Source organism: Nicotiana sylvestris, chromosome 2 (assembly GCF_000393655.2).
Source record: "Nicotiana sylvestris chromosome 2, ASM39365v2, whole genome shotgun sequence".
In the NCBI taxonomy this organism is placed as follows: Eukaryota; Viridiplantae; Streptophyta; class Magnoliopsida; order Solanales; family Solanaceae; genus Nicotiana; species Nicotiana sylvestris.
The window spans coordinates 196,069,024-196,141,112 of NC_091058.1; the positions used below are offsets into that span (position 1 = coordinate 196,069,024).

Genomic DNA, 72,089 nt, shown 5'->3' on the forward strand with positions numbered 1-72,089 from the left:
AAAATCAATTCTAACTAAATGGCACATCCCTCAATAATAGCAGTTCAGAGTCAACAAATCCGACCTGATATAGAATACACATCCTCATTGGGCCTACCAATGGGCCCCTAAATCAATTCCGGTCATCTCCGAATGGACAAATAGCCCTCTAAAAATACACAACGACCTAACCGTAACACATACTATCATCTTTCTAGTTTTGGCCACATCTTTACAGTCCACAACCATGAAACAACTTACTTCTGAGAACTCCAGTCTCCAAATCCATAGAACACACAAATCACCATATATGATCCCAACTCCACCGCCTGAATGTCTAACACATCTCTCATACACAATCTTTCCACGAGGAATACTTATATAATTCTTCCGTGCCACATAGAAAAATCTAAATATCAGCAATCGATCAACAAGGCGAGTACCGCAATACCAATGAAGCATCTGTAAGCCAAAACACAATGCGCCTTCAGAGATGCGCACCCTTCTTTGGAAAAACCAAGCAGTTATAGCATTCATCTAAACATCGAAAATCGCCCATGCCATCTAAGAATTTATGACATTCCCTTCAAAACTAAATCGTGACCTTGCACACGCAAACCTTAATCCCACACAACATGTCACATCTATCATGCCATCATATGAAAAATACGAGAACCTCATAATCAACTCTGAGTAACAAGTAGAATACATATACGATTATTCAGAAACCCTCCATTTGATCCCATCTAGTAGGAAATCACAATACTCAATATGTTCCTCTCGCTAGTAGGAAATTTCTACCTCAAACCGTGATAGAAATCATCCAGAAATCTTTAGAAATCTATTTTGCATATAGCCAAGCTATCAGAATCGAGTCCCTCTAACTCAACCAAGCCATGTAGTCACCAAAACTCAAGAGTACTACCACAAAATACCTGTAGAGACTCACCACATCATAAGTACCCACAAAACCGATCATATCCATTACGGTGTTGATCTAACCTACTACTAAACTGTCCAATTTCTTCGAATTCCTTTCGAATTGCCTTCAAGTTGATACTTGTCCTCACCATAATACCACGACCCTCAACCAAAACTCACCACATGAGACCCTAACATAAAAACACATCGCCCTAAGGCCCATAAGTCGTTGTATTCCTTCTTAAGCACCCCAAAAGTACCATAACCGAGACACCTACTCTGAAGAGACCTTATGTGGATCTAAAGCCATTTTCTTCACCTTCCTGATAGTGAAATGTATACTCCATAATGATATAGAAATACCGCGAGTCTCGACACCATCTAATGTAACTCTCATACCCTAGCCATGTACAAATCCAGAAAAATTCTCAATTGCTACATATAAATCTTGAACCCATTAAACCTTCTTGAGAGTCCTCCACTCTGCTCAACACTCAATTGCACCACCCCAAACGGGTCAAACGTTCTGTACCCCATTAGCACGACAACACCCAAAGAAGTAATCCACACCTCTAAGAAACTGAGTGAATCCTACTCCATGCGCACTACATCCTTTACGAATAACAACTCAATCATTCATTGTTTCCCATATATCCATAAAGTGTAATGTATCATACATCTAGAAATTCCCTTGCTTAAGTCATCCTCAAAACCAACATCTGCAAGTCATAACCGATCCACAAGTATGCCGCAGACTAAATTGATAAAATACATAACTATGCAATAAAATCGTCGATAGAAAACTCCCCCACTTGGCCCAAAGCCATAGATCAAAACACCCAATAACTCACAATGTCCATACTCTATTACTGCCATAACACTGCTGTGAGGTTCAACTAATAAACCCATGAAACACAAACCATTTAATGCCTCAAATCATCTGTTATGCTTGCATTGATCCTCATGATTTTTAGGTAAAATTTCTAAATCAATCCAAACTCAGATCGCAATACCCATAACCCGCTAATAGAAAGAAACTCTTCACATGACATCATAAGGATCACACATCCGTAGATTACCTCATATGTGATAACCCACCTGGTTAGCCTCAAACTGAGATATCTCTATATCTTCTGCAGCCACAATTACTATGCCATTACTTAATCCTCCTAAGTATCGTCTCACAACAAGACATGAAAATCTAATTTGTCCGACAGTTAAACAACATGGAAGATCCTTCAATACACTCATAACTCGAGACTATAAGTTACGTCCAAAACAAAATCAAGCACCCAATAGTCCTTATCACATCCTAAGAAAATGCCTCCTATCACATTCAAACCATCTAAACACAACCCGCAGTCACATCATACTCATCATATAACTATCCAGCCACTCATCGAGCCATAAATTCCATTCACGGGGACACTACCTGACATATAAGTCCAAAAGCATATTCTTACATAATCAAAATCCCCGTTCCTAAGATACAATCAAAACCCGGCCTTAAGTCCTCCAAACTGGCCCATCATCAGCACATCAAAATCACATCTCGCACTTCATCCATTGAATCACAAGTTATCGATGCACATCTGATACCGAGCGCTCACATGTACGTACGAGTGAATGGAAGGAATTCAAAAGGTTATGCTTCAAGATGAATCAATGTAGCATGATAAGGAAAGAAAGATGGGAATTTTATCCTAAATGACCTATAGCCTCTCGAAGATGGGTATGGACGTCATCATACCGATCCGCAAAACTGTACGAGACACTTGCTCATGACTTGTAGAACCTATGAACCTAGAGCTCTGATACCGACTTGTCATGACTCAAAATCCAACTAGTTGTGATGGAACCTAACCCAACCCGCTAGGTAAGTCAATTAACAACAATCCAATTTAATGAGACTTATTAAGAGAAGATACTAAAACTGCTTAATATAAAAAAATTCCCAAGGAGTGGTACTACAAATCATGAGCTTCTAAGATTAGAATTTACGAAGCCGGTAAAAAATAAATACATTATCTATTCGAAATATACATAAACAGATTTTTATAGATCTAAGGCTGCCTAAACAAGAGGCAGCTACAACCGGAACATAGGCACGTCTTCAAATCTAGCTCACGTCGATCACAACAACATCAGCATCCAGTATCTGCACACAAGGTGCAGAATTGTAGTATGAGTACAACCAACCCCATATACCCAATAAGTAACAAACCTAACTTAGTTTGAAAGTAATGACGAGTTGGAACATAGGTCGGAGTCCAACTCCAATAGCCAACAACAGTTCATAACAACATAATGGAAGAAATAAAAGAAGTAACTCAGAGATAATAATGCCCAGCTCAATCACAGTTCCAGAAAAATAGGCCTGCTTTGCAAGTATATCAGTGAAAACCCAAATATTTTTCCAAAATCTCCAAAAATATGAGAAGTTTGAAACTGTGATTTTTCTAAAAACCTTTCAACAATCAGTAAGATGTTTCAATTTCAGATGGCATGAGGAAGATACATCTCTATGTCTGCATGTCAATTTGCAGGTGAAATCATGAATGTCTCCAAAACCGGAGTAGAAGAAAGAAATGCATCTCTATGCATATATCTCAAGTACACATGTCAAATGCAATGTATCTCAGTGATTAACTCATATACTCACACTCTCAGAGTACTCCATCTCACTGTCTCATATTTTCCACTCATCATGCTCAATCACTCGACACGTTTAATCGGTCAGTGAAATACATATATATCAACTGACAGTCAGTCACTCAGTACTATATAAGTCCAATCCATCCCTACAGAAGATCCTTCTACAAATATAAATGATTCGGGCAATATCCATGCCCAGGGAAGATCCATCCCTTATATATCAACTGCACTCACTGGGGGGTGTACAGACTCCGGAGGGGCTCCTTCAGCCCAAGCGCTATAATAAGCCAGATCCAGGAATAAATAAATAGAACATGTTATAGTGTGTAGCCAGATACCATAAATATCACTCACAATCAGGCCTCGGCCTCACTCACTCATCAATCTCTTCAGCCCCTCGGGCTCACAACGCTCATACTAAGCAGCCCTAATCAATGCTATGAGATGTCACAATGCACAATAACAGAGACTGAGATCTGATATGACATGATGAATAAGACCGAGTACATAACTGCAAGTTAACAAATAAGTCAACAGCAAGGAACAACCACTATGGGTCCCAACAGTACCAGTAAATAGCCTAAACATGATTCCTAGCATGAATGACACCTCAAGTGCTCTAACACTTAGAGTACAGTAAAAATGTTCCAATGATAGCTACATAGTTCCATGAAATCAACTAAATCACAATATCAACGGTGCACGCCCACACGCCCGACACCTAGCATGTATGTCGCCTCAACATCAATCACATAACACGTAATTCGGGGTTTTATACTCTCAGCATCAAATTTAGAAGTGTTACTTATCTCGAACAAGCCAAATTCAATACCAAGAAAGCCAAACGATGCTCCAAAGATGTCATCACACTAAAACTAGTCAAAATCAACTCAAATACATCAAATAATGCCAAAGGAAACAAACCCAATCGATAAAGGTCGAATCTTTGATCAAAATTCTAAAATCGACCAAAAAGTTAAACCCATGTCCGCACCTCGGAACCTGACAAAACTCACAAAAGCCGACAACTCATTCAATTACGAGTCCAACCATACTAGTTTCACCCAAATCCAACTCTGAATCGATGCTCAAAACTCAAAACTTCACTCTATGAAACTTTGGACAAAACCCCCCAATTTTCTCTTTAAAATTCACAATCCAGTTACCCAAAATGAAGATAGATTCACGAAATATAACTAAAACCGAGTAGAGAATACTTACCTCAATTCATATGGTAAAAATGGCCTCAAATATTACCCAAATCAGAGCTCCCAACTCAAAATATGACCAAATGAACAAACCCTCGATATTAAATATTTTTACCCAGCTGTTCTGCCTTGTTTCATATGCCAAATGATCCTGAAACTCATTTATAATGCTTCCAATAGATTCCTTGTGAAATTTCAGTCAACTTAGGCTTTTGAATCACTCTATTTGACCTTATAATGAAGGAGATACATTTATTTTAATATTTGATAATAGTGCAGATTTTAAATACGAATCAATGGCAATTTTGTAATTAATCTGAAAAATCTAGCAACCCAATTCTTAGTAAAATAATCATAAACTCCTCATACAATGTCCAAATTTGATGATTCTTTTTTGATATGGCTCTGTAATTATGATACAGATCTAATGCTTCAATAAAAACAGAAATTGGAGCTCATTTTCTTAATGTGGTACCATTTATGTTTGAAGAAACGACATCGAAACATAAAAAATGAGTGCAATACAATTCAAACCTATACGAAACTCACCCAAGCCCCTCGGTACCCTATCTGAACATACCAACAAGTCCCATAAAATAACAAAGACCTACTTGAGGCCTCAAATCACATATAACAACATCAAAACGACGAATCGCACCTCAAATCAAACGTAATAGACTTTTCCAAACCTTCAAATTCCAATTTTCGTTAATTAGTGTCGAATCCTTCTAGAAATATCCAATTGCAAATGCGAGCATATGGCCGAGTCAAAAATTACCATCATGGACCTAACAAAACCATCAAAACTTCAATCCGAAGTCAAATGCTAAAAAGTCTAATTTGGTCAACTCTTCCAACTTAAAGCTTCAATCATGAAGTTCATTTTTCCAAATCGGTTTCGAACAACCTGAAAAGTAAAATCGATGATTCACACAAGTCATAATACATCATGCGGAGATATTTGTGCCCTCAAACTACTAAGCAAAGTGCAAATGCTTAAAACGACCGGTCGGGTACTTATATTTTCCAAAAAGTTGAATGAGAATATTGATTAATCAACACCACCACTAATACCCACAACCTAACAAAACTACTTCTTGCTCCTCGCGATGCACCTTTTTGAAATACAGGGTTTGTCCTATATTTCATTGGCCTTATCTTTGCTAACCATATTTTTCACCTGCTTCTTCTTCCCATAGTGGTACAATAACGTTCCAAATCTGGTTCGAAAATGTTCAGAATTGAAGATGTTGTTTTCTGCAAGAATCTTCTTGCCTTCAATGATATACTCCGCAAATGAACAACAATATACATCACAATCACTACATCCCAAAACATATAAAAAAGAATATAAGATAACAATAAAATACAAAAAGCTGAAGAAGATTATATAAAATAACATAACAACTTACGCTTGTTGAGGCAAGTCATTTACTGGTAAAAGAGAAAATGGATTAGCCAGATTGCTTTTCCCAAATAATGAGAGAGGTCCCTTGCAATGTCATGTCTTTGCTCATAAAATGTTGTAGCAACCAACAACAATGGTATTAAGACAGTAAATGACTGCAACGCTTTACGAACAACTGCATCATGACTTGCAAGTTTGATAGATTCGTATATATAAATGTACTCATCATAGAAAGACAGGACGCCAATACCCAATGCCATGCAGTTTTCACATTAGTTGGCATAAGCACATCAACGTCAACCCATAGGGTATTACAAAAAATGTGATACCAAGCATATACTCTTTTAATTTTTTTTATCAAGTTGAGCATCTTGTTTCTTATATTTGTACTCCTTGAATTTGATTTAGCAAACACCTCTTGAATGCAACGACTGGAAAAATATCGTTGTCATCCTCACATTTCCATGTTTAGCTTTTTTCTGGAGGTAATAGAATATCACATCAATATACTACAAAAAAAAGATATTACTCTAATACATACACAAATATGTCAACTAAATAAAAATAGAAAATAACATCAGTTGACATATTGTAGAACTGATACCTATACCAGCATAGTGTAGTTCAAAAAACCACTTCCTCTGAGTTATGCATGCAATTTCAATCAAACTCTTGCTCAAGTATACCATCCTTCTTTTGGTACACCTTCTTCCTAAATATTTAATAAATATATAAATAAACTAGTCGAAAGTATCATTAAAAAATCACAATTAACCATAAGTAAAACTATAACATTACATGCGAGTTATAATTAATTTTCCTTCAACAAACTAACAAAACTCATGAGTAACTAGTAGAGGAACTTCTTCTGTAATTGAGGTTTTAAAAGGGTGACCCCCTTTTACAACAATACGGGGTACAACAGGTTCTCTCATTCTTGTTGCATCTTCTTGACTTGAGTCATCTGAAACCTCATGAGCTTAAACCTCTTCACCTGTTGACTGAATCGGCAAAGAAGACGTTGGAGCACCTTCAAGTGTAGAGCAATTTGGCATAAAACACATTACATGATCTACACCTAAGGATTGATTCACAATCTAAAATTTAGTTTATGAATCCGAGAATCTATCTGAGAATCGCTTATCTCAACCTCATAATTTGGAAATATTTCTGTTGTTTATTGTTTCCGAATACAACAGCTGGAACATCTTCATCACCTGACTATTTAGGCATTTGACAAGATGGAATATCTTCAGTTATTGTTTGGTTACCAAGCTCACATGTTAATTTATGAGCCTCCGAATCACACATTTCAAGCCACTTATCATCATCCACAACTCCAACATCAACTAATCCAAGTGTTGCATAAAAATGCATCAAGATGTAAGAAAGATAAACATAAAAAAATTAAATATAGAACTATAAAGTTAATTACCAGAAGTCCCTTCCTTGATCCCTTGTAAATTCACATTTTAATTCACATCTTTATTATTGCCATTACTTTCCTTGGTATCATGGACATCCTCTCCAAAGCCAGACATTAAAATATTTTTAAAATTCTTATTACACAGCTGGTAAAAAAATCGCAACTAACACAAAATAATTAGTATGTTGAAACCACAAAAATAGACCAACATATAATATAGTAGTATACTAGTATAACTTTTTTGGCTTTGTTTTCATCGACCTCATCCTGATTAGTATCACCATCACCATCCTTATATTTTTCGACATATCTGTTGTGTTGGTGCTCCATCAGAAATTTCAAAAAAGACTTATTAACTTTAGAACTACCAAAAAATATAAAAACAATACAACAAGAAATACTAGTATACCTCTAAATTGATCTCCTTAATTGAAATAATAGCATCAAATACCTCCACAATTTTTTGGGCAAGATAATTCTTTAAAATCGTTAGTTCATTATTATATTCCTTCTTCAATAACAATACTTCTTTCTTCAATTCCTCTTGGTCATCTGCCAAAATCTTAAACTGCACTTCCCAGTCATTACCTACGGGTAAGGCATTTTTAACTTTAGATTATTTTTTTATTTTTTCAGGTGGATGGTCGACATAGGCATTCCCTCAACTATGACGTTTGTCATAAATATTCTCTACCACCTCCTTCTCCAAGTCATCTATGACTTTGCTTAGCATTTTTTATGTTTGAGGTGAGGATCAACATGGTCATTATCTGCCGCCTTATTTTCCAATTCAATTGCAGTTTTCCCTGTTTTGCCCTGCCTTTTTGAGCTCTCAAGTGGATAATTAACAAAATCATCATCTGAACTAGGGTGTTTCTAATCAACATTATGTACCGCGTCATTATCTAAGTTGTCAAGAGACATATTCCTTAAATTCAACTACATAAACAAACATCTAATAAGTTAAAAAGAAAAATACGTATTTACTGATGGTATAGTATATTACCTAAGAAAAAGTCACAATTATACTAGTGACTTAGTATACCAGAAATGCAAATGAGTATATCACATGATATACCACTATTAACTGAAACAAACATTTATTAACTTAGTTAAAAAAGAAATATTTACTAATGGTATACTATTTTATATAAGAAAAAGTCACAGTTATACTAGTGACTTGGTATATTGAAATATAAATGAGTATATCACATATGACCAAAAAGGAGTCACAGTTATACAGTGACTTGATATACCAGAAATACAAATGAGCATATCACATACTATACCAATATTAACTGAAAATATATGGGGAAACAAGAAAGTAATTTACCTTGTCAGAAGAAAAATCATACACTTTCTCGTGTAATCCCTCGAGCTTTAGCTGCCTCGTGACCTTCCATCTAATAATTTCTGGAGATTTATTCCCACACCGAATAGCGACACCATTATGCACATATCCACAATATTCATGAACCATATCTGAATAGCCAAAAGAAACTCAAAAGTCCGATAATACTATCGTCGCCTATCTAAAATGCCAGACATTGATTCCAAGGTAGCCTTGTATACAACTCTTCCCCATGGATAACTAGTATAATCTCCTTCCTCAACCAAGTCAAAGTAATCCATATCAACCAATTTGGTATTCTTAATAGAAAAGAGGAATGAGTTTATCACAAATAACACTGCCACCTTCATAACATCTTCATCAAACTCAAATGTTTTATTAAGAAAACAATCCAAAAGGTATTTATTAGCAAGAGAAAGTTAATTTGCAGAGTACTTTTTAATCAAACAGTTCTTTTTTCCCTTAGGACGAGTAGGGAGTCATACATCACCAATACATTTTAATCCAGTCACACAAACAAACTCAGACAAACTAAAATGTAGCTTAACTCCATTAACAACAAACTGCATTTCGGCCACTTTTTGGACCTTTATTGTCAACAAAGAATATATTAATTGCGATTGCATTTATATTCTAGGCAATTCCAACAAATACCCAAAATAAGTTGACCTAAAAAGCCTAACTTGTGCTGTTGATAATTTTCTTCTCAAATAGCTAACAATATCAGAATTGAAATGAATACCAAGTTTCGTCTTATCGCTTACATTAAACTGCATTTAAATAGACACACATATATAAGTATGCCACAAAGTATATAGTTGAGGAACTAGCTCTTAATTAGTAAGCTATAACATACATAAAATGTCAAAACATTCCAAAATTTACCTTTGAAGGGGATTCAATATGTTTTTTATGAAGAATACCAGATTAAGTATGATCACCCAAAAGGTCATCACTTATTTTAGAAATGAATTCTGCATTCCAAAGCCTTAAAAACCTCTTTTAGCATCACCTCAATCTGCGTGCGTAGTCCAGGTGCGTAACCGGAAAGCCAATATGTACAAATTTGTGAAAATTGATGAATTTTGACTTTAAAATGAATTAAGTTGACTTCAGTCAATATTTTGGGTAAATAGACCCAGACCCGTGATTTGATGGTCCCGGAGGGTCCGTAGGAAAATATGGGACTTGGGCGTATGCCCAGAATTGAATTCCGAGGTCCTAAGCCCGAGAAATGAATTTTTAAAGAAAATTATTTTCTGGAATATTTATGAGTTTTTGAAAATAAAATGTGTTTAAAGTTTGGTGGTATCAAACCCGTATTTTGGTTCCGGAGCCTGGAACAGGTTTAATATGTGATTTAAAATGAGTATGTAAAATTTGGTAAGAAACGGACTTGAAACGACGTAAATCGGACCGTATTTGAGAAAGTTGGAAAATTTAAAGTTCTTAGAAAATTTCATGATTTTGATGCTAAATTCATAGTTGTTGATGTTATTTTGGTGGTTTGAATGCACGAGCGAGTCCATATGATGTTTTAGGTTGGTGTGCATGTTCGGTTTGGAGCCCCGAGGGATCGGGTGAGTTTTGGATAGGCCACGGAGTAGAATTAGACTTGGGGAAATTGCAGGTTTTCAGCTGGTATGGTCAGATCTGCAAGCTTCGCAAATGCGAAACCTGGCTCGCAAATGCGACAAACCTTCGCAAATGCGAAGAATGGACCTGGCATTTGGTCTCTCACAAATGCGATGATGACCGGAAAGCTGAGTGGATCGCAAATGCGGCATTTCTCTGAAAGGTTCGTAATTGCGAACCCTAGTCACAATTGCGACATCAGAGACCTGTAAATTCACACTTAGACGCATTTTCAACCATTTTTCATATCTTCTCAAAACATAAACTTCCTAGGGCGATTTTTCAAAGGCAACTTCTTCTCCAAATCGATTGTAAGAGATTTCTAACTAGTTTTCTTCAATCCTTAACATCTTTTCACATGATTTCAACTCAAAATCAATGATTTTCATGGGAAAAATTGGGTGTTTTGGGTAGAACCTAGGTTTTTCAAAAATTGGGGATTTAGACCTCGATTTGAGGTCCGATTTTAAAATAAATTATATATTTGGGTTCGTGGGGGAATGGGTAATTAGGTTTTGGTTCGAACCTCGGGTTTTGACCATGTGGGCCCCGGGGTAATTTTTGACTTTTTAGGTAAAACTTTGGAAAACTTATTTTTCATGCATTAGAATTGATTCATTTAGTGTTTATTGATATAATTAAGTAACTTGTGGCTAGATACGAGCGAGTTGGTGGTGGAATCAAGAGGTAAAGCGATAGTTGAGGCTTGAATTATATTCGTGGCATCGAGGTAAGTGTTTGGTGTCACACCTCCTTTATACTACACCCCGTAAAGGGTATAAATATAAGGGAGTTTTTCCAATTAAAGGACAATCGAAACGGGATTGTTTATTTATTAAAAATCAAAGTCGCCACTTGGGATAATTTATGGTGTCCCAAGTCACCGGTTTAAAATCCCGAATCGAGGAATGTTGACTCTATTGACGGTCTGCGAACACAGAAATCCGGGTAAGGAATTCTGTTAACCCGGGAAAAGGTGTTAGGCACTCCAGAGTTCCGTGGTTCTAGCACGGTCGCTTTTGATTATACTTGGCTTACTAAATTGTTTACCTACTCATTTTGAAACCTATGTGCTTTCACATCTTAACCGCTTTTAAAAATTATCTTGTAACGAGTCACGCGTACGTGTATCCATTTTTGGCGCGTAAAGATTATGTCACGCGTACCTGTCCACAATTAATAACGCTTATTATTATTAAGAAAGTTTAACCGAAGTTACGCGAACGTATAATCCGATTTTGTTTTTAGAAATCGTAATCGTGTCACGTGAACGTGTCCACAACCACGATAGTATTTTAAACGGCCCTAAAGATTTCTCTACGAATATTTGTCTTATTATCTAATTAAAACATGTGAGGGCCATATATTGGTTGATATTACACCACAAACCCATTGAGGGACGGTAATTAATTAACTCGGGCCACAACATTAAACATACCCTAAAATTGAAGTTCAGATTACTTTTATTAGCCAAAAATCTGAATGGGATAGAACAAGCATTCACATCGCCTGAGATGGTTTTGGGCTAACTATAGGCCCAATACCACTTGAAGCATTTGGAGTAAGGGGGAAAGCAATACAAATATGAAGGCCCTTTCCCAACAAGCTGACCCATGCGGTCCAAACCGGGCCCAATTCATTTAAGGAATTCCATAAAGATAGTCATACATGAACTAACATACATCCAGATTGCTAACTCAAATTCGCATCTGTTTACAAGCAAATATGAATCTGAGGTTACTCTCAGTTACATGCTAAATTTGCATCCACAATTTATTCTGATAATGATAAAGTCACACCGCTCCAGCAATTAACTAAGTTACTCAATTTGAATGACCTAACTATCAAGCTTCGACTACCAGTATTCACGCGATACCTATATCACTGACCTGGGATGTGAAAGAAAATGCAGAACTCAACTTCTAGTAATATTTTTCATGCATTGCTAAACCCATTTTTGCCATAAAATGAAACAATCATATTGGACCAAATGGAATAATGAAAATTCAAGTCCCAAACTACATCATCAACATATTGCATGGAACTCGAATCCTGACGGTATTTTACCAGATTTGGGACTCGTCGAACTGTAAATTCATGGTCTGAATCACAGTTCTTCGAGAGTACAAACACCTCGCTTGAATTCTAAAAATGTACTAGAAAATGTGATACAAAACTCAGACTTTGGAAGAAAACATAAGTTAAACGTAAATACCAACTTCAATCAGATCTAACAGTCTGTGAAATAAACAATCTTGAGTCAACAGTATCTAAACCAGTTCAACTACTGACCTTGAGACAAACGAATAGTAAAATGACTATATATAAAGAACTTATACTGAGATAGACATTTAGACTAGGCTACCATGTCGTACGACATTCAGAGGTTAAATGTTGATCCCATTGTTCATAGTTGAAAGGTAGTAAGTGGAATTTCCAGCAAAACAGAGTAGACAAGCATGCTATATTCTTAATTTAAACTCAAACTGAATACAACTCAAAGCTCCAGATTCCATTTTTGATTCCCACATCAAGCTTTACATTCGAATAGAGTGCGGAGATGTGTACCTGGGAATGAACAAAGACAAGAAATGAAAATCAACAGGAGCAACAACAAGAATCAGCACTGAAACAGCCAGCAAAACCAGTCCCAACCCAGAAATGATATGTAACAGCTCAATATAACAAACTCGAATAAACGGCAGCCCAACAAAACTTTAAACCCAACTTTTGACGACCAAGTTCAGTCCATTTCCCACTCGGATGAGTAAAAATAGTTTCAGAAGTTGAAAAGGAATCAACAATCACTGAAATTCAAATGAAACAGTAAAAATTCCTGCCATTTTTGTATTTTTCTAAGCTTTTCTTCTTTTTAGCTCTTGGGTTTGCCTTGAAAGGCAAGAAAAGATGCATTTATAGGCAAGCTATTAGGGCAGACTTAGTTTTGCACTTTGCACCCTTTTGAATTTTCATTATAGCTCAGATACCCTTATTAAAAAAACAGAAAATCAGAACCAACCCCTTCCCCAGCTTCCTATAAGCTTCCTAGTCTGTAATAGCAAGATTCCCTTAGACCAATTCCCTAGACTACCCCTCGAACCCTGATTATTTACTCTAGGAACCCAACCTAGTAGAACCCCTGTTGATACTAGACAGACCGAATGGGTCATGGGTCAATTTGGCCCAACTGTTCAACCCCAAATGAACCGGAATAGACCCAAAACCCAACCCTCAAGATCAAAGATTTATGCGGCCCAACTAGCAGTTATCTGATTACCAAATAACACAGAACAATTAAACTTTAGCCTAAATGGTTTACTAACTAAACTTAACCAAACTAACAATTTTAAAATCTAACCTAACAATACTGCAATTACTCATGCATGAATGAATAGATTCCGGAACAAATGAAGAATGATTCGAGAAGAGGAGAAGAAACAAAAAATTTAAAAACAAACGAAGGACAGATTAAACCAAAAGAAAGAAAGAAGAATACCTGAGAAAAGTTCGAAAAATAAGATGGGAGCCTTGGTCTTCAAATCCTCGGATTTTCCGGCCAAATCTGATGTTGATCGTGTGCTCTTACAAAGAACACACGAATAAAATCGCATTCTGCACGAAATTTCACCAAAACTTGACTTGGGATTTCTGGGGTTCATTTCTGATCTAAGATTTGAGGAATTGGGGCAATATTCAAGGGTAACAGAGTATGGATTTGGAAAGAAGGGAGTGAGGAGGCTATAGGGTGTGATTGTGGTGGCATTTGGAGGTGGCGCCGCCACTGGAGGCCGGGGATTTGGGGTCGGCTAGCTAGGGTTTCGGGGGTGTTTCTGATGAGGGTGGTGAGCATAAGGGGATTCTGAGGGGGGGAAGGGTTTTCGGACAATTAAATACCCCTGGGGATTCAGTTCTGAGTCGTTTGATCAAGGTGAGATCAACGGCTCAGATCAATACTTATCGAAATGATATCGTTTGGTTTGGGGGGGGAAACCGGACCGGGTTAGGGTGGTTTGGGCCGGGTATTGGGTAATTTTCGTTTGGGTTGGGAACAATTGAATGGGTTTTACCCAGATTTGGATTTTCTTTCATTTCTTTCTTTTTCTTTTTTCAATTTCAAAATTAAAATAAAACCTAAATTAATTAATAATAATTTTTTAAACTAAATTAACCTACCCAATTAGATTAATCACTCATCATGGTTTTTACAATAATTAATTAAATCCTAAATTTAAAGAAAAATTATTCAATTCAAAATTAAAAAGTAAAAATGCAAAATGAATTATTTTTGTGATTTTCATTTTTTATAAAACAAACTACTTTACTAATTAATCTAAAATATAAAATTAAATCCTAAATGCAGATGCAACATATTTTTGTATTTTTCATGAATTAAATAAAATAAACGTGCACAGACAAATGCAAATAATTAACAGAAAATGCCACGAAATCCAACAAAATTGCAAACACTGAAAAAAATTATTTTGTTTTGAATTTGTTGGAGTAATTTATATAGGGTAAATATCATGTGCTCACATTTGGTCTAACCTTAGCTTGAGGGATTAGGAGTCGTATCGTATTTGCTAAGTGTTAACTGTGGAGTACGACGTATAGGTATGGTGACAAGTATCTATACGTCGGTGTCAAGCATGCATGTGAGTCTTGAATTGTAATTGTTATGACACGTTGTGGTTTATTGCGCTTCATATGAGGATTATAATTATTGTTCACTTGCTGGGATGTTATTATCATTATTGTTCCTTTGCCGGAATGTTTGTTTTGATATTATTGTTCCTTTGCCGGGATGTTGTTGAAATATTATTGTTCCCTTGCCGGGATGTTGTTATATTGCTCTTGTTCCCTTGCCGAGATTCTTTTGTGATTGTTGTTGATTTGTAAATGGGATCGGGTGGCACGCCAACACGTAAATATATGAAATAGGATGCGGTTGCACGCCTGCAACAAGATATATGAAATGGGAGCGGGTTACACGCCTGCAACAAGATATATGAAATGGGAGTGGGGTTGCACGCCTGCAATGAGATATATGAAATGGGAGCGGGTTGCACGCCTGCAACAAGATATGAAATGAAAGTGAATTCTGCATTTGTTTTCCTTATCCTTGTTAGTAATTGGATTTTGGTTTCTTTATATTCCTCTTGATATTTTGTTGTTATCTGTTATTTCCTGAAGCATGTTTTCCCCCTCCCATCTATAACTATAATTATTTGCTTTATTTTTCCGTTGTATATGATTTAACTGCATAGGTTTATTTGGTAGTCTGGCCTTAGCCTCGTCACTACTTCGTCGAGGTTAAGCTAGGCATTTACCAGCACATGGGGTCGGTTGTGCTGATACTACACTCTGCACTGTGTGTAGATACTGGTACCGAAGCGTTTGGACCGTAGTGAGGTTGTTGCCTTCAGTCCAACAGGCGACCCGAGGTAGTTCTGCAGGCGTCCGTAGGCCTTGATGTCACCTCTTATCTTTCCTTTATCCTGTTTCCTTTACCTATTTCAGGAATAGTGTATCTTTTATCTTTCAAACTTTGTATATAGTATTCTTAGACCGTCTGTGAAACAGTGACACCAGTTCTGGGTAGTTGATGCTCAAGCAGTTGTATTGGATACATATTCTGATAGTTCATTGCTTTTTTCCGCTTATTGTAAATTTCGTTGTCTACACGTTATTGCTTTATAATTGTCAAAAAATATAAAATGGGTAAAAAGGTAATTTGTTCAAACAATCGGCTTGCCTAGTTCACATTAGTAGGTGCCATTACGACTCCGGAGGGCGGGAAATCCGGGTTATGACAAGTTGGTATCAAAGCTCTAGGTTACAAGGGTCTCATAGTTCACAAACAAGCTTAGTAGAGTCTGAGGGATCGGTACGGAGACGTCTCTATTTATCCCATAGAGGCTACAGAGTTAGGAAAAACTTCACATTTATTCCTTCCTGTCGGGCGGTTTGGTTTCTCAATGCTAACTGAATTTCTACTTTGTTCTTTCACAGATGGTAAGAACACGCGCTTACTCATCCATCGACCATCAGGCCGAGCCCCCAGTAGTAGCTCCCACGAAGGGCAGAAGCCGAGGCCGTGCTAGAGGCTGAGGTAGGGGCAGAGCTCAGCCTAGAGTAGCAGCACCAGCGGCGGAGCCTCAAGTTGACTTTGATGATGAGGTTCCAGCCCCGACAGTCCCGGTGGGCCCAGCTTAGGTCCCAGAGGAGTTTATTTCTAGACCAGTACTCCAGGATGCTCTGGTCCGTCTAGTAGGCCTTATGGAGAGCGTCGCCCAGGCAGGCTTACTTCCTGTAGCATCAGCCATCTCTCAGGCTAGAGGAGGAGCCCAGACTCTTGCTACTTGCACTCCGAAGCAGATGGTTCCCCAGTTTTAGACTCCAGCAGCTCAGCCAGTTGGAGTAGTTTATCCGGGTATGGTAGCTCAGATCGGTGATGGAGCAGCTATGTTTGTCGATGCTTTGTGGAGGTTGGACAGGTTCACCAAGCTCTTCACTACTACTTTTAGCGGTGCATCTTCTGAGGATCCCTAGGATTATCTAGACAGTTGTCATGAGGTTCTCAGGAACATGGGGATAGTGGACACCAATGGGATTGACTTTGCTACTTTTCGCTTATCTGGATCTGCCAAGACTTGGTGGAGAGACTATTGTTTGGCTAGACCAGCCGGATCACTAGCTTTGACTTGGGAGCAGTTTACTCAGCTATTTCTGAAGAAGTTTCTCCCCATCACTCAGAGAGAGATTTATCGGAGGCAGTTTGAGCATCTCTAGCAGGGTTCTATGACCGTTACTCAATATGAGACCAGATTCATCGACTTGGCTCGTCATGCTCTTATCATACATCCCACCGAGAGAGAGAGGGTGAGGAGGTTCATTGAGGGACTTATCCAGCCTATTCGACTTCAGATAGCCAAGGAGACAGGGAGTAAGATTTCCTTTCAAGAGACGGCCAATGTGGCTAGGAGAGTTGAGATGGTCCTATCGTAGGGAGGTGGTCAGGGGTCTAACAAGAGGCCTCGTCATTCAGGCAGATTTAATGATACCTCATCTGGAGGCAGGGATTCGTATGGTAGAGGCCATCCTCCTAGGACTTTTTAGTCAGCACTTCAGGATTCTTACGGTGCTTCAGGTGGCCGTGGTTCTCATATGCAATATTCTGATCAGCAGTCCTACAGTGCACCACCAGCTCCTATCAGTGCACCGCCGCTTCAAAGTTTCCAAGGTCATTAGCCCCAGCAGCCGAGGGCTTATTTTACTTGTGGTGACATGAGGCACGTTGCTAGATATTGCCCTTGAGTATCGAGCAGTTCTCAGCAATCTCGTGCTATGGTTCAGGCACCAGGTGTTCCACTGCCCGCTCAGCCAGCTAGGGGTGGGGTAGAGGTTCTAGAGGTAGAGGTATAGGTATTAGAGGTGGAGGTCAGGCAACTAAAGGTGGAGGCCAGCCAGTAGTAGGCTATCCCAGAGATGTAGTTCAGGGTGGTAAGGCCCAGCCCCGATGTTATGCTCTTCCAGCCAGGCCCGAGGCTAAGGCTTCCAATGCAGTTATCATAGGTATTGTTCTGGTTTGTAGCAGAGATGCTTCGGTTCTATTTGATCTAGGATCTACATACTCCTATGTGTCATCTTATTTTGCATCGTATCTGGTCATGCCTAGTGATTCTTTGAGTGCTCCTGTATATGTGTCTACACCGGTAGGTGATTCTATTGTGGTAGATCGAGTCCAATGTTCGTGTGTAGTTGTGATCAGGGGTCTTAAGACTCGTGTAGATTTGTTACTTCTGGACATGGTTGATTTTGATGTCATATTGGGGATGGACTAGATATCATCGTACCACGCTATCTTGTGTTGTCATGCCAAGACTGTGACCTTAACCTTGACGGTTTTGCCTCATTTAGAGTGGAGAGGGACTCCTGGTCATTCTACCCGTAGTGTTATCTCTTATATGAAGGCTCGGTGTATGGTCGAGAAGGGGTGTTTGGCCTATTTGGCCTATGTTCGTGATTCTACTTCTGAGGTTCCTTCTATTGATTCTGTGCCTGTTGTCTGTGAGTTTCCTGAGGTATTTCCTTCAGACATGCCGGGTATGCCACCCCGATAGGGATATTTACTTTTGCATTGATTTCGCTCCGAGCACTCAGCCCATTTCTATTCCACTGCATCGTATGGCCCTGCCTGAGTTCAAAGAGTTAGAGGAGCAGTTGCAAGACTTGCTTGAAAAAGGTTTCATTAGACCTAGTGTTTTGCCTTGGGGTGCGCCGGTGTTGTTTGTTAAGAAGAAGGACGGATCGATGAGAATGTGTATTGATTACCGGCAGTTGAACAAGGTTACAATCAAGAATAAGTATCCATTGCCGAGGATTGATGATTTGTTTTATCATCTTCAGGGTGCCAATGTATTTTCGAAGATTGACTTGAGATCTGGCTACCATCAGTTGAGGATTAGGGTATTTGATGTCCCTAAGACAGCTTTCCGCACTCGGTACAGGCATTATGAGTTCTTGGTGATGTCATTCTGGTTGACAAATGCCCCAGCAACTTTTATGGATTTGATAAACCGAGTGTTCAGGCCTTACTTGGATTCGTTCGTGATAGTCTTCATTGATAATACTTTGATCTATTCCCGCAGCCAAGAAGAGCACGAGCAGGATCTTAGAGTGGTTCTTCAGACTTTGAGGAACAATCCGTTGTATGCCAAGTTTTTGAAGTGTGAGTTCTGGTTGAGTTCAGTTGCATTCCTGGGTCATGTTGTATCCGCAGAGGGTATTCAGGTTGATCTAAAGAAGATTGAGGCGGTTAAGAACAAGCCTAGACCAGCATCAGCTACAGAGATCTGGAGTTTCTTGGGATTGGCAGGCTACTATCGTCAGTTTGTGAAGGGGTTTTCGTCAATTGCAGCCCCGATGACCGGCTTGACCCAGAAGGGTGCCCAGTTCAGGTGGTCGGACGAGTATGAGGCGAGCTTTCAGAAGCTCAAGACAGCTTTGACTATGGCATCAATGTTGGTTTTGCCTACAGGTTCAGGGCCTTATACAATTTATTGTGATGCATCTCGTATTGGACTTGGTGTGGTGTTGATGCAGGATGGTAAGGTCATTGCTTATGTTTCGCGACAGTTGAAGAATTATCCGGTTCATGATTTGGAGTTAGCAGCCATTATCCACGCATTGAAGATTTGGAGGCACTATCTATATGGTGTGTCATGTGAGGTGTTCACGGATCACAAGAGTCTGCAATACTTGTTCAAGCAGAAGGAGTTGAATTTGAGGAAGAGAAGGTGGTTGGAGCTGTTGAAGGACTATGATATCACCATCTTATATCATCTAGGGAAGGACAATGTGGTGGCCGATGCTTTGAGTAGGAAGTCAGCTAGTATGGGTAGTCTTGGTTATATTCCAGTCGGTGAGAGGCCGCTTGCTTTGGATGTTCAGGCTTTAGCCAATTAGTTCGTGAGGTTGGACGTTTCTAAGCCTAGCCGTGTGTTAGCTTACACAGTTGCTCGTTCTTCATTATTGGATATCCGAGATCGGCAGTATGATGATCCTTATTTGTGTGTCCTTAGAGACACGGTACAGCATGGGGGTTCCAAGCAGGTTACCTTAAGAGATGATGGAGTTTTGAGATTGCAGGGTCTAGTTTGTGTGCCTAATGTGGATGGACTTCGAGAGTTGATTTTAGATGAGGCTCATAGTTCCCGGTACTCTATTCATCCGGGCACCATGAAGATGTACTAGGATTTGCAGCTGCATTATTGGTGGAGGAGGATGAAGAAGGATATCGTTGCGTATGTGGCTCGGTGTTTGAATTGTCAGCAGGTTAAGTACGAGCATCAGAGACCTGGTGGTTTGTTTCAGAGGATTGAGCTTCCCGAGTGGAAGTGGGAGCGGATCACTATGAATTTCGTTGTTGGACTCCCACAGACTCGGAGGATGTTCGATGCAGTGTGGGTAATTGTTGATAAACCGACCAAGTCAGCGCATTTCATTCCTGTGACAGTCTCCTATTCATCGGAGAGGTTAGCTGAGATCTATATCCGGTAGATTGTTGGTCTTCATAGAGTGTCCATGTCTATCATTTCGAACCGAGGTACGTAGTTTACCTCACGTTTTTGGAGGGCAATTCAGCGAGAGTTAGGCACACAAGTTGAGTTGAGCATAGCGTTTTATCCTAAGGCGTACGGGCAGCCTGAGCAGACCATTCAGATTTTGGAGGATATGCTCCGAGCTTATGTCATTGACTTTGGAGGCTCGTGGGATCAGTTTTTGCCTTTAGCGGAGTTTGCCTACAACAACAGCTACTAGTCGAGTATCTAGATGGCTCCTTATGAGGCTTTGTATGGTAGGCAGTGTCGGTCACTAGTTGGATGGTTTGAGCCGGGAGAGGCTCGGTTGTTGGGTACAGATCTAGTACAGGATGCCTTGGACAAGGTCAGGATCATTCAGGATAGGCTTCGTACAGCTCAGTCCAGGCAAAAGAGTTATGCCAACCGTAAGGTTCGTGATTTGGCGTTCATGGTCAGTGAGCGGGTATAGCTTCGAGTGTTGCCTATGAACGGCGTGATGAGATTTGGGAAGAAGGGCAAGCTTAGCCCTAGGTTCATTGGCCCGTTTGAGATTCTTAATCGAGTGGGAGAGGTGGCTTACAGAATTGCGTTGTCGCTAAGTTTATCAGCCGTGCATCCAGTGTTTCATGTGTCTATGCTTCGGAAGTATCACGGCGATCCATCCCACGTGCTAGATTTAAGCACTGTTTAGTTGGACAAGGACTTGTCCTATGAGGAGGAGCCGGTAGCTATTCTAGATCGGTAGGTTCTTCAGTTGAGATCGAAGAGTTTCCCTTCTGTTCGTGTTCAGTGGAGAGGTCAAGCTGCTGAGGCGTCGACCTGGGAGTCCGAGTCCGATATGCGGAGCCGTTATCCCCATCTTTTCCCCGACTCAGGTACTTCCTTCTTATGTCCGTTCGAGGACGAACAGTTGTTTTAGAGGTGGATAATGTGATGACTCAAATAGTCATCACTTATTTTAGAAATGAATTCTGCGCTCTGAGGCCTTACAAATGTCTTTCAGCATCACGTGCAGTCCGGGCGCGTAGCCGGAAAGCCAATATGTAAACATTTGTGAAAAATGATGAATTTTGACTTTAAAATGAATTAAGTTGACTTCAGTCAACATTTTGGGTAAACGGACCCGGACCCATGATTTGACGGTCTCGGAGGGTCCGTAGAAAAATATGAGACTTGGGTGTATGCCTGGAATCGAATTCTGAGATCCCAAGCCCAAGAAATGAATTTTTAAAGAAGATTGTTTTCTGGAATATTTATGAGTTTTTGAAAGTGAAATGTGTTTAAAGTTTGGTGGTATTGGGCCTGTATTTTGGTTCTGGAGCCCGAAACAAGTATTATATGTAATTTAAGATGAGTTTGTTAAATTTGGTAAGAAACGAACTTGAAACGACGTGAATCGGACCGTATTTGAGAAAGTTGGAAAATTTGAAGTTCTTAGGAAATTTCATGATTTTGATGCTAAATTCATAGTTGTTGATGTTATTTTGGTGGTTTGAATACACAAGCGAGTCCATATGATGTTTTAGGTTGGTGTGCATGTTTGGTTTGGAGCCCCGAGGGCTCGGGTGAGTTTTGGATAGGCCACGGAGTAGAATTGGAGTTGGGAAAATTGCAGGTTTTCAGCTAGTATGATCAGGTCTGCAAGCTTCGCAAATGCGAAGAATGGACCTGGCAAACTGAGTCGCAAATGCGACTGTTTTCTCACAAATGCGATTTCGCATTTGCGAATGGTCTCTCGCAAATGCGATGATGACCGGAAAGCTGAGTGGGTCGCAAATGCAATTGCGACATCAGAGACCTATAAATTCATACTTAGACGCATTTTCAACCATTTTTCATATTTTCTCAAAACATAAACTCCCTAGGGTGATTTTTCAAAGGCAACTTCTTCTCCAAATCGATTGTAAGTGATTTCTAACTAGTTTTCTTCAATCCTTGGCATCTTTTCACATGATTTCAACTCAAAATCAATGATTTTCATGGGGGAAATTGGGTGTTTAGGGTAGAACCTAGGTTTTTCAAAAATTGGGGATTTAGACCTCGATTTGAGGTCTGATTTCAAAACAAATTATATATTTGGGTTCGTGGGGGAATGGGTAATTGGATTTTGGTTCGAACCTCGGGTTTTGACCATGGGAGCCCAGGGGCGATTTTTGTCATTTTGGGTAAAAGTTTGGAAAACTTATTTTCATGCATTAGAATTGATTCATTTAGCATTTATTGATATAATTAAGTAACTTGTGGCTAGATACGAGCGAGTTGGTGGTGGAATCAATAGGTAAAGCGATAGTTGAGGCTTGAATTATGTTCGTGGCATCGAGGTAAATGTTTGGTCTAACCTTAGCTTGAGGGATTAGGATTCGTGTCTTATTTGCTACATGTTAACTGTGGAGTACGACGTATAGGTATGGTGACGAGTATCTATACGTCGGTGTCAAGCATGTCTGTGAGTCTTGAATTGTAATTGTTATGACACGTTGTGGTTTATTGCGCTTCATATGAGGATTATCATTATTGTTCACTTGCCGGGATGTTATTATCATTATTGTTCCCTTGCCGGGATGTTTGTTTTGATGTTATTGTTCCCTTGTTGGGATGTTGTTGAAATATTATTGTTCCCTTGCCGGGATGTTATTATATTGCTCTTGTTCCCTTGCTGGGATTCTTTTGTGATTATTGTTGATTTGTAAATGGGATCGGGTAGCACGCCACCATGTAAATATATGAATAGGAAGGGGTTGCACACCTGCAACAAGATATATGAAATGGGAGCGGGTTACACGCCTGCAACAAGATATATGAAATGGGCGTGAAATGGGAGCGGGTTGCACGCCTGCAACATGATATATGAAATGGGAGCGGGTTGCACGCCTGCAACGAGATATATAAAATGGGAGCGGGTTGCACGCCTGCAACAAGATATATGAAATGAGAGTGGGTTGCACGCCTGCAACAAAATATATGAAATGGGAGCGTGTTGCACACCTGCAACGAGATATATGAAATGGGATAGGGTTGCACGCCTGCAACGAGATATATGAAATGGGATCGGGTTGCACGCCTGCAACAAGATGTGAAATGAAAGTGAATTCTGCATTTGTTTTCCTTATCCTTGCTAGTAATTGGATTTTGGTTTCTTTATATTCCTCTTGATATTCTGTTGTTATCTGTTATTCCTCGAAGCATGTTTTCCCCCTCCCATCTTTAACTGTAATTATCTGCTTTATTTTTTCCGTTGTATATGATTTAACTGCACAAGTTTATTTGGTAGTTTGGTCCTAGCCTCGTTACTATTTCGCTGAGGTTAGGCTAGGCACTTACCAACACATGGGGTCAGTTGTGCTGATACAACACTCTGCGTTGTGTGTAGATACTGGTACAGGAACGTTTGGACCGTAGTGAGGTTGTTGTCTTCAGTCCAACAGGCGACCCGAGGTAGTCCTACAGGCGTCCGCGGGCCTTGATGTTACCTCCTATCTTTCCTTTATCCTGTTTCCTTTACCTATTTCAGGAATAGTGTATCTTTTATCTTTTAGACTTTGAATGTAGTATTCTTAGACCGTTTGTGAACTGTGACATCAGTTCTGGGTAGTCGATGCTCAAGCAGTTGTATTGGATACATATTCAGATAGTTCATTGCTTTTCTTCTGCTTATTGTAAATTCCGCTGCCTACACGTTATTGCTTCATAATTGTTAAAGAATATAAAATAGGTAAAAGGTAATTTGTTCAAACAGTCGGCTTGCCTAGTTCACATTAGTAGGCCCCGTCACGACTCCCGAGGGCGGGAAATTTTCTCTTTTTTGTAGGCCTCAAATCAGTTTGAGAAACATCGAGTTCTCATTGCTTAGAACTTGGAGAACCACCAATTTCACGTTCCTTACCACTTTGAGAACACGTTCTTCTCAAACTAGCCGCTCCAGATCCATTCGAAGATGATTCTCCATTTGCGTGACCACTTAAGGGGGTTTTCTTATTAGTTTGAGAAATACCAGTATGTTGTTGCTTAGAACTTGGAGAACCAGTAATATCTCATGCCTTAGCCCTTTGCGAACATATTCTTATCAAACTAACTACTTGAGATCCACTTGCTAAAGATGATTTTACAATTGCATGGCCGTTTGGAGCATCTTTATATAATACTTGCACATTGTAACTAACTCAATTTCGACATTCATATCAATATCAGAAACCTATGGTGAGGGTGGAATTGGATGGAAAGGTTTTGTATGATTAAGAGAGTGCTTTCTACCCATAGGACTTCTAACATTTTTTCTCAAAAATAAAGCTTAACATTGCTAAATTTTAGAAGAGGATAAACGAAAATTGAAACATAATTTAGAAGCGAATTTGGGGTATTTTGCAGAAAATTCGCGTTCTAAAGAGAACTGTTAGAGATAGTTGTGTATTTTGAAATTGGGAAAGAGAGAGAAGGTACCAGGCATAAAAGGTGGGGCGCACGTGTGATAAACTAAAACTTTGGGGCATTGCGTGCCATTTTTAAAAACTAGGAGCATTTTGGTCGTTAAATCTTTAAATGGGTCTCTAAGTGTCATTTTACCTTTTTTAATTCGGTATTATTTTGAGGTGTTGATTAATTATGAGCCTTGCCCTGTAAGGCCCACTAAAAAAAATGCCTCGATATTAACTCTAAGCTTGTTGGAGTTAATACTTTGTATTTGGTTTGATGAGAGTTATTGTAACAAAAGAATTGCTAACTCACAAGAATAGGAACTGCAGATTGTATTGATTCAATCAATAAATTACAATGAAGCCTTAAGGGAAAATTGCAATAAAACAGTAACCAAAAGTAAGAGAACAGAGAAGAAAGAAGGGATGGGAAACAGAGAAAATCAGACTGATATGAGAGAGTAAAGACTCAACATAACAAATTAGCCTCCCTACTACATTCACTAATCATTCTTTTATACTATCTAGTATTCTTCTTAAGCTGCGCACTACTGCTCTTCGTCACGCTATCGTTACCCCTTCTCCACAATGAAATCAGTTAGTTTCTTGGATGGTACTCTCACGTGTTTACTCCTATGAAAAGTGTCACTATCTTGCTGATTGTGTTTGTCCATGTGGCTGTTCAAGTGACTGTCCTTGCTGGCAAGTGAGATGTCCTCCAAGTCAGCCATATGGGTCACAACAATACTCCCCTCCTGCTGAAGAACCTTGTCCTCAAGGTTTAGTGGAGGCTCAGAACCAAAGTCAGCTATATCAGTGAGCTGCAAGGGAGTGACATGCTGGTCTGGTTCACCTACACAATGTTTGAGCATGCAGATGTGAAAGACAGGGCAAATGCGCGCAGCGTCAGACAAGTCAAGCTTGTAGGAAACCTCTCCAATGCACATGAGAATTTTGAAAGGCCCGAAATGGCGCCTACCTAATTTTGGGTGTTGCTGAAGACGAATAGTGTTTTAGCGATAGGGCTTGAGTTTGACATAGATCCAATCCCCTACTTGGTAAGTCAGCTCTACCTGTGCTGGTTAGCTAAGGCCTTCATACGATTTTGTGCACGAGCAACATTCGATTTGAGAAGTGTGAGGATCTCATCCCTATCTACCAGATAAGCTTCAACTAAGTCACGAGTGCTGCCTATTATGTAACGTGCAACAGTAGGAGGGTCTCTACCATACAAAGCCTTGAATAGCGTCATCCCTACTGAAGTCTGGTAAGCAGTATTGTACTAGTATTCTGCACATGGTAGCATCGCGACCCATTTATGAGGAGTATCCGCCACGAAGCAACGGAGATATTGCTCTACACACTTATTCAATGCCTCAGATTGCCCATCACTTTGAGGGTGATAGGTTGTGCGCTTTGCTAGTGTAGTGCCTTGCAACTAATTGATCTCTTGCCAAAACATGTGTAAGAATCTAGGGTCACGGTCAGTGAAAATGGACTATGGGTATCCATGAAGACGAATGATTCCCACCACGAATGCTTCAGCCACAAATTGTGGCGTAAATGAAGAAGGCATGGCGATAAAATGCCCATATCTGTACAGGCGATCTATGACAGTCATAATGGTGGATTTTCCTTTGGAGCTAGGCAGGCACCTGACGAAATCCATCGCAATCTCTTCAAACACCATTGTAAGGATGGGCATGGGTTATAGCAATCCTGCCAGCAAATGATGATGGACCTTCATCTGTTGGCAAATTTGGCAAGTGGAGACGAAGGTGTGTACATATTTCTTCATGCCCTTCCAGTAGAAATTTGAAGCTATTATGTGGTACTGCGAGCAACACCCGCATGACCACCTACTGTAGTACCATGGAATTCATAAAGCAAGGTCTATTGCAATGGAGAATCAGTAGGTATAACCATACGTCCTCGAAAAAATAAGAGTCCATCTCTGAAGGTGAATCCCCTATTTCTAATAGTTGAATCATGTATAGACTTCTGAAGGGCCACCAACTCTAGGTGTGTTTGGTTAAGAGCCTTAAGCTCACACTCTAGGTCATAGCTTCTCACAGTGATGGCAAGGGGTACAGGTTCTGAAGTACGGGAAAGGGCATTTGCTGCTTGATTTAATTTGCCCGGACGGTAGATTAATTGGAAGTCGAAACCCACCAACTTGCTTAGCCATTTCTGTTGTTCCGGAGTTTGAATGGTCTGATTAGTCAGGTTCTTAAGTGATTGCTGATCCATATAGAGGGTAAATTTCCTTCCCAGCAAGTACTGCTGCCACTTACTTATGACCTGTGTGATTGCGAACATCTCCCTCTGATAGGTGAATGCACCCTGCATTCTAGCACTCAATTTTTTATTAAAGTAAGCAACTGGATGTCCCCTTTGCGAAAGTACTGCTCCAATTCCTTGTCAATATGCATCTGTCTCAAGTTGAAACTCCTAAGTGCAGTTCGGTAATGCTAGGACAAGTGTAGAGCTAAGCTTGCCTTTGAGTGTCTCAAATGTTGCCTATGTTGCGGCTGTCTAATTAAAGGAATCCTTGCGCAGAAGATCATTTAGAGGACCCGTCGTTGCTGCGTAGTGATGTATAAACCTTCTATAGTACCCTGTTAGACCTAGGAAACTTCGCACTTCCTTCACATTCCTATGATTAGGCCATTGCTGAATGGCTACAAATTTTGCCTGATCGACACTAAGGCCTAGAGCTGAAATGACATGCTTGAGATAGTCAATTGAAGTTTGGCCAAACTGACACTTGCTTCGTTTCGCCACAAGCTGGTGTTGTCGTAGTATTCTCAACACTAATCGCATTTGCTTTAAGTGATCCTCCTATGTGGGACTATACACTAGAATGTCGTCGAAGAACACGAGCATAAAACAACGTAGTATTGGTCTGAACACCTCATTCATTATTGCTTGAAAAGTGGACGGAGCATTGGATAAACCAAATATCATTACTAGGAACTCATAATGCCCTTCATGAGTCCGGAAGGTTGTATTTGCCACATCCTCCGGCCTAACTCGAATCTAATGGTACCCCGATAACAGTTCAAGCTTGGAAAAATAAACAACACCGTGCAGCTCATCAAATAACTCATCAATTATTGGAATAGGAAACCTATCTCGTATGGTGACATCATTTAAATCTCTATAGTCAACGCAAAATCGCCACGTACCATCCTTTTTGTGAACCAGTAATACCGGCGAGGAGAAGGGCCTCGTACTAGCTCAAATAACCCCTTCTCGAAGCATTTCAGTTACTAACTGCTCCATCGCTTGCTTCTGAAAGTAAGGATATCAATATGGCTTGACTGGCTCTACCCCGGCAACCATGTGAATTGCATGGTCCTGTGCCCTGGACGGTGGTAGCCCCTGTGACTTTTGGAAAACATCTGCAAAAGAGTCTAGCAAGCAACTAAGTGTCGAACTGAGCGGCTCATTTGCAACTGGAGTAGGTGGTAATATTTGCAACCAATAGTAAGAGGAAATGGCATTAGTAGCAGAACATCTCCGGAGACTGTGTAACTGGATTGATTGCGCTATTGAAGAAGCTAGCCCCCTCCAGCTAACAGTAGTGCCCTGGTGGAAAAATTCAAATACTCGTTTGGCATAATCAGTAACCACTCGTCCTACTGTGGCGAGCCAACCTATACTACATCTGCCCCATGTAAAGGTAGCACATAAAGGTCCATTGGAAGATCGCATCCTTAGATTATGAGAGAAACTTGTTGCACAACCCCCTCACACCTGAGTCGCTGGCCGCTTCCCACTACCACTGAAAATGTAGGTATAGTTTTGACTACCAACTGCAAGAAATTGCCACTCTAGTCTGGATAAAATTGTGGTCGCTCCCTCCATCCGCTAAAATTTGTACCGGAGAACCATTTACGTGGCCTAGAAAGCGAAACTTGGAACAAGAATTTCCACCAGCTAGGGCATGATAAGAGATAGCCGAATGTTCATGTACCTCCAAGCATTGCAATTCTTCTGCCAATATATCGTCTGAAACGAACATTTCCAATAAAGTTGGATCTATGTGAGATCCATCAGTGAGAAGAAGTAGGTGTGGAGGGTTCTTACATTTATGACTAGCGAAGTATTTTTCCTCACAATAGTAATATAGCCCATGATCACGGCAGTTCTAGAGTTCCGCATGAGTGAGGTGCTTCAAAGGTGGCTGCGGTGCCAGAATGGAAGTGTTGGCAGTACCTGTTGATAAAGAAGGGTTGTGATAGAGAGAAGTTGAATTAGGGTTGGGTAAATGTAACGACCCGATTGGTCGTTTTGAGCTCTAGTGCATCGTTCAGCAGTTTGAGGCCATGATCAGCTTCACTTCAGGTATTGTGACTTGTACGCATCATCGCAATTGAATTTTGGGAAGTTCGGAGTTGATTTGAAAAGATAATTCTCATTTCGGAAGTTTTAAGTTGGAAAGAATTGTCTAAGATTGGAGTTTTGAGTAAACAACCTCGGAATTGGGATTCGAAGGTTCCAGCAGGTTCGTATAATGATTTCGGACATGAGCATATGTCCGGATCGGGTTTTGGAAGACCCGAGGACGTTTCGGCGCCTATCGTGGAAGTTAGCATTTTTGGAAGAATTTCATAAGTTTGGGTTGAAGTGCATTTTAGTGTTATAGATGTTAGCTTGGTATTCCGAGTCTAGAAATAGCTCTGCATGGTGATTCTGGTGTTGGGAGTGCGATCGGAAGTGAATTCAGAGGTCCGAGGGTCATTTTGGAGTCAGTTAACTAAAGATAGAAATTTGAAGGTTTTTAAGGAGTTTGACTGGACGTGGACTTTTTGATATAGGGGTAGGAATCCAATTTTGAAAGTTGGAGTAAGTCCGTAACGTCGAATGCGACTTGTATGTAAAATTTGAGGTCAATTGGATGTGATCTAATAGGTTTCGACATCAAATGTAGAAGTTTGAAATTCTAAAGTTCATTAAGCTTGAATTGGAGTGCGATTCATGCTTTAGTATTGTTCAATGTAATTTGAGGCATCGACTAAGTTCCTGTCATGTTATAGGACTTGTTAGTATACTTGGTTGGGATCCCATGGGGCTCGGATGAGTTTTGGAAGAGTTTGGCGTTTTGAGCATAAACATGTAATGATCCAAAGGTCCATTTTTAGTTCTAGGGATTGAAACTCAATTTCGAGACTTCCAGGATTTTGATAATGAATTATAGGAGTGATCCGGAAAGTTTGGTCTAATTTCATCAAGTCGCGATTGAGTTTGTAGCGCAAAATATGAGTTAATTGTTTAACGAGCGAAATTGGTATCGCACTGAGTAAATGAGCTCCAAATTGAGTTTCGATTGAAGGAATAGGTTCGTATTATTATTTGTGACTCATAGGAACAAGAATCGTCGAATTTCGAGTTTGTATGATGGAGTTAGAGCATTTTTAGTGAAATTAAAAGCTACTGAAATTTCTGGGCAGCTGTTGTGTTTTTCGCAGCTGCGTGAACAGTACCGCACATGCATGAACAGTAATTGCATGTGTGTGAACAGTACCGCAGCTGTGTGAACAGTAACCACATGTGCGAAAATGCTAGACAGGGTATAAATCGAGCAGTCCGAGATTTTTACTCATTTTTGGAGCTATGGAGCTCGGATTAAAGCGATATTTGAGGCGATTTTCACCATATGGATTGGGGTAAGTGTTCTATATCCAAAGCGATTATATTTAATGATTCCATGGTTATTTTCATTAAGTATTATTGAATCAAATGGAAGAAATTGGAGAAAATTTATAATCTTTTCAAAAATGAAAATTCTAGATTTGGAGGTCGATTCGTTATCGGAATTTAATAAAGTTGGTATGGTTGAACTCGTATCGGAATGGGTTGTCGGATTTTGTAAGTTTTTTTCGAATCCGGGCACGTGAGCCAGAGGGAAATTTTGTCAACTCTTCGAGTGAAGTTAGGAATTTATCTAAATTGAATTGTTGTGAGTGTTATAGCCTATATTTATGGATTTTCTCATTTTTTGGCTAGTTTTGGAGCGTTGCGCATTGATTTGAGTCGTCAAAAGGTCTTCAAAGTCGGTTATAGAACCTCAAAATAAGGTGAGTCTCCTTTCTAACCTTGTAAGAGGGAATTGTCCCCATAGGTAAAATAATTGGTTATGTGCTCCTAATTGTGGGGGCTATGTACGCACGAGGTGACGAGAGTTCGTGCGTAGCTACTATCATCTGAAAGTCGGGGTAGTCTAGGATCCAAAAGCATGTTATACTTGGAATATTTGTAACCTTATTGACATATGAATTGATTAAATCCTATCGAATTGGTAAATGAATTTCTAAAAGGATAAAACTTCATTTTTATAAAATTGTTATAAGAGAATTGGCTTTTCTTTGGATAATTGTTCCATGTTGACTTCTTGATTGACTGTTTGTATGTGTTTAATTTCGGAACGGGCCGAACGCCTCGGTAGATTAAATAGATGCATCTATGGTTCGCACCATTCGACCCTCTGGCAGTGCATAGTTTAAATATTGTTGGATTAGGTCGTACGCCCTCGACATAATTTGCACATGCTTGTATTGCTTGCCTTGAGGTTTATTGATATTGATATTTGCTCTCCCCAACTTGAGATAATTGTTAACTAATGGATTATGAATTCGGAGACTTTGAATAAAAAGGAACTTTTACTTGTTATGTGACTTATTTGAATTTACTGTTATTCTTAATAAATTCGTGATTCATCGCATTAATAATATTACTATTGGACCACTAGCAAGTGTCGAAGTCAACCTCTTGTCTCTACTTCTTCGAGATTAGACGGGATACTCGCTCACGTTGTTTTTGTACTCATACTACACTTGTTGTGCATTTTTGTTGCACAGGTTTATGTGGGGCTAGTGGCTTAGTGACATAGTGGCATGGTTAGTACGGAGACTTAGGTGAGCTGCATTTTCGAGATGCCCCACAGTCGGCCGAGTCTCCTTTAGAGTATTGTACTGTATTTCCATTTCTGTCCACTTTGTATTGCGAACAATTACTGTATTTTAATTCATTCCCTAGTAAATGCTCATGCACTTGTGACATTGGGTTCTGGGATGATTATGGGGTATCTTGTATTAACTTCTTAACATTTATATTTAATTTGAAATGATTACCTTTTACTAATAAAATTGAAGGAAAATTGTAGTTTTCAAAAATTATTAAAATGAGAATTTAATTGAGTATTTTGGTTGGCTTGCCTGACAGTGGTGTCCGGCGCCATCACGACCCTTATTGAATTTTAGGTCTTGACAACATAGTATCAGAGCACTAGGTTCCCTTAGGTCTCATGAGTCATGAGCAAGCCTAGTAAAGTCTCACGGATCGGTACGGAGACGTCTGTACTTATCTTCGGGAGGCTACAGGGCTGTTAGGAGTACTTCCCTTCTTGATTCCTCATCGTGCGGTTTGATTCCTCTGAGGCTTATGCCTTTATTTCCTTCTTATTCAATCTTATGCGACGTGGAGAACTTATTATAAGTCAGGAATTGAGAAATTTTAAAGGTACTACAGAGGTGGTACGGGATGTTTTTCCCGGTATAGTTGATTTGACTATTGTCTTCGCCTTGTGGAAGGATATTCTATCGTTTCAGCTCAATAGTTGTACTTCTGAGAGCTTTGAGTCTAGGCATAAGTTATCATGATGCTTATGAACGATTGTCGTGCAGTATTGATGTGATGGTAAGATGATTGCCTAAGTGTCGGGTCAGTGAATGACTTGAAGAGAGGTTTACTCAGTGCATGATTTAGAGATTCGATATTTTATTCCCGGCGGGGGAAAGGCAATCTGGCTAAGGATGTTCAGATTTGGGTTGATGGAGTAACAAGGCTTGGTATTTGCGAGCGTGGTGGAATTTTCACCTGTGATAAGGTGTCATTGTCCTTGTTGAATGTACTAAGTTTGCCGGTATTAAGACCTTCAACAATTCACCTATGGGGCAGGATATTGTAAGATAGTATTGGAGAAGCGGCTGTCAGAGATCGTGAAGTGCGGTGGTTCAGGATTTAATGTGTATTTCTAATGATGACAGCTCGAGAAAGATGATCTCCGAAAAGGTTTAAAAGTTAGTAGCAGTCTATTGGTTCAAGTGCTATCGAATTAGACTTTGATCTAAGGCATCAGCTGAGCAGTAAAGGATAAGGAAGGACATGTGGGAAGTGTCAGGCGGTGGTTAAATTTCTAGAAGGCCAAGTGCAAGAAGCAGAAGTCGAATAGTTTCTTAAAGAAGAGGGTCTGGCCAAAGTGGGAGAGTGGCAGAGCAGCACGTGGATTCAATGGCAGGATAACTACACCCTTGAGGAAAGTTGGAGTGATTTGGGAATTTTTAGTGGACGGTGATTGGATCTACGAGCTTAATTTGAAATATTGGTTAGCATAACGGCGAGAGATTCGATATGACGGAAAAGAGCTGCTTGATATGAAGAAGGATACAACATAATTTTGAATTGGAAGATATTGTCGCACATATAGTTAATGTCCACGAAGAGTGAATGGACTTGTGCAGCTGGTGGACGAGCACGGGCTCAGGATGGATTATTGTGTCGTAGTAATTGTACCCCATGCTGCGATGTTGGAAGATGTAGGTGCGTAGTCTCCAAATTTGGGGGATGTCTCCTATGAGTATATCAACGGTCGCATGATTGGCAAAGCTTCAGCGAAGGATTCTATTAACTATTCGGTAAGAGGTCTAATGTGTGAATGTTGCTAGAGATTCAGAGTGTTTATGAAATGATAAAGGAAGGATTTTGAGGAATCTGGCGGTTTAATTTTGCAATGTCATATCAATAAGAGATAAAGAACCTTGGTGGGTTCCAAATTTGTGTAATAGTGGCTTCAAGCTAAGTGGGAGAGTCTCACCGCCTACGGTTGGATTGTCTGGTCACCTATTTGTGAGATTTCTAGAGATCGGCATATTGATGGGTTACCTCGACTAAGGAAAGAGAACATCAGTAGTAATTTGAGCAAAGGAATTGAAGAATGAGTTCTATAATTGGCATCATCGATTCATGTTCGGGCATTGGGAAGACTCAGGAATTATGCTTCACGTAGAAATGAGTTGCAAGGAAGGTGATTCGGCCGAGTTCTTCTTTGAGAGGGTGGTCATGTTCTAGCGGAGCCTTGCAGTTGATTATATTCGGGACCATGTCAGAGTGGGAGACTCTCAATAACGGTCCTAATGAATTCAAAGGTCAAAAATGTGGTGCCTAAGGGTTCAAGCCCGCAGTATGGTTAAGAATCAAGTTTTTGTAGTAGCTTATGATAAGAGGCTCAAAATGTTTACTTTGGATTTGTAAAGGAATTATTAGAACGGGTGTATCAGTTGAAGATGCGAAGGTGCGTGCAAGGAGTGTATGAAACGATTCATAGGTTTGGAGACAGGGTGGTCTCGTGGGATGGGGTCACTCAAGGTGAGTGCAGATTCAGGTTTGTGATGTAAGGAATAGAGCTATTATTATCTCTAAGGTAAGTTAATGATGAATTAGAAGATGATAGATTAGTTAGCCATGGTTGAATTGGCATAGTGATGGCGGTGCGTGCAAGGCTCGACGGTCGCCGTAATTGATAATGCTTGGACGTATTCAAGTATTATGGCCTATTATATGTAGGTGGGTCCCAAAAGGGTGTGGTGGTTTAGGCCACTACTTGAGGATTTAGATGTTCTACGGTTATGAGAATTCACTTGTGTGTTGCTATGGTTCTCCTGAAATGAGTTAAGTGAAAAGTTTCTATTTGATGAAGTATTAGTCTATTAGTGGTTCCGGAGTTATGATAAAAAAAATCGTGTTCTATCGCATGGCTTGTTAGGTATAGTGAACGGTATGAAATTTGAAGGTGAGGATCAAGGTTGCGGTTCGGTGTTTGACGAGGATATCACGAGCTCGGATGAGTAGGAAGGGGATGTGGATATTTGGAGTAAGTTGGTATTGTCTACAGCATCGCCTGAGGTCGATGATTTGTGAAAGAGGCTTTGCATCCTGGTTATGGAGTCTTGATCATTTTTCAGCATTAGTGCGGCCGGTGGTATGGATGTGCAAACTTGTTATCTATTACGAAAGGTCGTAGGAGCGTGCCCCATGGGAAGATTATATAAGTGTGGCATGTAGTTACTTGATTGATTGAAGAATTAAACCAAGTATAAAGATTGTGGTGATATCGTTAATTTGAGAATTTATGCCTGGAGGGCACTTGATTTATTGGGTTGTGAGCTGTGGAGGATTACTCCGATTATGATGGTTGTTCCTGTGTGTTATGGGAAAAAGAGGGTTATTATGGACCCAGGAAAGATTATGGACTTATTTCGGTGCAATCAGAATCGGCTTGAGGTATGTGAATAGATTTACGTACGAATATGGGCCTTATATCAAGCCGAATGTGTTCATTTCAGCATAGCGCTTCTTATGGAGGAGTATTCAGACGTGGGGTGTTATTTTGTCATCGGCTATTTCATGTAATGTTATATTGTGCCGTGTGAGTTGTGAACGGCTCGATAATTTTCTTATGTATTGAGGTTCCGCGTAGCGATGGTGATATGTGGGCAGGATGGCTCTTTAGCTTCAGAACATATATCATACCTCAGTTGTGCTTGAGTTTGTTAGCTTATGACGTTATATGTCCCCTCAGGGATGGTATTATGCACTTAGCGTTCTAGGGACTGATATTCAGTATTTTGTTGTAATGAGCAATTTAGCTCGGTGTGTATCTCCTTATGTGAATTTTATGTATGGATCGGGTGGCACACCGCCATAGGTATGTTGTTTGGATCGGGTTGCACGCCGCAATAGTATGATGTTGAGTACAGTTTTCTTTATTCTAATTTTTGTGTGTCTTGTTTTCCATTTTCTGAGGAAAGTCCATATTAGCAGCATGAGTTGAGTAGTCCCTTCCAGAGTTCAGTTTCTTTATGTGTCACGTTCGAGCTGGTAGCCTATTGGCACATTGTGGCATCATACGAGACTTTTGGTTATGTCTGGGGTGGCTTGTTGCATGAGCAGTTCGTACTAGGTGAGACAAGGTTATTGGATCTAGGATCAGTGCAATCAGATTGTATAAAGTACATTAAAGAGCAAAGGGCATTATTTGGTTCAGAATGAAATAATGTTCTTGTTAGGAGTGTAGCCTCAATGATTTGTTGACTTGGCAGTTGGCTATGAATTTCTACACATTTCTTCTATCGTGGAGGTATTGCGAGAGTTGGAACAAGACTTATATATATCATGAGGTGCATTATGAGCATCAGATTCAGAGAATGTCGGTTATTATGATCAGAGAATGTTATTATGGTCTTGTGAATGATGTGGTGCATGGTGAGGATTCAGCAAAGGCATGCAGTCATGTTCTGGTACCTCGTGTACTAATTGATGTGGTGTTCATGTATTGGAAGCAAACCTGGCAGAGAATTCCGGATGTTGGAATTGGGCTCTAAGCTTATTTGCTTGAATAAAAGGGAATATCTTCAGAATTGATCGAGCCAATGTGCTCAACTAGGTTGTAGTGGCACGGGTAGGTGCACGAAGTGTTAAGCAGTGATTTCGGATAACTCCAATGCAGTTTTTAGCATGTTCGAAGACGGACGTATGTTTAAGTGGGAGAGAATGTAACGACCCGACCGGTTGTTTTGAGCTCTAGCGCATCGTTCAGCAGTTTGAGGCCATGAGCAACTTCACTTCAGGTATTATGACTTGTACGCATCATCGAAATTGAATTTTGGGAAGTTAGGAGTTGATTTGGAAAGATAATTCTCATTTCAGAAGCTTTAAGTTGGAAAGAATTGTCTAAGATTGGATTTTTGAGTACACGACCTCGGAATCGAGATTTGAAGGTTCCAGCAGGTTTGTATGATGATTTCGGACTTGGGCGTATGTCCGAATCAGGTTTTGGAAGACCCGGGGACGTTTCGGCGCCTATAGTGGAAGTTAGCCTTTTTGGAAGAATTTCATAAGTTTGGGTTGAAGTGCATTTTAGTGTTATCGATGTTTGCTTGGTATTTCGAGTCTGGGAATAGCTTTGTATGGTGATTCTGGTGTTGGGAGCGCGATCAAAAGTGAATTCAGAGGTTCGGGGGTCATTTTGGAGTCATTTGACTAAAGATACAAATTTGAAGGGCTTTAAGGAGTTTGACCGGACGTGAACTTTTTGATATTAGGGTCGGAATCCAATTCCAGAAGTTGGAGTAGGTTTGTAACGTCGAATGCGACTTGTATGCAAAATTTGAGGTTAATTGGACGTGATCTAATAGGTTTCGACATCGAATGTAGAAGTTTAAAATTCTAAAGTTCATTAAGCTTGAATTGGAGTGTGTTTCATGGTTTAGTGTTGTTCAATGTAATTTGAGGCATCGACTAAGTTCCTGTCATGTTATGGGACTTGTTAGTATACTTGGTTGGGATCCCATGGGGCTCGGATGAGTTTTGGAGGAGTTTTTGGAAGAGTTTGGCGTTTTGAGCATAAACATGTAATGATCCAAAGGTCCATTTTTAGTTCTAGAGATCGAAACTCGATTTTGAGACTTCCGGGATTTTGATAATGAATTATAAGAGTGATCTGGAAAGTTTGGTCTAATTTCATCAAGTCGCAATTGAGTTTGTAGCGCAAAACATGAGTTAATTGTTTAACGGCGAAATTTGTATCGCACTGAGTAAATGAGCTCCAAATTGAGTTTCGATTAAAGTAATAGGTTCGTATTATTATTTGTGACTCATAGGAACAAGAATCATCGAATTCCGAGTTCGTATGATGGAGTTAGAGCATTTTTAGTGAAATTAAAAGTTGCTGAAATTTCTGGGCAGCTGTTGTGTTTTTCGCAGCTGCGTGAACAGTACCGCTCCTGCGTCAACAGTAACCGTAGGTGCGTAAATATTAACCGCAGGTACGTGAATAGTACCGCAGGTGCGTGAACAGTAACCGCATGTGCGAAAATGCTGGACAGTGTATAAATCAAGCAGTCCGAGATTTTTACTCATTTTTGGAGCTATGGAGCTCGGATTAAAACGATTTTTGAGGCAATTTTCACCATATAGATTGGGGTAAGTGTTCTATATCCAAAAGTTATTATATTTAATGATTCCATGGTTATTTCATCAAGTATTAGTGAATCAAATGGAAAAATTGGAGAAAATTTATAATCTTTTCAAAAACGAAAATTCTAGATTTGGAGGTCGATTCGTTATCGGAATTTGATAAAATTGGTATGGTTGAACTCGTATCGGAATGGGTTATCGAATTTTGTGTTTTTTTTAGAATCCGAGCACGTGGGCCCGAGGGCAATTTTGTCAACTCTTCGAGCGGAATTAGGAATTTATCTAAATTGAATTATTGTGAGTGTTAGAACCTATATTTATGGATTTTCTCATTTCTTGGCTAGTTTTGGAGAGTTGCACATTGATTTGAGTCGTTGGAAGGGCTTGGAAGTCGGTTATGGAACCTCGGAACGAAGTGAGTATCCTTCCTAACCTTGTAAGAGGGAATTGTCCCCATAGGTAAAATAATTGGTTATGTGCTCCTAATTGTGGGGGCTACATACGCACGAGGTGATGAGAGTCCGTGCGTAGCTACTATCATGTGAAAGATGGGTAGTTTAGGATCCAAAAGCATGCTATACTTGAAATATTTGTAACCTTATTGACAGATGAATTGCTTAAATTCTATCGAATTGGTAAATGAATTTCTAAAAGGATAAAACTTCATTTTTATAAAATTGTTAAAAGAGAATTGGCTTTTCTTTGGATAATTGTTCTCTATTGACTTCTTGATTGACTTTCTGTATGTATTTCATTTCGGAACGGGCCGAACGTCTCGGTAGATTAAATAGATGCATCTATGGCTCGCGCCATTCGACCCTCTGGCAGTGCACAGTTTAAATATTATTGGATCGGGTCGTACGTCCTCGTCATGATTTGTGCATGCTTGTATTGTTTTCCTTGAGATTTATTGATATTGATATTTGCTCTCACCGACTTGAGATAATTGTTAACTAATGGATTATGAGTGTGGAGACTTTGAATAAAAAGGAACTTTTTTCCTGTTTCGTGACTTATTTGAATTTACTGTTGTTCTTAATAAATTCGTGATTCATCGCATTAATAATATTACTATTGGACCACTAGCAAGTGTCGAAGTCGACCTCTCGTCTCTAATTTTTCGAGATTAGACGGGATACTCGCTGGGTACACGTTGTTTTCGTACTCATACTACATTTGCTGTGCATTTTTGTTGCACAGGTTTATATGGGGCTAGTGGCTTAGTGGCATGGTTAGTACGGAGACTTAGGTGAGCTGCATTTTCGAGATGCCCCGCAGTCGGTAGAGTCTCCTTCAGAGTATTGTACTGTATTTCCATTTCTGACCATTTTGTATTGCGGACAGTTACTGTATTTTATTTCATTCCCTAGTAAATGTTCATGCACTTGTGACACCGGGTTCTGGGATGATTATGGGGTATCGTGTATTAACTTATTAACATTTATATTTAATTTGAAATGATTGCCTTCTAATAATAAAATTGAAGGAAAATCATAGTTTTCAAAAATTATTAAAACGAGAATTTAATTGAGTATTTTGGTTGGCTTGCTTGATAGTGGTGTTCAGCGCCATCACGACCCTTTATTGGATTTTGGGTCGTGACAGTAAAAGCGGTGTCCCTTTATTAGCAAGGGCGGGTCGGAGTGGCCCCTTCTCAGCTTGGATCCGCCTCTCATGTATATAGGCCTGATTAAGGGCCTCGTCAAACGTTTCGGGATCATGACTCAAAACTGAATTCTTAATGTCTTCCAGGAGCCCAGAAATAAAGAGTCGGATCATGAGCCTCTCAGAGATCTCATCAGTCTCATTTGCGATGGTTTCAAACCACCCCTGCAACTCCTAGACGGTGGTGACTTGTCGAAGTTTTGCCAATCTCCCCTCCACCGACTCGAGACCTTTTTGCTTAAATCGGATCCTCACCTTAGCATCAAAATGAGGCCAATCCACCAGTTGTTTGTTTTTGAATAACCATCTATACCATTCAAGTGCTTCACCATCAATATAAAATGAAGCCATAGTGAGCCTCTGGTCCTCTTCGATTTTATAGAAATCGAAATATCGCTCCGCTTGAAATATCCACGCCTCCGGATTATCACCTCGAAATCGACCAAACTCCACTGATGCTGGCTTGTGACGGAGAGTGGTGGTCACCAGTGCATGGTCCTGACGAGTTACGTCCATGGTTGGGTGTCGATGGGGAAGTCCTGCCGGAGCTTTGGTTGATACCACGTCCATCAATATTTCGTGAAATTCAGTGAGGTCCTTGGCGACATAATCTGTCACCTTAGTGACAGACTCTTTCATCTCCAGAATCGATTCTTCAACGAAGATCTTGAGTGAGTTTTGGTCCTCCATTAGAGACCTCTGGATGAAAGCACCAATGTAACAACTGAATTGCTAACTCACAAGAATAGGAACTGGCAGATTGTATTGATTCAATCAATGAATTACAATGAAGCCTTAAGGGAAAATTACAATAAAACAGTAACCAAAAGTAAGAGAACAGAGAAGAAAGAAGGGATGGGAAACAGAGAAAATCAGACGAGATGAGAGAATAAAAACACAACATAACAAATTAGCGTCCCTACTACATTCACTAATCATTCTTTTTATCTATATGGTGTTCTTCTTAAGCTGCGCACTACTGCTCCTCTTCATGCTATCGTCACCCCTTCTCCACAATGAAATCAGTTAGTTTCTTGGATGGCACTCACACGTTTATTCCTACGAAGAGCGTCACTCTCTTGCTAATTTTGTTTGTCCACGTGCCTGTTCAAGTGACTGTCCTTGCTGGCAAGTGAGGTGTCCTCCAAGTCAGCCATATGGGTCACAACAGTTATTTTCCAAAAATTAATTTTTGAAAAAATGTTGATTTTTCTGGATTTTTAAAATGCTATTCGATGTTTGGTTGGAGAGTGAAAATATGTTCGTTTTAAAATACTTGTTAAAGATTGCCAATAATATTAGCAAATGACGTGTGTTTTGATGAAATTTTTGTGAATTAAAGATTGATAATAATGTGGAAAAGTTTGTTGAAGCACCAATATGAAGTTAAAGAATTGAGACAATTGTGAAGAAAATTGATTTTCGTTCAAAAGTTATTGTAAATTAATCATAATATTAGCCAATCGAAGAGCATTTTTGACGTACTTTTGTATATGTAAGATTAATAATAATACCTAAATATTAGTTTTGTTAAGTGACATGAGTTAAAAGTTAAGATAGTTTTATAAAAAATGACTACCACTGAAGAAAGTTATTTTTCTTATTATGATTTGTTAAGTGACATGAGTTAAAAGTTAAGATAGTTTTATAAAAAATGAAAGAAAGTTATTTTTCTTATTATGATGAAAAATATTTTTCTTGAAATAGATAATTTATAATAATCAAACACCAAAAAATAATGGAAAATTTTCACATTAGAACAAATGGGCTCCCTACTTTTTAATTTTATAGCTCATAATTCAATTTACAACCAACTAGCCCAAAAATAATAGGCTAAGATTCAACATCCAACTCCAATAGGTTCTCAAAATTACTATTTAATTTTTAAAAAAGATTCATCAAGCTTTTAAATTAATTTTCAAACCAGTAACTGTGATTCAAATATTAATTCAACAAACAAATTCATTTGAGTGGTGAAAATTAGATTTTTAACAAGCTTAAATATGTGGGTTTAAATTCCAAATTTGATTTTGTGAGAAATTTGGAGTTGGTATTATTTAGACTTGTTAAAAATAGTATAAGGAGGTTGTATATAAAATTTGAAGTCATTTAATGTAGATTTGAACTGGTTTTGAACAAGAATTGCAACTGAAAATCGTGGAAGAAGTTCGTCTACAGACGCTTGTATAAAGGTGTATAAAAGTGTATAATAGTGTATAAGGTGTGTTTCTACACTCATATACACTAATATACAAGGTTATACAAAAAACTGACTTCGTCTTCTTCCTTGCGTCTTTTCTGAAATTTAACTCAAATCTTGCTCAAATCTACTCCAAAACACTTCAAATTTAAATTTTGAACTCCTTTTGATATTTTCAATCAATTGGAATAACACTCAATCCAAACAACTAACAAATTCAAAAAAACCCATTTTCAAAAGCAAAGCTTTGAATGGTCTTCAATGGTGGACTTTTACTCTTCAATTTTCTTACAATGCAAGCAGGTGATACAAGAGGAGAAGCAGAAAATACACGGTCCCTTGAAGCATATGTAGAAGATGTGAGAAGAAGAGAGAGTGAAAGTAATGGTTGTGAGAACATAAATTTAACTCAATAACTTTTAGAAGCGGTGGTTGTAAGAACACAAATTTTCAATTTGCTAGTGCTTTAAAAATATATACAATGTGGGCTAGATGAGGTAAAACTTAAAAACATGGATTAGTTTTAATTATGGTGTGAAATCATGTCTATTTTCTTGTAATTCTTTCAAAAATAATTTCCTTATAAATATATTTCGTGAAAAATGAAACTCCTAGTATCAAATAGGCAAATAACACCCTAGGCAAGTCTTCGTGGTCAAAAAGAGTGAGGAGAAAGGACAAAAATAGAGCAAAGCTCCACAGTGAAAAACAAAGCAAGTAAAAAGCTCTTCAACTTCGTTTCGGCGCCAAAAAGAAAAAAAATGGAAGTCGACGACGATCTTCACGCCCTATTCGACGAACAACGCCGTGAAATAGCCGCCGCTGAAACCGTCGATGGCGATCTCCTCTTCGCCTTTCAACTACAAATGCAAGAGGCTATGAGCGCTTCAAATTCAAAACCGGCCATTAACGGTGAAAGCATCATCGGATGTAACGATGTCACCACTCTTTTCTCCGAGGAATTATTAAACTACGAACAACAATTTCACGACCGTCAAACAGCCGAAGCGGAGATGAAGAAAATCGAAGACGATCTCAACCGTCGAATCCACGATCAGGCCTTCGCGCGTGAGATACAAAACGTGCCGGAGGGCGAGTGGAAAGAGACGGGGGATCATTTGCATAGGCCGTACGGTGAGGGTTCATCGAAAGGTGTGGCCCAAAATGGGAATGAGGATTGTTTTAGGGTTTATGTGAAGGGTTTAATGGGAGAAGAGGTTGAAGAAGAGAGTGTTGTTGTGGTTGTGGGAACCAAACAACAACAACAACAACAACTCGCTGGGATTGGAGTTGCTGCGTGTGATCCCAGTGGTATTTTGGTGTTTGAAGTGAGTAAGGGTTTGGGTGAAAACACTACTGAAGTGTTGAATGATGAAATTGTGGAGCTGAAAGCGCTGATTGAAGGGCTTGATGTTGCTGTAATGCTGGGTTTGAAAAGGGTTAATGTTGTTTTGGATAGTCAAACTATCTTGCAATATGTGAGTCCTCTTGACACCCTAACTGTTGTGAAAATTATTACGATATCAATTATGTTTATCTTGTGTGTCAAATTATTATATTCTGATCTTTGACATTTTTCAATGTGTTAGAACAGTTTTAAGGTAGTCTTTTTCCTTTGTCGTAAAAAATATTAAATCAGGGTACTGGTAGATGCAGGAACCTAGTACAAATTTGGCAGAAGCTAGAGTAAATAGGTGAGAGTCAAAGTCAAGGTCATTTTTATGCTTGAATTATGTCTCCCAAACAAGATAGGTTCAGCGTACTGCAATCCTCTTCATTTTTTCGGGCTTGGAGGAGTTGACTTTGTCCACAAAAAAAATTTGCTAGTTTTATGCTTGCTGTCAGAGTCAAGGTCATTTTTTTTTAATTTTAGCAAAAGTAAATAAAAATAAATATAAAAATAAAAACAAAAGAAAAAATTTCTTCATGCTTAAATTATGTTGAGGAAAATATGCACGGATCAAGGAAAGATACTTTTTTTGGGGGGTTAAAAGTCAGGGAAAATACTACTATCTCATCACTTTAAACAAGTACAATTTTTGGTATTGCATGTATCCAAATACTATTGGATGGGTTACTTGTTGTTGGCGTTGGAAACATGTCACACTATGCAGGCTTATATACTGCAACCTAAAAGTTTTTGAAATGATTGATGTATATTTGTTATGCAGGTTAGGGGCAAGTTGCATCCGAGGAATGGTAATGTTGCTGCACTTGTTGAACAAGCAACTTCTCGTCTAAGAAAATTTACAGATTGTGTACCATCTCTTGTGTCACAAAATACCGTCAACTTTGCGATTAAACTTGCTACTGATGCAATAGTCTCTCAGGTTAGAGGACCACCAGGAAGTAGTCTTCAAAAGAGCATCACGGAGACTTGTACTATTTGTCTGCAAGATACTGATGTAGATCATATGTTTCTAATTAATGGTTGCCTGCATTATTATTGCTTTTCTTGTATGAATAAACATGTGGAAGCTAAGCTCCTTCAAGGAATGCTACCTGAATGCCCTCATGATAAATGCAAGTCTGTGTTGAAATTAGATAACTGCAAAAAGTTCTTGATGCCCAAGCTATACGATTTGATGAATGAACGTGTCAAGGAAACTACTATTCCTATCACGGAAAAGATTTACTGCCCAAATTCTAAGTGTTCTGCATTGATGTCAAAAGCTGAGGTCCAAATTTCTGCTCCAAATGTCTTTGTGGGAAACGAGCAAGTTGGGGCTAGAATGTGCACGAAATGCCGTCTCCATTTCTGTATCAATTGCAGAGTTCCTTGGCATCAAAACATGACTTGCTTTGACTATAGAAAACTTAACCCTTACTTGTGCGTAGACGATGCAAAGCTCAAGTCTCTTGCCACAAAGAGTCTTTGGCGTCAGTGTGTAAAGTGCAACCACATAGTGTCTCTTGGCGAAGGTTGCTACCATATTTACTGCAGGTTCTCTGCTTCTCCTTCCTTCTTACATTGTTGTCTTACATGATATACACTGTCTTGATTAGGTAATAAGGAAGAGATAACTTTTTGGAATGCTTCACAACAGCTTAAGATTATAGAAGCTTGGCTTTAATTCATTCCCTATGTTGTCATTTAAAAAGGAAAATATAAGTCAACAGCATGTGATTTGTAGCATAAGTTGAAGCTATATATACACCTTTTTTCTCCTTGTATAGAAAGGTTTTGATACTGTTGACGATTGTGTAGAAACATATCTTTGTTGTCCTCCACCTTGACGTTTAAGCTTCTCGCATTTATGGGTGATTATCTACGAGATTTATGAACAACATGTTGACTGTTTGGTGCTGCTTTAAGGGATAGACTATAAGCTGAAGAAAAGAATATTGCAGCTTTGTAGCTTAAATCAGCTTTTGTGTTGATTGTAGAATATTTTCATAAGCCACACAAAATGTGGCTTTTTATTAGCTATTAAGCTGGTTAGTTGCGCCAAAACATCATATACTCAAGATATTGATGAGATCCAGAGTGGAAATCATGAAGTAAGCAGTCGGACTTGGAAAAGAAAGATTAGATTCTAGATTTATTAAAAGAAAATCAAAAATAAGATTCTAGATTTACTTGAATGTTTTAATTTTTTTCTCTGAACTTCTCTGTCCGTTATTCCTTACCGACTAGTCAAAATTTTGGGTGAAGCTGTCAAATTTTGTCAAGATAGCTGGACTTACAAGTCAGATACATGCCACTGTTCATGATAGAACTTTTTATGTATGAAGTTCTTCTCATGTCTTTTTAGGTTATAAACATTTTTACCGCTGCTGATGGAGAAGGGAAAGAGCATCTGTTTTAAGGGGGTGCAATAAACATGGATAACTTGAAACAGAAACATATAAATGTAGTCATTTGATGTTGCATACTGGTTGGGATAATATAATCCATAGTACATATTACTTTTACTATGACATATAAGTGCAAAGAAGCGAGTGCACCTTATCCGGCTTCAAAGAATATTTCTGGTACTTCCTGTAATTGTGTGCTTTAGACTGTAAAGTGAGCCTATCATGCTGTAAGTTAGTTTTATCTGTCGTGCTGTTTTGCCTGAATCCCTCCGTATCCTCTACTTTAAAAGATGGACCGCCCCACTTAGATTGGTGCTGTTAGTGGTTGTGTGCGGACCAGCTTGCTCTGAGCCCATTCCTTTGAATTCCTTTCGTTCTCCGACTCAACCCGTTTTAGTTCATTTTAAGTTTTCTTTTCCTGTTTCCTTCCAATTTCTTTTGTTTTCTCCTTCTGTATTACTATTTTCTTCGCGAAATTGCCACAACTTATTTGTTTTTGCTTGGGTTGTGCTTCTAGGTTGCACCTTAGTAAGCTCCAATTCGCTGACTTTGCACTATTCGTTCCTCTTTCTTTTCATTTTGTTTAATGGTGTTATGTGCATGTAGTCTGTGATTTTCCAGCAATTGACACTTTGGCAGAGTTCAAAAAAGATTATCATGAAAGTTAGGGATGTGTTTGGTATTAGAATGTTTTCTTAGAAAATAAGTTGTTTTCTTACTTATTTTTTGGTGTTTGTTTAGGTAGTAGAAAATATTTTTGGAAAATATATAATTTAGGCAAACCTCATATGAGACGAAATAGGTAAGAGTGGGGAAGGGTGGTAGGTCGGGATCTAAGGGCCGGAGTGGTAGTGGCGATGTTGGGAGGTTGAGCAAGAGTTTTAAAAATATTTTTCTTCCTTTTGGAGGAAAATGAGTTTATGAGGAAAAAATTTCCCAAAATATTTAAGCCACCCAAACATGGAAAATTTGAAAAACATTTCCTTCATACCAAACACACCCGATAGCTACCTTTGTTTTATTAAAGCAGAAAGCGTTTATTTTCACAAATGTGAAATATCGCTTGAGTTGTTTTCACTCCATTCATTATTCGTGACCATGTTGGACTTGTTACATCAATCTCTTAAGAAGCATATAGATCTCATTTTGTGGGACAGGAAACACATCTCGAACATGGCTTATCACAAAAAGAAAAGCGCCTTTGGGATGTAGGATACAGACACAAACAATTAAAGACATAGGATATGGACACACCATCAATGTCTTTTCTTTCTGAATTTGTCGGGACACCAGTAGGATAAAAAATTCAGAGCTGATTATGTAGAATTTCTGTTGCCCTAGCAAAAAGAGACCTAAAATCCTTATTATCTAACAAATGAAAAGAAAAAATAGAAATAAAGGAAACTTTAGCCTTGTTTAGATTTTGCATATTTATCTTGTTCTTTCTTCTTCTAACTAAGAAATAAAAAGGCATTTTAGTTACGCATGCCAATAAGTAGAATTTCAATGCTTCCAGCCAACCTCTCCGGTTTTCATTTGCGCAAGGGTGCTCCTCTTTAGGTATTGAATGCTTATTGTATCCTCATCATATCCTGGTTAGCTGCATGGCATGGAAATAGGGGGAGCAGTTTTCTCGTTTTTCCTTGCTAGACCATCAGTTTCCTCGAGTTGTTTTATTTCTTTCCTGAAGTTTACGTCTGGGTGTAGAAGAAGTTAGAAATTGATTGGTAAGAGAACTTTTACACTTTGTTCGATCTGCTAGAAGGTAAATTTAGATCGGCAGTGTTTCAGTGCCTCAAGGAAAGAGCAGGAAGATAAAATTTGCACGTATAGGAGTTATGTCGTGGAAAAAACATGATGCTATTAAGGATGGCATGTGTTGGAAAAGTGTAGTTATATCAATAACTAATAGGAAAAGAGAGTACAAAGCTTGCTGAATTGTTTCTGTACCTTTTTATGTACCATCTTGGTACCTTTTTAATAAATATCGTTACTTATTAAAAAAAAAGACTTGCTGAATTGTGTGACGTTCTCATCTAAAAGCTTTCGCTAAAGCTTATTTCATTTTCTTTAAGAAAGAAGCTTACTCTAAAACTTATTTGATTTTCTTTAAGAAAGAAGCTTATGCTAAAGCTTAAACTGTTAGAGAGAACATTTTATTTACTTATGTCTTGAACACGCCCTCGTACGTGCGGCTTAATTCTTTTAAATAGTCCAAGCATGTGAAAATTCTTTTTAATAATAGGTGGCAGTGGGACTTGAACGTAGTACCCTTATTTGATATTACTAGTCTTTGGGTACGTGCATTGCATGCACCCTTATTAATGAATGTATATTTTTTTAAAGTCACATAAATGTTATTAAAGAATATATTTAAGTTGTATGAAAAATTAATGGAAAAAATTCAAGTCCTGAAAATAATGAATGTTATTAAATTAATTCAGTAAAGGAAGAAATCTTATATCACAAAACCCGCCAAATGCCTTATTGAATTATTCACATTTTATTAAATTTCACTAAACGACATGAATGCCACATTTTCAATTAATTAACTATCAGGTTTACAGCAAAATGAAAAATAACAAATATCTTTTTACGTTCACTCTATTGTAATATATGTGGTCATAATTAACATTAATTTTTCTGTTGAAAAAATGTACCTCAAATGTTAGAAATCTGAAATAATAATATATACACGCACTATTCACATGCATATTTATATATTAAATTTGAATTAATGCGCGTAGGTAGTGTTAAAAACGTGATGTTAAACCACTCATCCCCAAGAACATTAATTATTCAAAGTATTGGAAGAGAAACTTTTTATGCGACTATGAAAATGTTGATTAAGACAAAAAGTCTAGACTGTGTGGCTAAAATTATGCAATTAAGTGCAAAAAAAATCAACAACATTATGTATAACAGCTGAAGATAAAAGATATTTTAATTTCTCTATATAAATTTCGCGATGAGAAAAGATAAATTATACATTCCTAGAATTTCTATAAGAAAATTTATAGAATCCTAGAGTCATTTGCATTATGATTCTATTATTAGTTGCCTTTTTTATTTTTGTTTGAAATTTTTTGGGACATATTCTTTTTAACTTTTTCTTTATTTACCTAGTGTTTTAGGAATGTTTTTTTTAGCTCCGTACATAACTTAATTGTCCCTAAATTTCAAAGAAATTCTTGTATGTAAAAGTTGATTCGAATAATTAAATATTAGAAATTTAATATGCAAGGTATTATAGTTATATTATATACTTAGTTAAAACAAGGAAATAATTTATATAGGGTCAAATCTTAATGAATTTTAAAGTCATAAATATTAGGATCATACATAATTCAAATAAGGAAAAATTTAATAATTTTAGTTTATTTTAAAGTCCTAAATATTACGAAAATAAATCCTAATATTAGTAAAAGACTATTTTGTTTAGTGTGAACTCTCTTTTTAGAGGGTAAAATAGACGAATGACATTTCGCTAAGGGTTTTCGTGCTTTTAATATAATATAGATATAGATATTGAAGTGTGTGACCATCTCATCAAATAGTCTAAGCTAAAACTGAAACTATTAAAGAAAGTACACTTTATTTACTTAATTATGTCCAACACTCTTCCTCATATGTGGAGTTGATTCTTTTTTCATGAGCCAAACATGTGAAAATTCTTTTTGATAATGAGTAGCGGTAGGACTTGGATCGAGGTCTCTAAGATGCATTTTCCTGGGGTTGTACTATTCATCCATTGCACTCTCCGGGTGCTATTCTTTAATAAAATGTTCATATACATTTTCAAAAAAGAAAAGAATTCAACAAATCTTAGCCGATATGACTTGCACATTTCATCGTAAAATCTTTTTGTGTTATAGCATATAATGAAACACCTTAAATACTTATTGGACCTCATTAAATGAAAATATATGGCAGCAACTCATTAAAGACCAAAAAGGTAACAAAGAGGACAGAAAGGAAGCTGATGCAAGCTTCCTTTTCTGATAATACCTGATACTGGCGTTTTTTGTTTTAACAAAATCTTACCTTATCAATTATAAATAAAATTAAAAAAGAGGACAGAGAGGACCTGGGCATTATCATACTTAGATGGCAGACCATCTATGCCAGGATTTGTGCTCTTGCTTTATACATACAAAGCCTTTGATCTTTTCCTAAAATTTATGTAATTGGTGGTCTTCCATCCTTGTGGGCTTGTATTTTACTTCTTAATTGTGAAGAACTATCCAGTTTGCAAACAACCGTGTAGAGAGAAAAGTAAAAATAGGCTTTATCTCCAATCAATTCCAGATAATACGAGTCTCTCCCACAAATCTTGTAATTATGAAGAAATCCTTTGGAATTGCAAGACAAGATCAAAAGGTAGGAGGGGAAGGTATTAGGACTAAATCCCACCTCCAGAGAAAAAACTGAAAGATCTAGTAGAAGTTAAATGCACAGGTAAAGTTGATCATTTTTCTCTTTGGCTGCTTTGAATTTTTTCACAACTGTTTATTTTATTCATGAAATGAAAGGATCTAGGTATCTCTACCCGAGTCTAAGGGCATTTGAATATTTTTATATTTGTGGAAGTAGGTGTACGAAGTTTACATTATCTCTTGTCTTCTTGAGGAAATTTTATTATTTCTTTGATCTTTTTGGTAGGCAATTTATGTTTCAAAATAAAATGGGTACAATCTAGGTAGCTACACGCAAGCAAGTTCAAAAGATTTGAGTTGGTGACTATTTTTCTTTTATGAAGTAGTTGGTGAGTATTAATTCTCTAGTTGTTGTCTTATGAGCATGTTTCCACTGTGAAGAATTCTAAACTTCCCGTTTGATCCAGGTCATTAGCAGATCTATAGAGCCTGTAACATTGAGTTGAGTGTAAATAACTAAGAGGAATTAGCTATTACGATGCAACTGAACTAAGAGGACTTTTTGATGCTATCTCAAATAGTCCGTTGGTCTAACGACTAAGTTATGGAACTGAGTTCAACTTTCTCTGTATCTTTATGCCACAGAGATGCAAAACTACACATATTAGTTTTTTTCCTTTCCTTTACTCCACCTTCAGTAAATGTCTCACGATTTTCATTTTCTTTAAGTTATACTACTGTTATTATGGCGATGCATTACCATAATTTATTAACTGAATTGGCAGAGATTTCTGTTTGAATTTTTTGTCTCGTTTAAATATCAACTCTTGCCAAAAAAGGAGAAAAAAAACTCTAGTCAAACTTCATTGGTTGTTCAATCCGCTGATAATGCTTTGCTGTCTCTAGGGTTTTCCTACTTCATGAAGCTACTTTTGATCACATTGATTAGCGATCTAGAGTTTGATTTCCTTGGTTGGCTGTCTACAACAAACTATTTCTGGGACTAATCAAATATTAGAAAAAGAAGAAGAGAGTATCACATTGCCTCGTACAAATTTTCTTGTCTTTGGCTTGGGCAGACTTCACTAGTGTTAACTAATGGGTTGGAAAACATAATTATGTGAGAACATTTTGCTTAATGTGATCCTTGATCTGTGAAGTGTTTGGTTGGGCTGTTGGCTGCATTGCTGTCTACCGACTGTTCTTATTGTCTCTGTTCTCCAAAAAATTTTATGCTCTGAAACGAAGTTAAGTATGCTGGTTTACTTCCTATCCTTATCATGTAAAATTTGTGCAGAACTTTATATCTATTCTTAGAGGTGGCTGACTTATGATTCATTCATGTTGTAAGAGCTAAGTTTTTGACAGTGAATACTTCAAATGTTTTCCCAGATGTGGTCACGAGTTTTGTTATACATGCGGAGCTGAGTGGAAGAACAAGAAACCAACATGTTCCTGCCCAATATGGGATGAGCGAAATATCATTTATGGAAATAGACCCCAACCAAGGAGAGCCTGAGCAGGATGTCGTCGTTCCGGTCTATTTCGCACCTAAAGTGTTGCAGAGACTGGTCATCAGTGCGAGGAGATGGGAGTATATTCTTTCATATGTACAGTTCTTTTAATTCGTGGGGCACTTATAATCTTTTTAATACATGCTGCAAGAATGACAGTACTAGTAGATATTAGATGTGGTCCAAAGCACCCTCCCTCAACTAGGAGTTTTCAGATACCCGAATTCCCTTTTCTGTTTGTTTTGATTGTGCTAGTCTATAGCTTTTTTATTTTGGTTTCCCACCTGGTATCTAGCACCCGATTTGGGGCTTGGCTAGATCGGATTAGCGCCAGAAAATCTCACTTTTGGGGTAAGCTTTTTCTAGCAAAGATAATTTCATTCTGAGTTTTCTTTTTCAGTCATGTATTTGGTATGATCAAAACCATTGTTATTTTCTCCCAGCAAACTAAGAGCAGGGAACGAACCTTCCCATGACGGGCATTAGGGGGTAAAGGTTGACCAAGTCAATGATACTTAACTGGTCTTTTTAATTGATCATGCTAGGATTGAGACACAACTCGAACTCCCATGGAGGCAGCATGGATACCTTGTGGCTAGGAGTGAAAAACTCCGCCAGCACTTTAAAGTAAAAAGAAATGAGAAAGAAAAAATCTATTTTTAGTAACCAAGAGTAGCCGTAATACGAAGGCTTATGGTCTAGTTATATTAATAGTGTCAAGGCTTATAGTCCGGTGATATTAATGAGAATTTCTCACATGAATTATTCAATTCTCCTCCCTAGGGTGTTCATGGTTCAGTTTGGATAGAATTTTCCCAAAAAAGAAACAAAACTAAATAAATCGGTTTTTTAAATTTTGGAACCACGATTTTTTATCGATTTGATTTATGTTGATTTTTTTTCAAATTTTTGGTTTTTTCTGTTATTTATCGGGGTTTTTCTTAAATGTGAGACATACACTACCTAACACATATTTTGGTGACTACATTTTCAACGTAATACTAGCAAATCAATTATTCTTTGAAAAATCTGTCATTTACCAAGATATGTTGATAATTGAATCAAATAGTGATGAATAGTTTATGAACTTCATTAAAAATAGATTATTTTTAACATAAAATAAATTCTTGTACTTAGCAAAAGAAAACTACCAAACAAACTAGAATGCGAAGGCAAAGAACCAGATTACTATAATAGCAAAGAACTAGACTAAAAGTTCAAACGATTAACATGTACCATTAAATATTAGAAACTTAGTATAAAAATATACATAAATAGGGTGGAATAATAAATTTTAAATAGCTACTTCTATAGTCGTTTTGGTTCTTTTTTCGGTTATTTTTTTTATTAAACCTGAAACCAAATCAAATTTGATCGGTTTTTAAAATTCAAATCCACAACCAAGTCAAACCAAAAAGTATCAGTTTTTTGATCGATTTGATTTGATTTTCGTGTGGTTCAGTTTTTCGGGTTTTTATGAATATCCTACTCTTTCCCCTTATCCTTTTTCGATCCTTAAATATTATGAAAGTGTTTCTTTCTAAAAACAAAAGTTCCTCATGATAATTGAGCAAATTTTAAAAGTGGGTGAAAACTATTGAAGAGCAGAGCACTCCAGAATGTGTCCTAATAATTAGTAGAGTTGTCAAAATAGGCCTGCCAAATCCAGCCCAAGCCTCATCGGCTTTTAAATTTGGTGGGCTAGAGTGGCCCGATCTGCCATCTAAATGGACCTTAAAATGGCTAGCCCAACCTAGCCCTAAGAGAGCCGCGGGCTAGGGCGCGTTGGCCCCTCAATTTTTTCAGAAAAAAATTTCTTCAATTCTTTAAATAATTCTTCGTGACATAGTCTCTTAATCATATAAACGACTTCTTTTTGTTTAGAGCGCATAAAATCTTGATATTTGATAAGGAATCCGTAATTGAAATGCACATTCTCTGTATCTCTAGCTCTTCGTTTTTAGCGTTACATGAATATTTTTTAATACTTTTCTTTCACTTTCCTGAGATTGAGGAATTGCTTCAATAAGTTTATATGTTGAGCTTTTTTAATTTAGGTTTAACATCATTTCCTGTATTTATCATTATAGTTCATAAATATTTTAAAACTCACGAAATTTGCTAGTGTTGTCAATTTTCTTTGGGTATTAAAAATTGACCTTTTTCCTAGTTTGTCGTTAATTAAGCAAAAGAAAAACTAATCTTGTCATGCTACATGCATATCAAAAATCTATATTCTAGTTGATATGGAAGGATAAATGAGCAATCTAAGGTTGGGGAATGGGGATTTTAATAGCTTTTTTAGTTTTTGCTTTTTTTAAATATTAAATATCTAAATTTGAATTTAATTAATTTTTGGCTCATGGGCCGGCTCAGGCCCAGCCTCGGTCAAGCCTCAAGGGCTAGCAGACTGACTTGGGTCGGGCTTATAAGCCTCAATTTTAAATGAGCTAAAAAAAATTCAACTCAACCCTAGCCCAATAGCGGGCTGGATTGGACTGGCTCCACGGGCCAGACCCATTTTGACGGCTCTAACAATTAGTAAACGACAAAGGGCCACATATATCCATGTAATATGAGAAAAAGTTTAAATATATCCTTTATTATACTTTTGGTCCAAATATATTCCTGCTTTTATACTATTGATTCAAATATACCCCTCTTCTATTAAGTTTGTTTATGAACATCCAATCCTACATGACACTGATATTTGATGAGATGGATACCACATGACATGTCACATTAATGCCTCTAATCCATGTTTAAAAACTAAAATTTGAAATACATATTTTTCATGGTAGCGGCAATGGTGGCAATAGTGGTGGAGGGGAAGAAAATTTTGATGGTGGAAAAAAAAATAGAAGGGGGTAAAATGGGTTAGGGGCGCTAAGGTGGCAAGTCATGTGGCATCCACCCCATCAAATGTCAGTGTCACGTAAGATTGAATATTCACTTTGGACAAACTTAACAGAAAATGGGTATATTTGAACCAATAGTATAACGATAGCGATATATTTAGACTCAAAATATAACAAGGGGTATATTTAAACCTTCTCTGATAGTAAGTATATTTGACCCTTTTCCAGTTAGTAAAATGTGAGAAAAGCATGGTTAATAACAAGTACCTAATACCCACATGCTCAAATTATTCCAAGTTGGTATTATGGTCATTTCTCAGATTGTCGGCGATGTAAAGAAATATAAAAATTATATCATCTATATTTATCTATTTATATTATTATAAAAGCATGAGTATAAATGTTGGTTTACCAAAATATCCCTAAAATACTTAATTATTAATGTAAAAAAGGGTAAAAGTACTTTATAATAAATAGAAGATCATTAATTACAGCTTTAGTTATATTGTCTGCTTCTATTTTCTCTCCCTTGAAAGTAAACTTCTCGCCTAATATTAGGTATTTGATCTTCGTTGGAATTACAACCAGGCACTAGTTATAAGTTTAGTTACGTTCCACTAAGTACCGATTTTCTGCTTGAGTTCCTTATCTTTTCAATAAAATACTATATAAAAGAGTTCTTAATTTGATAATCTTTTAAGTTTATTTTAGTTACGCTCCACTATGTATTGATTTCCTACTTGAGTTCATTATCTGTTTACCGTGAAAATGGTAACAATTAAATTTGTAAATGAAATTCTAAAAATACGTGATCTATTCCCGAGCTAATTTTTAGAGCAGTTGATGTTAATGATATGGAGTTTAAAGGTTAAATACAAGCTAAAACGGGATGATAATCTAACTGTAGGGCATGCTGCCCGAATGTAGGTATGATCGATGAAGGACCTGGGGGTCGACGTAGGGGTCAAGCTCGAGCTATCGAGGATAGTCGGGGATGGGATAACAGTTGAAGATATAATTAAACAAGGCTCTTTATGGCCAATACTAAGGCGTACGATGAAGAACGAATAAGAACACGATGAATATCGAGGTGGCCTCAGACCAGTGAGAATGCAAGTTAGAAAGAAAAGAGAGAGAGAGAGAGAGAGAGAGAGAGAGAGAGAGAGAGAGAGAGATATTATTGCACTTGTGGAGAAATGGAGCAACATCAGTCCCCCCTACAAAGTAACGGGGATCCCCTTTATATAAGAGGGGAATCTACTATGGTACAGAGCGTGTTAGTCGTAAAGGTATGGAGACAAGATGGCTAGACATGACATCTTGAAAAATTGGCCCCGGATAGACCAACCATGTCAAGTTAAGTCGCGCGCCTTGGGGACTTCCCTCTCGCCTGTCATAGCTCGCTATGTCTGTCAGAACACGATACCCTTAGGATCAATATATACATATATATGTCGAGCCTCGAGGATGAGCCTCGACCTCGGCTCCGAGCTTCCAGGGATGCGACCGCGAGATGGTTCTATGATGGGGGGAATCAGGCCCCCGGATTCGCCGTATATAGCTAGTTTTCGCGTTTCTTAGAGTGAAGGAGACGAGAAACGATAAGAAACGGTTTTGACCCTTGCTTCCTCTGGTGCCCCTACGACCAGATACAAGGTATTAAGGGGCATTATATGCACCGTTCCTGCAAATTTTGGCATTGACTGCGGCGGTTGGCTTCCTTCAATATGCTAGGATGCTTTTATAAACACTTGTTTCTTCCCTTTTTGGGCTCCATCTTGCGCTCAAAACCCCTAGTGAGGTCCGTTTCTCCTCATTCTCCTCCTTCCTTAGAGGCGCAATCCCCTTTTTCTTCTTTTCTCAAATTTCTACAAGGATGACGAATATTACCACTTCTGCTTCCCGGGAGGTTGCGGGCTCATCCTCTTCGCTTCTCTCGAGGTGAGGTGGCCACTCCTCCCCGTGCCGAGGAGTGTGTTCCGGGATCCTTTGCGATGACCTTCAATTTTAGGGTCGAGAGACCCTCCTCGAAGTCAGGGCGCCGCGAGCCTGTAACTCGGTACATTAGTTCTATAACGGACATCAAAAGAGTGAAGGTGGACTGCTGCTGGAGAGATACTGTGCTCGTGGAGATCGACGCTCAGGATAAAGATGTTACAGCTCATAAAGTCGGCTTTTTGAGTGTGTATACCTACCCATTCTCTTTGGGGCAGGTGGGTCCATCCTCGCTCTTGATTGACCCCATGATTCTCGACTTCTGCCAGAGTTATCAGGTGACTCTAGGTCAAGTCCACCTTTCGTTCTGGCACGTGGTTTATATGATCAGACATTATTCGAGTATGATAGAGGGGATGCCCTTCACCCTAAACCATTTGATCTGGATGTATAACCCTCGTCTGCTTCGCGGAGGCTTAGTCAATCTTCGTTGTCGAGCTTCGAGGTCCTTTTTTGCTCCCACCGGGGAATTCGAGGATGATTCATGGTTAAGACGATTTGTTTGAGTGAGGACGTCTGATCTGATTCCAGCGGAAAAGATGTCGTTCCTTGAGAAATGGAATGCCGGGCGTAAGTAGACGTGGTGCCCTTGCCCTTTCTTTGTAACTTTTCTTCATGCATCTGACTCTGTATTTCTTGTCTTTTTAGCCGCGAGAATCTCAACCGACGCGGTGCCGGACCTTCAGGATTGGGTTGGTTGCTTGCACTCAATCTGCTCATATAACGACCAAGCGTGGCGGGATTTATCCCGAGCCCGGTGGGAGGCCGGGGGCCCTGGTAGGTCTTGAGTCTTGATGCACCCATGCATTTTGATTTAGCTTGACATCAGTAGCTTTCCCTGTATCGTGCATTTTAACATCTGCATTTATGCAGGCCTGGGGGAACCCTACTGATAAGGGAAGTGTCGTCAGTTGGAGGGGACACTCAGATGCATGGCGAGGAGAGAAAGAGGCAGGAGAGCCTACCGGTTGAGCCGCTGGAGCTCAAGAGGATCAGAATGGAGGATTCCAAGGTCGACCCGTTGGCCCCAGTATCCGAGGCGACGGGAAATCCTCGTGCTGAGGGTGAGGGAGAAAGCAGCTTTTCGACACCCTATGAAGAGCGTTTGGGGCCGATTGATCCTCGTGCCATGGGAATAGATGCTTCTGGGCAGGGCTCTGGTGATGGCGCGGCTCAGATTTGTGGCGGCGAGGCAATGGATGGTGTATGGAGCACTGACCTTGAACTGACCGGTGGCTGGAGTTCTCCCCGAACTGGGATGCACTTGACAGGCAGTTTGGAGGGGCCTTGAGCTGGGTCTCGGGATGAACAGAGGACGGAGATCCAGATTAACCATGTTAGCCCGTTAAATATTGTTGTTTCTCCAAAGGGGGATATCCTTCCACTTTTCGGAATGCAAGAGGAGTCTTGCGAGGAGCTTTTCGTGGCGGGAACACTGGCCAAGGGTAGAGACGCACTCGGGAGGCCGGAGATCATCCTTGAGGGTAGTTCCGAGGTCGACGCCTCATCTATTTTTGGCGAGATGGGCAGGCTTTGCGAGCAAGTAACTTCATCTAGCCTTGTTTGCTGCTTCGGGACGCTTCGACCTTTATCTCCTTGACTTTTTTATGAGGTTTCAGGCTGAGGCGCTTTAAAACCAGGCCCTCGCCCAGTGTCAGTATAAAGTGAGTCGTCGTGAGCGTGAGAAAGCTTTTTTCACCGAACAGGTTATCTAACCTTTGCTTCTGCTATCATTTAGCCCTTGTAAAATCTCGTCACTTTTAACCCTTCGTGCCTCGATCTGTGCAGTTTGAGAAGGAAAAAGCCCTGCTGAGAGGGGAGTTTCGGGCCAGGGATGTTGAAATCTCCGAGCTTAGCCAGCGTGTGAGTGAGGTGTCTTCTGAAAAGGACAACCTCAGGGAGAAAGTTACCTTGATTGAGCGCCAGCTTCAGGGCGCGATGGAGGATAGCCAAGTATAAGAGCCTTCATTATAAGCTGGTGGCCGCATTGATCCGCATCAAAGTTGAGGCTGAGGCGCTTGTATCCTCGCATAGGGGAGAAGCGGTTGTTGCGGATTCCTGCATTAAGAGGGCGCTTGAGGGGGCTGGCCCAAATTTCTTCGAACCGTGAGTCATGCTTGGTCGTCTTCCCGAGGGATGGTTATCGATGGCATATTGGAAGGCAGCTCGAGCGGGGTAAAAAATGGGGGTGGATTCCCGGAGAGGGGGGATGTTGTCGAGAAAAGGCCATCGAGGGATCTGTAATCGCCTGAATGCGACCTTTGAGGCCGTTGGTTTTGGCAATAGATTAGGATATGTTGTTTTTTCCTGTCGATCTCCTTGTTTGTTGTTCAGTACTTTTTAATTTGGCATTTGTATGCAGAGCATTCTGCGACTCTTTCTATTTGAATTCATCAATGTTTGGCCTAAAAAACCTTGAGTCTACAATATAGCCCTGTGGCCCCCTTTGGGTTAGCTCGGGAGTTTGCCGCGCAGCTGGTAGGTACAACCTCCGACGTGAACCGCCGTGACGGATCTCACATTTCTTGGCCCACCATTTTGCGTTAGGTTTCCGGGTTGGGTTTGTCCCGAGCCTTGTTGACTTCTGCTTTACCGTGCATGTGCGGTCGGGTGATGATGGCTCTTATATTTTGCTCTTGGGCATTTTACTGTTTCAACTATTTTGGGTCCAGTCTCCGAGTCGCGTTGCGATTCGAGCTTCGATTTACCCGCAAGTTCCTTCCTACCCGTATGGGCGGACACCGATGGCCTTTTATGCTTAGGGTCGAAGTGACCTTACAGGTGGGTGGCCCGGAGGCTCACTGATGGTGGCATTTATGCTATGCCCTTAGTCATATTATAGTTTAGCTATTTCGGGTCCAGTCTCCGAGTCGCGTTGCGGCTCGAACTTCGATTGACCCTCAAGTTCTCTTCCGCCTGCATGGGCGGATGACGATGGCTTTTTGTGCTGTTTTTCGGTCATCAAGACCTTTCCATATGTGGCCCGTAGGCTCACTCGGCTGGTTGTCAGTAGCATTTATGTCGTGCCCTTTGGCATTTTGTAGTTTAGCCATTTCGGGTCCAATCTCCGAGTCGCGTTGCGATTCGAGCTTTAATTGACCCTTAAGTTCTCTTCCACTTGCATGGGCGGATGTCGATGGCCTTTTGTGCTGTTTTCGATCGTCGAGACCTTTCCATATGTGGCGAGGCTCACTCGGCTGGTTTTCAGTGGCATTTATGTCGTGCAGCATTTTGTAGTTTAGCCATTTCGGGTCCAATCTCCGAGTCGCGTTGTGATTCGAGCTTTAATTGACCCTTAAGTTCTCTTCCGCCTGCATGGGCGGATGGCGATGGCCTTTTGTGCTGTTTTCGATCGTCGAGACCTTTCCATATGTGGCCCGGAGGCTCACTCGGCTAGTTTTCAGTGGCATTTATGCCGTGTAGCATTTTGTAGTTTAGACATTTCGGGTCCAGTCTCCGAGTCGCGTTGCGATTCGAGCTTTAATTGAACCTTAAGTTCTCTTCCGCCTGCATGGGTGGATGGCGATGGCTTTTTGTGCTATTTTTTGGTTGTCTAGACCTTTCCGTATGTGGCCCGGAGGCTTGCATAGTTAACTATTTTGGATCCGGTTACGATTCGAGCTCATTTTAATCCTCAAGTTGTCAATTTTTTAGCTGGCGACGATGGCTCTTACACTGTTGGTCGTTGAGACCTTTTAATATGTGGCTTGTAAGCTTGCTTAGCTAGTGACAATGGCTCTTATGCTGTTTTTGCCCATGGGCTTTTTGTAGGCTTTGTTTTCTACTCATTAAGGTCTTTTGAAAGATTTTTGCCTGACCCGTCGTCGGTTCCGGAGAACCTCGATTTCAAGTCGTTATCGGCGATATTTGAGCACCTCTGAAGGTTCATAGCTTGTAAGCTGAGTAGATCGAAGCCTTTGTGATTTGGAGATGACATGGTTGAAGCTCGTTTTTTCCTGTTGAGGGAAGCCTGTTTTAACCGGTTCTTTCCGAAGTATATTCGAAGTAGTGGCCTGCGATTATTTTTAGTGATGGTCGGGCATCCCCGAGTCGCATTAGTATGGATGTATTAGCCGCTTTGACTGTAGTCATATGTGTTTAGCCGGAGCCATTTTTGATCCTGAGTGACAGTTCAGGTGTCTACACCGAGGGTATGCTCTTTCGGGATTCATACAAATACGACGTATAGCCTGAACTTCGGGATTTTCATGCCTGTTGAGGTCTTACAGTTTGTCATGCCTATTAAGGTCTTACAGTTTGTCATGCCTATTGAGGTCTTACAGTTTTGTAATGTAGAGTAGATCTGGTTACGCCGAGTCTGCCCGCTAGGGGTCTTACAGTTTTGGGTTTCCTAGCGCATGGTGATTGGCGACGAATGATAGTCTCCGAGTCATCGAATCTGTTTAAGTGTGAAGACTATTTTCGTAAGCTCGGAGTTGCCTTGTAGGGGCTTTGTGATCCCGGAGTTCTGACCCTGGGGTCGTGCGGTGCTGAATTGCTGATGCTAAGTCTCCGAGTATCTCGGGACGCGTTTGGTGGAGAGGCCCCTGTCGGGGGTATACTTGAAATTTCCTTGTCTAGAGAATAAGACGTTGAAAGATATCCTTTATTGCTCGGCGTAGATATATGCTGTAAATACATGCCGTTTTGCTGTTGTGAGCTCGGCCCGCGTGGGCTCGGCTCCTTGGACCGTTCAGCTCGTTGCATTATTCCCTATTGGGTCTTAGCTCGTCACTTTCCGACGTGGGGCCGGTTGTAATGGAAGTCCCGTAGGCTTGCTAGATCCTTCTTGGGAAATGTATGGACGTCGTCTCGTTAAAAACCTTGTTGGCAAAAACCCGTTTCAGGATAAAAAACCTGGTCGAAGGAAAAGAGTGTGATGTCTGCTTGAGGACATTTGTAGGGTTCCACATCCGGCCGCCTTAGCAGTAGTACCACTTAAGCATCGATATATTCTAGTTACTCGGAAGCTGCTCGCCCTCCATGGTGTCAAGCTTATAGGATCCTTTGTCGACTATCACTAGGACGCGGTACGATCCTTACCAATTTTGGCCCAACTTCCCCTCATTAGGGTTTCTGGTGTTGAGGGTAACCTTCCTTAGGACCAAGTCTCCGATTCTGAAGTATCGGAGATTCGTTCTTCTATTGTAGTATCTTTCAATTTTCTGTTTCTGGGCAGCCATCCGAACTAGCGAGGCTTCCTGTCTTTCGTCGAGCAGCTCGAGGGCAGTTGTCATGGCTTCGTTGTTTGACCCCTAGCTAGTGTGTTAGAATCTGGCGCTTGGTTCTCTAGCCTCTACTGGTATCAGTTCCTCAACGCCATACACTAGAGAGAAAGGCGTTTCTCCGGTGTTCAATTTTGGAGTTGTCCGATATGCCCACAACACCTCGGGTAGAGTTTCTCTCCATTTTCCTTTGGTGCTTTCCAACTTATTTTTTAAGTTCTGAATGATGGATTTGTTTGTAGATTCGGCTTGGCCGTTTGCACACGGGCGGTATGGCGTCGACAGGTTTCTCTTGATTTTGTTGTCTTCAAGGAACTGTATTACCTTGCTCCCGATGAATTGCCTCCCGTTGTCACACGTTATTTCGGATGGGATTCCGAATCGGCATACGATGTGTTACCATATAAAATTGATGACTTCCTTCTCTTTTATTTTCTCGAAGGACTGCGCTTCCACCCATTTTGAGAAATAATCAGTCACAAATAAATGAATCTGGCCTTACCTGGCACCGTTGGCAAAGGACCGATAATGTCCATCCCCCATTTCATGAATAGCCATGGTGATAAAACGGAATGCAGTTATTCTCCGGGCCGGTGGATCATGGGAGCGGATTCCTTGGTGTCCTTTTCCATGTTGTCCCAATAGTAGCCCGCTCTGACCACATTTTGGACTAAGGAATCGGTCCCAGAATGATTTCCCCAGGTGCCCTCGTGGATCTTCCGGAGTACTCCGTGTCGCTTGGCCCCAGGCATACCGCCTGGGGTCCATCAAAAGTTCTCCTATAAAGAGCTCCATTTTCATCGAGTGAGAACCGGGCCGCTTTGGTTCGCAGGACCCTCGATTCTTTTGGATCCGTGGGTAGCTTTTCTTCCTTCAGATAAACAATGTATTTTTTTCTCCAGTCCCATGTCAGGCTGGTGGAGTTTTTCACACCTCCCTTTTTACCAACATCCCCGTAAGGGTATAAGGGAATTTTTTCAATTTACGTGACAATCGAAACGGGATTATTTCATTTAAAGATTCAGAGTCGCCACTTGGGAGATTTATGGTGTCCCAAGTCACCGATTCCAATCCCGAATCAAGAAAAAGATTGACTCTGTCTAACAGTCCGCGAACCAGAAATCCGGGTAAGGAATTCTATTAACCCGGGAGAAGGTGTTAGGAACTCCCGAGTTCCGTGGTTCTAGCACGATCGCTCGACTGTTATATTCGTCTTAATTATCTGATTTTAGTACATGTTTTAGCCTATGGTTCGATTTTAACTTTATAGTCGCTTTTATTCATTTTTAGGAAGGTTGCAACATCATTTAAAATATGTCTCGAACCACATCACATAAATGCACCCGTAGTTCGCAACACATTTCATATAGCATTGTTGAGATTTGGATTTGGGTCACATAAATGCACACCCGAGTTTAGGGAAGTAATTTTTAAATAGCGCACCTAAAGCAACTACGGCGCTTTATGAATCATTTCCTAACTATATTTGAGGTGTATTGTAAGGCAAGGAATTATGGAACAATTAAGGAAAATGGGTCAGCTTTTTGTTCTTATCAAATTGGGGCTGGCATAAATTATTGCGGCCCAAAGCTTCAAACCAAAACGCAACCAAACGTGTCTAATATAGCTACTCAGTACATGATCCAGAAACTCTTGCTTTAAAAATATTAACCCACATTGTCCAATTAACAAGCAATTTTCGAGTTTTAACTACAAGTAAAATAACTAACCATGATCACATATTCAGGAACTACACCATTAAAATAGAATCAAAATAATCGATAAATCCAACTAAAAGATGATCAAATGACAAAAATCTACATCACAGTGAGTAATTTCCACAAGTTTTATGCTTCAAATGATATATTCACATATACAGAACTCAAAAATTTAAACGAGAGTAGAAGGATGAACCTTTTTCCTTAAGTAGCAATTGTAGAAACAACAAGTAAGCTGTCTCGACCCCAAAATCTCAACGAGATTCAGCAGCAAAGAGGCAGGAACGCGAACTAACGCTCGACTTCAACAAACCTTGAATCGACAACCTCACTTTCACGACATCGATGATGAACTCTCTCGAAATTGCATTACAAACAAATACCAAAATCTTTGTCCACCTGCTGCGAACTCAAATCCGACGACCTTCGGACGGAACTCGAACCGGAAACCAACGATAGTACCTATACAAACGACTGAAACGGAAACTCGGACAACGACCTCCGACGAACTCGAAGCTCGCCGGAAAGAGATGCTAAATGAGCTTGAGTTGATAAAACCTACTAGCTGTTCTGTTTCATGTGTGGCTATGGAGGGTGGTCGTTTGGCATGATGTTTCTGTTACTGGCGACGGACAACGACTGGTGAAAGACTGGGTGCTGGATTTTGGGTCTGTCCGTATGAGTTCCGAAGAATGGGTTCGCAACTGAAGTAAGGTTGTTGGTGTTATGGATTGTTTTCCGGCGAGCTGGTTGAGTCACTGGCATGAGGAGGAGGACGATGGGAGGTTGTTTTGGTTGATGAAAGTTTAGAGTCGTCAGTTGTTGTGTGTTCGACGTGAGGGGTTTACTGGTTTTCTAGCGAGTTCTATGATGAGGGAGTGGTTGGTGGACGACTGGTTCGCCGGCGATTGCGATGGCGTTGAAAGAGTGGAGGAGCTCCGGCGTGTTTGAGTGGTATGGCTGGATCTCTTTGGTCTTAAGGTGCTAGGGTTGGTTTTTATGTTTTCATGAGGAAGATAAAGTTATGGAAGGGGGTCGTTTGGAGAAGATGGAGTCGGGGGTGGGGGTGCTTGAAGAAGACGACGCCGGGGGGGAGGGGGTCGGTCCTTGCGTAGCTATTTTCAGCTGCTGCTTCCTGATCCGATCCTCTTCAGCCTTTTCCGTTTTTTCCACCTTTTTATTTTTATTTTTTAAGCACTTATTTATAGGTAGAGTCTAGGTCTAGGTGTATCTTTGTGTATTTTGCCCATTAGTCCCTAGGTCTTTTGTGTTAAGTCCTTAGGTCCTCTTTATTTATTTTTTTATTCAAAAGAAGAGTTAGAAGGGTCCCTAGTCTTAATGGACTAATCCGAATTGGGCCAAGAATTGGGTTCTAAAACTCTTAAATTTATGATCTAACACCTTAATTGACTCATTTTAAAGTAAGATAAAAATACTACACAATCAAAAGCTAATCCTAATTAATTAAACTAAACATGAAACTATTTTTGTGTTTTTGAAATTATATAAATATAAAAATAAGGTACCATTTTTATATATTACACTTTATATTTATTTTTTAAAACAAATTATGAAAAATACATAAACTAAAATATATTTTTTGTGACTTTCATTTTTCTTGTAACAAAATAAAGTAAAAGAGTCAAAATGAGTTGAAATAGCCATATTAGGCATAAACTAAATATTTACATGCTAAAATATATAATATCTTGGGGAGGGTCAAAAATCACATGTCTACAGAGTTAATTTCTGTGTGACCTTCCTCGACCACCGATTTGAACAGTTGAACAACGGTCCCGAGGAGCAGGTCTTCTTCTTCAGCGGAAGATCCTAGGTTCGCGAGGGCATCAGCCTCGCAATTTTGCTCTCGAGGTACATAGACTAAGGTCTATTCTTTTAAGCGACGCAATGCGATTTAAATTTTGTCCAAATACCTTTAAAGCTCGAGAAGACATGATGCAAAGGTATTTGGACTATGCCACCGACTGATTATAGCCTCTAAACATGCAATCATAGCCTCATACTCGGCCTCATTGTTAGTCACTTTTGTAGTTTTTATGGATTGTCTGATTATGCCACCGACTGGCCCTTACGTTTGTGGCACCATCTGTGAATAGGGTCCATACCCCGGAAGATGTACCTGATTTCAATAAAAGCTCTTTCTCTACCTCGGGCATGAGGGTCGGCGAGAAGTTGGCCACGAAATCCGCCAGGATTTGAGACTTGATGGCAGTCCGAGGTTGATACTTGATGTCATACCCTCTGAGTTCAATGGCCCACTTGGCCAACCGACCCAATAATTCAGGTTTATGCAGTATACTCCGGAGGGGATAAGTTGATAGGATGCAAATACGGTGGCACTGAAAGTAAGGCTTTAGTTTACGCGAGGCGCTTATCAGTGCGAGAGCCAATTTTTCCAAATGGGGATACCGGGTTTCGGCGTCTCCTAAGTTTCGGCTCACATAATAAACATGAAATTGTGTACCTTGCTCTTCTTGGACCAGTACTCCATTTACCTCTATCTTGGATACATCCAGGTATAGGTATAGCATTTCATCCTCCTTGGGCGTGTGCAGCAAAGACAGGCTAGACTGGTACCGTTTTAGTTCTTCCAGGGCGTGTTGGGATTTTGGAGTCCATTCAAAGTTGTTCTTTATTTTGAGTAGAGCGAAGAAATGGTGGCTTTTGTCCGACGATATTGATATGAATCTGCCTAGGACCGCTATCCGCCCCATCAACCGTTGAACAGCTTTTACGTTGTTTACCACCGTAATCTCTTCAATGGCTTTTATTTTGTCGGGGTTGATTTTGATCCCCCTGTTTGAGACCATGAAGCCCAGAAATTTTCCCGAACCTACTCCGAAGGCGCACTTTTCAATATTGAGCTTCATATTGTAGCTTATGAAGATGTCTAAGGTTTCCTACAAATGGGTCAGATGGTCCTCTGCGCGCAGGGATTTAACTAGCATATCATCAATATATACTTCCATTGATTTTCCTACTTGGTGTTCGAACATTTTGTTAACTAGCCGTTGCTATGTTGCTCCCGCATTTTTTAGTCCGAAGGGCATTACGTTATAACAATATGTACCGTGTTTGGTGATAAATGAGGTCTTTTCCCTATCCTCGGGGTTCATCTAGATTTGATTGTACCCTGAGTAGGCATCGAGGAAAGTGAGGGTCTCGTGGCCGGCCGTAGCATCAATCAAGCGATCGATATTAGGCAACGAGAAGGAATCTTTTGGGCACGCTTTGTTCAAGTCTTTATAGTCTACGCATATCCTTAGCTTATTCCCCTTTTTTGGTACTACCACTACGTTAGCCAGCCATTCGGGATACTTTACCTCCCTGATGGAATCGATTTTAAGGAGCTTCGCCACTTCCTCTTTGATGAAGGCATACTTTACCTCGGACTGTGGCCTTCTTTTTTGTTTCACAGGTTTGAATTTGGAGTCAACGCTTAGCCTGTAGGAGGTTGTCTTTGGCGGAATACCTGTCATATATAAATGGGACCAAGCGAAATAGTCAATATTATTACTAATGAATTGAATAAATTCTGCCCTGAGTTCAGGGGTCAGCCCCGTTCCCAGGTATACCTTGCGATCTGGGAGGTGTTTGATCAAAACGGTTTGCTCTAGCTCTTCGACTGTTGACTTGGTCGCGTCGGATTCCTCATGGGCGATGAAGGTTCGGGGTGCGAAGAAGTTCTCTTCGTCGTCTTCGAGGGTCCGCACGCTTTCCCCCTCGTCCGAGGCCAGGCATGCGAGGGTCGGTGTTTTGTGGTTGACCGCAAACATTTCCCTTGTTGCTCATTGTTCCCCATGTATGGTCACGATGTCATCCCTGGTGGGAAACCTTATCACCTGGTACAAGGTCGAGGGCACTGCCTTTATGTTGTATATCCAAGGTCTACCAAGTAGGGCATTGTATCTCATGTCGTCGTCGATGATCTAAAACTCGGTGTTCTAGGTCATGCTAGACATGTCGATCAGGAGAATGATCTCTACCTTCATTTCTTCTCCGATCATGTTGAAACCGTGGAGGACCCGGGGGGTGGGAGCAACTTGATTGAGCAGCCCTAGCTGTTCTACTACTTCTGACCTAATTATGTTGACCGAGCTGCCTGGATCCACGAGTACGCGCTTTAATCTGGTGTTGTTTGAGAGAAACAAGATTACTAGCGCGTCGTTGTGTGGTTCCATCATAGCTTCGAGATCCTCCTCGCTGAATATGAGGGTTTCTCCATGTAAGCGCTCTCAGGCCGACCCCTCTTCTGTAGTGGACGTTCTCGCTCGTTTGCACACGGGCCCTCAGGGAATGTTGGCTACCCTAATAATCATGTGGACACCGGCCTCTAGGTCATTTGTGCCCTTTTCTCCGTCGCCTTTGAGGTTTCGGCTTCCCATTTCACTAGTCGAACCAGGCGCTTTATCCTAAAAAAAAGGTGTTCGGGCGAGAAAAAGCGTGAAAAATAACGTGCATTTGTGCAATGGAACCAGCAAGAAAAATAATCACTATTATTTTTAGCCCCACAGTGGGTGTCAAACTGTTTACCTTGAAAATAGTAACAACAATTAAATTTGTAAATGGGATTCTAAAAATATGTGATCTATTCCCGAGCTATTTTTTAGAGCAATTGTTGCTAATGATATGGAGTTTAAAGATTAAAAATACAAGCTAAAATGGGATGATAATCGAACCGCAGGGCCTGCTGCCCGGTCGTAGGTCTGATCGACGAAGGACCTCGGGTCGACGTCGGGTCGAGCTCGAGCTATCGGGGATAGTTGGGGATGGGATAACAGTTGAAGATATAATTAAACAAGGCTCTTTATGGCCAATACTAAGGCCTACGATGAAGAACAAATAAGAACACGATGAATATCGAGGTGGCCTCAGGCCAGTGAGAATGAACAAGTTACAAAGAAAAGAGAGAGAGAGAGAGAGAGAGAGAGAGAGAGAGAGAGAGAGAGAGAGATTATTGCACTTGTGGAGAAATGAAGAAACATCAGTCCCCCTAAAAAGTAATGGGGATCCCCTTTATATAAGAGGGGAATCCACTACGGTACAGAGCGTGTTAGTCGTAAAGGTATGGAGACAAGATGGCTAGACATGACATCTTGAAAAATAGGCCCCGAATAAACCAACCATGTCAGGTTAAGTCACGTGCCTTGGGGACTTCCCTCTCGCCTGTCATAGCTCGCTATGCCTGTCAGAACACGATACCCTTAGAATCGATATATATATATATATATGGCGAGCCTCGAGGATGAGCCTCGACCACGGCTCCGAGCTTCCAGGGATGCAACCGCGAGATGGTTCTATGATTGGGGGAATCAGGCCCCCGGATTCGCCGTATACATTATCTTTTCAATAAGATACTCTATACAAAGAGTTCTTAATATGATGATCTTTCAAAACTTCCTCAAATTAAGTTTAGTTTAAACTTTCTTATATCTATATCTATCTATATTTTTTATATTATTATAAAAGCATGAATACAGTGTCGGTTTACAAAAATAACCTTATAATATTAAACATAATAACTCAAATAAAAGGACATAACCAAAATTCTAGATATTGGCCTTATAATCCTATTAGTTTTAGGATATAATACTACACATTAGGAATCCTACATGATTACCTTTTAGGAATCCTATTAGTATAATTATTTTCGGGCTGTCTAATTTATATAAAATTGAACAAGTAAATATTTTTAGTCATGTAATCCTATTATTTTTAGGATATACTTCTTAAAAATTTCAATTACTAATTTAATTTGAAAACGTATTATAATGTCCTATTACTAATTTAATTTGAGAATGTATTATATTCTCCAAATCCATTTAGGAAAAGAGAGCATATATTATTATAAAAGCATAAATACAATATTAATATACGAAATAACCCTAAAATATTAAGCGGAAGAACTCATATAGAAAGGACATAACTGCAATAACCTATTTTTTGGACTGCAATACCTTCTATGCTAATTTTTAATATTAATTTTAAAATTTTACAATTAATAACATTTTGTCTATTAAATTCTTATTAAAAATATGTAGGTAGGTTTAATAAAATTAATTTCATAAGAATCCTCCGTATGGGCAATTATATTACCACTCCATAATGTCCAATACCAAGAAAAAATAAATGAATATTAAATGGACTGCACAAAGAGTTAAAATTTAGAAAAAAAATACACCCATGATAATATATTTTTATATTATATTTGAACTATTTTACTACTCAAATAATATTTTTGAATCAAATTTTCGTGTAATATTAAAAAATACCCAATTATTAAACAACAACTAAAAAAATATTTAAGAATATAAATGTGGGAGAAAGAGAAAAAAAATAGTTGGTAAGAGTCAATACCACTAATGATTATACAAATATAACGATCTAAAAGTGAAATGTCATATCAATCTTTTACTCTTTAAAAATAAAATTTATGTTGGATAAACTATAATTAAGATTAAATATTCAAAACAAGAGATGAACTATTATTAAGATATGAATCAATATCGAATAAATTATTTTTTATGTTAAACAAAATAATTAAATCTTTTAATTAATTATTTAGCAAGAGAATCCAATTCAATTATTTTTTAAATTCATTATATGAGTACAATTCTTATTCAAGTTTAAAAAAAATCTTAGGGTACTGTAAGCACGTGATTTTTGCTTCACTGACAATCGCTCCAAAAGAAAACAAAAAATAGTGACAAGTGACCTCGCTGTACAATTTTTCGATTTTTCGTGACATGTGCTGTTAGTCATTGTGGTTCGGCCCATTCTGCATTTAATCTTATCGATCAAAATACAAAGTATGTTTGTCATGGTAATCAAACCGTAATTCGATCACTAAAAGAAAATCCAAAAATATATATATGCATCGTTCGTTCTAGGTTGTGATTTAACTTACTTAAAATATTTTAATATGTGTGTGATAATTGTGTTAAAGTGTTACATTGTTGTTTGTTTTAATTTCATTTTTTTATTTTTTTTAAAAAAAAAAATTTAAAACAAAAGAAAAAGAGTGATGAAAATCGGTTTGGGCCAAGAAATGAAACAAAAATAGGCCCAAGACCAGGACCCCGATCCAGCCCAAACAACAGGCTGCCCGGACACGGTCCAAACGGCGTCGTTTCTGTCCCATCTAAGCTGGGCCGTTGATCTCAAACGAATCAACGGCCAGGATCACATCCCCTAGACCCGTCAAATTTAACCCGATCCAATCCCCACCCGGTCTCAACCCACTATCAGCCCCTGAACGACGTCGTCCCCCTTTAATGAATAGATCCTGGCCCTTGATCTCACATGATCCGACGGCCAGGATCTAAACCCCTAGATCGTATATAAGCCTTCTATCATACCCCACGCCCCCTATCCGAACCCCCCCTTCACTCGTCTTCTTCACCAAACCCTGAACCCCCCCGAAACCCTAGCCGCCCTCATGCACTCTCACCCTAAAAGCCGGCGGCATGAACGCCGATGACCACCTCCTCAACACCTTTAATGCATCTCACTACCCCGAACACGAATTCACTAACCATGTACCTCGAATCACACTCCCTCGTCTCGAATCTTGATTTGAAGATTCGAGACCAAACCCCGATCTACACCAAACCAACCCAAACTCACACTGGACAACCCCCTGACCTCCCTCGTGACCAAACCAAGCTGGGTTTGGTCCGAATCTACCTACAACTCCTAAAATCTAAAATCTGAGAATCTGAACCCTAGAACACAAGAACTTGGGGGATCCGGCCAGTCTTAACAGGGGTTTGAGGTCTAATAGACCTTAATCAAGGTGTTCTCGGTTGAGAACACCCCGATTAAAGTTTGTTCGGCCTCAAATGGTCAAATCTGAGTCAGACTTGGGTCGATTTTGTTTGAATATTTTCAGTAAGTTTTTCTTTTCCTTTCTGTTTTATTTGAGTGCTAATTGAATTTGTTAGCATGTTCTATTGTGATTATTTGGTATTTCTGGTATTTTTCATTCCAATTTCTTCCGTCTTTGTAAGGCCTTTTATTGGTTCGTTGGTTTTCTGTGTGTGTTTTGAATGTAGTCTGTGACATACATGTTCGATTAAATTAGTCGTCATATAAATAATTCGTATGGCCTCCCAGTATTGTGCAAAGTTAGCTGAAGTTATTCAGGACCCCGTACGTATTGTTTATTCAATCGATTTGTTATATCTGGTTATAATTAGTATAGTCGACTTGATTAACGTCGTCGATTAGTTGTCTATGACTAAATGATCAAATGGACTAATAATTTCACATGACTGATTGAACCCTGTCATTGACTGAATGCCCGACATGGTTTGAAATTGGTTTGTTTGCATTGCAAAACGACTGAAAAGATTCAGTCCAGGGCAGTTCTAAATTGGAGCTTTCAGAAGTTCAAAATGCCCTGATATTGCAATGGGTTTAGGGCAGTAATAATCAGGGATTAACAGGGGTAATTTGGGTGTTAAAAAGAACAGAAATGATTAGTTTAAATAAGCTGACAAATAGGGTACTGGATTAGGATTAAAATAAGGTAATAGCGGGGAGCCAAACTTTGTGGCATGGGGCTGATTGAATAAAAAAAAGGGTGCCCATGTTGTTGGGCAGAAA

General features: G+C 39.4%; 1 protein-coding gene across 1 annotated transcript; it reads left to right on the forward strand.

Annotated features, from left to right (window-relative positions):
• The first annotated feature begins 42,628 nt into the window (after positions 1-42,628).
• Positions 42,629-52,064, forward strand: LOC104234236 (E3 ubiquitin-protein ligase RSL1-like). Its single transcript, XM_009787774.2, has 3 exons — positions 42,629-43,455; positions 44,149-44,921; positions 51,544-52,064. The coding sequence occupies exons 1-3, from the start codon at positions 42,739-42,741 to the stop codon at positions 51,668-51,670; spliced, it is 1,617 nt and encodes a 538-aa protein (XP_009786076.1). The 5' UTR covers positions 42,629-42,738; the 3' UTR covers positions 51,671-52,064.
• Positions 52,065-72,089: the final 20,025 nt, after the last annotated feature.

Excerpts from the sequence above, each read along its gene's own strand:
- LOC104234236 (XM_009787774.2), top strand. The coding sequence starts at position 42,739 with ATGGAAGTCGACGACGATCTTCACGCCCTATTCGACGAACAACGCCGT. Across the intron at positions 43,456-44,148 it reads GTCAAACTATCTTGCAATAT|GTTAGGGGCAAGTTGCATCC; the intron begins GTGAGTCCTCTT and ends TTTGTTATGCAG. Across the intron at positions 44,922-51,543 it reads TGCTACCATATTTACTGCAG|ATGTGGTCACGAGTTTTGTT; the intron begins GTTCTCTGCTTC and ends ATGTTTTCCCAG.